Source organism: Rhineura floridana, chromosome 4 (assembly GCF_030035675.1).
Source record: "Rhineura floridana isolate rRhiFlo1 chromosome 4, rRhiFlo1.hap2, whole genome shotgun sequence".
Classification (NCBI taxonomy): domain Eukaryota; kingdom Metazoa; phylum Chordata; class Lepidosauria; order Squamata; family Rhineuridae; genus Rhineura; species Rhineura floridana.
In genome coordinates this window covers 68,290,304-68,362,392 of record NC_084483.1, presented here as the reverse complement: position 1 = coordinate 68,362,392, position 72,089 = coordinate 68,290,304, and the positions used below count along the sequence as shown (strand labels likewise).

The window sequence follows — 72,089 nt, the reverse complement described above, 5'->3', positions numbered from 1 at the left end:
TGGCCGAACCAGTATAGTTATACATTCCATTGATACTGGAGATCATGCCCCAATCAGATCTGTTCCGTACCGTGCGAATGGGAAAGTTTTGAATGAGATCAAAAAGGAGGTGGAAGATATGCTGGAATTAGGAGTGATCAGGGAATCCATCAGTCCCTGGGCCTCAAGTATTGTCCTGGTTCCGAAAAAAGATGGAACGACCAGGTTTTGCATTGATTATTGGCTAATCAATAAAATTACTGTCCCAGATGCGTATCCTATGCCTAGGGTAGACGCAATGTTAGAGTTATTGGGGGCAGCAACCATTATCTCTACACTAGATCTCTGTAAAGGATTTTGGCAAATGGAACTAGATGAGCAATCCAGAGCCAAAACTGCCTTCAGTACACCAGATGGGTTATATGAGTTTGTGACCTTACCCATGGGACTAAGGAACTCACCAAGTTCATTTCAGAGGCTAATCAATACTGTGTTGCGAGGCATGTCAGATTTTGCAGTGGCCTATATCGATGACGTGGCCATTTTTAGCAAGTCGGTGCCTGAGCATGTCCAACACCTGACAACAGTATTGGAGGCCTTAAGAAAAGCAGGCCTCACAATAAAAGCTAAGAAATGCCAGTTTGGACTAAAGGAAGTAATCTATTTAGGACATAAGGTGGGGAGTGGGAAAATCACCCCCTTATGGAGCAAGGTGGAGGCAATACAAGCGTGGCCGATCCCCTTAACCAAAAAACAAGTAAGGGCATTTCTGGGTGTGGCTGGATTTTATAGGAAGTTTGTGAGAAATTTTGGGGAAATAGCAACCCCCTTGCATGAATTAACAAAGAAGAAGTGTTGTGAGCGTGTGGTATGGACGGATGAATGTCAGAAGGCTTTTGATCTACTGAAGCAAGCCTTGTGCCAAGGACCCATATTAATAGCACCAGACTATGAGAAACCATTCATCGTGGCTACAGATGCGTCGGACCTGGCGCTGGGAGTCGTCTTGCTACAGGAGAGAGAAGGCACCAGACATCCAGTGGCATACCTGAGTCGCAAGCTGACGCCAAGGGAGGAAAACTATTCGTCGGTCCAGAAGGAGTGCCTAGCGGTCGTGTGGGGACTGAACAAGTTGCGCCCATACGTGTGGGGACGAAGATTCACAGTGACTACGGATCATCGGGCCTTGTTATGGTTGCAGACTATGAAAAACCATAACACTATGCTGCAGAGGTGGTCCTGGGCCCTACAGGACTATCAAGTGGACTTCCAGTTCATAAAAGGCAAGGACAATGTACTGGCCGATGGACTTTCCAGGCAAGTGGCTGGGACTGCAGTGACGTGACCAGACGGAGGAACAAAGAAAGACATTTTCCCCATAGAGACTTTTATTTGTTAACGCGACGTATAAATCCTGGAACAGGAATAATACTCTGCTGTTGTTTAAGGGGGGGGGGAAATGTGATGTTCCTATATTAATGTATATATGGTAAGTGTTGTTGTTTTAGAAGATATATGGTAAGTGGAGTGAAAGAGGGGGAGTGAATGGGCAGTAGAATGTGAGATGATTGGCTGAGTGTTTAAAATGGCTGAATGTATAAAAGGAAGAGTGAGAGTGGAATCTGGGGGGGGGGGAGAAGAGAAAGAGTGGATTGCTTGGTGGGGTTTGAGAGAGTTGTTTGCCAGGAGAGCGTGGAGAAGGAGGGAGGTGGAGTTCGGATTAGTATTGAGTAAAACCATATGCTTATGTGCCTTAAGAAGAAATCTTGTTAATCTTGTTAGCTTTGTAATCTGTAATAAATACTTAATTTGGTTTACCAAAGGCCTGATCCTTGGCTGGGGTTTCACAGACCAGAAGGGAGGGTAAGGTAATGACCAAGGCTGAAGGGGAACTGTAACAAATGGTGGCAGCGGTGAAGAGAATAACAATACCAGTATTCAGAGTCTCTGGCAATACTAGTATTGGGACATTACTGGTGGTTGCCTAGCAGGGGGATCTGTTGAGATCTGTGCTAGAGTGGATAGGTAAACCATAAGAGAGTGCGGTCCGGACTGGTGGAGTCCCTGGTGGTGCCTAGAGACAGGCAGTAACCACGAGCAGGTAGGAACCTGACAGGGAGAGCCAGGGAAGGACGCGTCACAAGCATGTCTTAACAATCAACATGCAGTCATCATTTTATTAGCTCTACAGACAAATTGATATGGGGCTATCAAAACAAGAGTGTTGCTACCTGACCTCCGTTATTGAACATGCAGTTGCAGATTGCGTTAAAGAGATGGGCACCATGATTAAACTAAACTTTTGTTAAGTTGAATAACTTAAAACAATAGCCAGACCAGTGATGAGGAGAGCTGTCTAACCTGTGCCTAGGGACATAGAAAGCTGCCTTGTACTCAGTCAGGCCATTGGTCCATCTGAAGGAGTCTGCTTTACCAGTGTATTCCCTGCAGGAAATGCACTGCTAAGTGCCACCCAGCAGGATTGAACTCTCTTCAGCTGATGAGTGGAGACTTCAGTCTTGCTTTCTGCAGGGGTCTGAGCACAATTCAGCTCGCTGCTCACTGGAAGGGAAACTTTTGTGCATAGCTAAGCTGAGCAGGATTTAATCACCTGTTCATCAGCTGATGACAAGATAGTTAAATAATGCTGCTTCAGCTGTGCGTGTCAGTTCCTTGTGGGAAACTGATGGGTGTAACAAATGCAGAATTGAATGCCATCCATCAGTTACCTGCCCATCAGAGTGATGTCAGCTGATTGACAGGTGGGTGTGGTTTGGGGGATTTGGCCCACCAACTATAGGTTCTCCACCCATGATCTACACTAGTAGTAATAGTAGACCACCTCACGTCAAACTGCTACGCCATGCCCCTTTTGCGTTTGATGGGTGACGTCAGCGGAAGCCCCCTGGAAGGCCCACCCCGGAAGGCCCACCCATGATTTCCGTTTCCCCTGGTGACCTCACCGGATATCCTGTCCCCCAGAAGCCCCAGCCCTTGTGCCCCACCCCAGAAACGGTAGCCCTGTGACCCCCCCAGGACCACGTAGTCCTCGGTGGACCAATGGGCGTATTTTTACTCAAAACTGGGTCCCGGATTGGTCCCTATAGGGGCATGTGACCCCTCTATGAGCACGTGGTCTCCAGGGGACCAATCTGAAGAGGTTTAAAACCCCAAAGGTGAAAACAGAGTACTGGAATTGCACCCCGAAGGGGTGCATTTCCGCCCCCTCTCCAGACTGCTCCCTATAGGGGCATGTGACCCCTCTACGAGCACGTGGTCTCCAGGGGACCAATCTGAAGAGGTTTAAAACCCCTAGGTGAAATTAGGGTGCTGGAAATGGACCCCAAAGGGGTCCATTTCCACCCCCTCCTCTCCAGAGCAGCCCAATAGGGATAAGTAACCCCTCTACAGCTATGTCACCCAAGGGGGAGGTTTTGAATCCCCAACCAATCAGGAGAGGGGACAGAGAGACCTGGTACAGAGGTGTATTATGCATGCCCAGACACGCTCTGAGGATCGAACATGGAACCTGCCAGCACCCCTTTGAGTCCTACGGAATTAACTATGCCGCCACCCACAGAGAGGCCTAACCCTCGAAAGCGCTTTATTAGCACAAGTTCTAATGAAGATGAATGTTTTTCACCAACTAAACTGCTAAAAGAGGAAGAGAACAGCCAAATGTGGAACAGCATGTTGGAGGCCATTGCAACAGATAATGCTGTAATGCCGGTAAGATTTAAGTGTGAACTCCATGCGTGGAGAACTGCAAAATATAGGAGAGGCAAAAAAACAAATGTGAAAACATGTCCTTACTTTTCTAGGGATCTTCAGTAACTGAAAACTCTGCTGAAGCTAGCTCCCTGCCATGTCCAACACCCTTATGGAAGACAGTATCAATAGAAAACATTCACATGCAGGTTTGTAGTGGGATTATATGCATGTGTATTATAAAAACAATCAGAGGTATGTGTTTGATTTTTCTAATTTTTTATTTTCTTTTTTAGAACTCTGCAGATCTGCCAAGAAATCATTCCAGCCAGCTCATCCTTAGAAGCATCCTTGGCATTCAAACCCATGAAACAGACAATATTTTACCAAGAAAACGGAAGACAGCAATGAAATGCATTGTCAAAGCAACTGTGTATGCCATTTTGAAGCAATGTTTAATGCAAAATATGTATAATTCTTGTGAGGGGTGCCTAATTCAGGCCCCATCTCAGAAAAGACATGACTGTCTGACCTGGACAAATCCTATCCTTTCTAGAATGTTGAAAATTATATGTGGAAAGATCTGTTTTAAAAGTGTGCTCCATGTTGTTATCTTAGCAGCATACAGTCTGAATTGTCTTGTTCTAACACAAGCAACTGTTGATGCAGTATTAACCCTTGTTACCAGAGTAGGCCGTTCCCAGAAGTCTGTCAAATTTGTTGAAAAGATACTGAGAGACACTGACCAGTCATATCTAAGCCACATTTTAAATGTTATTAAGAACAGAAGTTACAAAACTTTTCTTACATCTCTCAATGAATCTTCTGAATAAAACGCTCTTTTGGAAACATAGTGTGTTTTTCTTTCTTTTTTTAAAATAAAGATGTAAATAATCTCCTCCTGTGGAACACATGAATGATTAAATTAGGCAGCCCTCACAGTGGTGAGTTAATCATCCTCACCATTTCTGTTTTAATGCCAAAAGTAAATAAATATAATGGATGCTAACCATGAGCAGCTTCCTAGGATTTAATCCTATATTTAATCCTAGCTTCTCCTAGATCTTAATTCAAACTGGGGAGATTACAGTTTAAACAGAATAAATGTACAGGATCTGTTTTTTATATCCCTCTAGGTAAATCTCTGAAAACTAAAATATAGGGTTACCCGTGAGCTAAAGAAGCTGCCCCTGCATGCAGCATGCTTGTAAGATGTTGGGTTTTTATACTGTATAATCTGAATGAACTGTGTTAAATTCAGGCTTACCAGAGAGCTTCAGTTATAACACCCCCACCCCCACCCCCTAACAACAACAAAAAAGAGCCACTTTGCAACATACCTGTAATATTGTGGAACCAATCACAGATCAAAGATACCCTGTTTTTTTCAGGATGCAGTTATCCCAGGTTATTTTTGTAAAACACATGGTTTTTGCATGGCACTCTAGAAAATAGCCAGCCATACAGTGACCACATGGGCCAGAAAAAATGGCAGCGACCACATGGGCCAGGAGAAAAAAAATGGCCACGACCACATGGTATGGTCATTTGATTCTAGAGGAGATCACCTGGTATTGGAATGGCCAATACAGGATGCTCTCTATAGGTAAAAAAAATAGCAGCTCTCCAGGGTGTAGTGTAAACCAATCACAAAACCCAGGTCTGCATACATTAGGTGTGATGATATAAAAGGGCCTACACAGCTCAGGATCTTTTTTTCTTTTACCTGACACCCGTGAGTACCATCTATTGTTTTTCTAGCATGATTTAATAAGTTTGAGGCCATGTGGCTGTTTCTAGACCTTTTAAAATCATTAATGCGATGCATAGTTTAAACATCTATTGTTTTTCTAGCACTTTTTAATAAGTTTGAGGCCATGTGGCTGTTTCTAGACCGTTTTAAATCATTAATGCAATGCATAGTTTAAACATCTTTTGTTTTTCTAGCACTTTTTAATAAGTTTGAGGCCATGTGGCTGTTTCTAGACCGTTTTAAATCATTAATGCGATGCATAGTTTAAACATCTATTGTTTTTCTAGCACTTTTTAATAAGTTTGAGGCCATGTGGTTGTTTCTAGACCTTTTTAAATCATTAATGCGATGCAGTTTAAACATCTATTGTTTTTCTAGCACTTTTTAATAAATTTGAGGCCATGTGGCTGTTTCTAGACCTTTTTAAATCATTAATGCGACGTATAGTTTAAACATCTATTGTTTTTCTAGCACTTTTTAATGTTTGAGGCCATGTGGCTATTTCTAGACCTTTTTAAATCATTAATGCGATGCATAGTTTAAACATCTATTGTTTTTCTAGCGCTTTTTAATAAGTTTGAGGCCATGTGGCTGTTTCTAGACCTTTTAAAATCATTAATGCGATGCATAGTTTAAACATCTATTGTTTTTCTAGCACATTTTAATAAGTTTGAAGCTGTTTCTAGCCCTTTTTAAATTTCTTTTTTCCCCACTGGGCTATTTCTCTCTGCAAACACACTCTGAGCTTCTAGAAGACACATGTTTGTTTCATTATTGTGATACATAGTTTTATATAATTTATATGATACATATTTAAATCATAGTATAGAATAGTCTCTAGCTATTAATTGGAAGTATATGCAGTTTCCTAGCACGATTTAAAAAGTTTGAGGCTGTTAGCGCTCTGCTGCGATAACAGGGTTTAAAATTACTTTTCTTTTTAAATATAGTATAGAAAAAGCCCCCAGCATCATAAGAGAATGTCTGCAAGTAAGCTCTTTTTTTTTCTCATCAAGTTTGCAACATATAGTTTATTTCTGGTCCCATGTGAAGAATTTCCCCTTTTTTCCCACAGATTCTGTTCTTCAGGGTGGGAAAGCATCAAAGACAATGCAGCAAAATTCATCCAATCTGTTTGAAGGTAATTTATGCTTGTTATTGGGTTTGTACATTTATTTCTCAGATAGAAATTATACAGGATATATTAAACAGGGAATATTAACCAAAACGGCGGATAGTAATTCTTGAATAAGTCCATGATTCTGATTTTCATATTGTGGAAAGGTCTCTCAATATGCTTAACAAAGCCATATTCCTGCAATAAAGATAGAGAGTATTTATTGTTATGGCTGAAGGCAGCTAATTTCTCAAACTTAAGAACAATATATTTTTGTTATACTCACCCATCCTCCATTTTCCAAGATCCATTCTGATTTTGTACTTGTGATGTATGCTGTGATGTAATGTATAAGCTGATCCTCATTGCTTTGTGTCAGAGGAACTCCACACATCTGTAATTTTTTAGCGATAATAACTCCAAACAGAAGAGTTGTTACAAGACGACCCCAATTTGATTTTCCATCAGCAAATACTGATTCTACAACTCTACCAAAAGTATTGCATGCTGCCTCTGTAAATTTAATTTCAAGAGAGTTCAAAAATGGGGCTATTTTTTCTTCAATCTCCTCTTGAATTGGGTGGGCAATATTTTCAAAAACTAGGACCAGTTTGAATTGTTGTATCTTAGGTACTGTTCTCCCACAAACAAAATTTAAGGAGCATTGAACCATGGTGAATGTATGGCTCTCCATTTTTTTCTGAATGTGCTGCTAAACCCTAGTCATGCTCTATACTGGTTCCAAGGGGGCAGGTCTCAACATGTATTCCTTATCTTCAGAAGCTCCAGGTCCAAGCTTTCGCAATGTTTCTAAACTGAAGAGAAAGATAAGCACCACCCCTTCCAGGATCTCAAATAATGGTATGATAAAGGATTATGAAAAGAACCAATTTCTAATTTCAGTAAAATTCTCATACATGTAATGCGGATATGTTTTCTGGCTGTAGGTAACAGGGTTCAGGAAATTGAGGTGGCAGGACTGTCCCTTAAAAAAACAAAGAAAACGCACCACATAGAGGGACCTCAGACCTCAGATGGTATAGGTAAATAAGATATTTCAAGTTGTAGTGGTCAAAAGAGCTAATGTGTTTGTTATTCCTCACAGTGTACAACAAACCACCACCACCAACAGCTGAAGTTACAGACATAGAGATCCAGGCTGTTCCTGATCCAGAACCTATACAGAGAAGGTGTGACAGCCCCCTACATTCATCACAAGGATCCCTAAAATTATGGATTCCCACACAAGGGCCTGAGGAGCAAGATCTACATAATTGCGTTGAGCAGTATAGACTAGTATCAAACACATATGAAGCTATTGAGAACATGGTTAAAAAAGCTAGGAATATGTTTTAAAAAGCTAGCATGCTGATGATGAATGCCAAACAGTATCAAACATCTGCAAATCAGTTTTGTAGAGGGGGCTGTATTGATTCACCAGCCATGACAACACTTCTTAGAGAGATTAAAAAACAACAACAGTATCACTGCAGTGCTAATAGTATTGCTAAGCATGTACAAAGGGGTGGCGGTAAACCCAAAAAAAGGTTCAGGAAAAGCAAACCAACCCAGTCCCAGCTGTACTGGAGAAGGAGGATTTAAAAAATACTGTGCATGGCTAAAAAAACACTCTCAGCCTCTAAAAGCCATAAGCAGTCAGGTAAAAAAGGCTGTAAAAATACTCCTTCTCTAGGCACAGCAGTTCTAAAACATTTCCAAACACCACAGGATGCAGGGTCTTCGGGTTCACACATGTCTACACAAGCTCAGGATGTCTCGCATTCATCTACACCACCCCCAGATAGTGAAGGTGAATGTGCACCCAGTGATCATGAGGGGCTGGTATATGTGGAACGTGTTGCAACATACCAAACACATTTTGAAGGCTTCCAAGCATTGCGCGTTACTGAGGTATTCCGATTTATTAATCTAGACCGTATCAGATCATATGCCCATGCTGTATCAGAATTATACAATGCCATCCAGATGGTTCTACAGGATATTAATAGTAGAATCGCTCCTGAGGATTTTGTTCAAATAAGGTTAGAGGGTGGGGGCTATCAGATCCACTATTTTCAGTCAGAAGGAATAGGGATGACCTGAATGCTGAGGACTTTCTAACGCACATGAGCAACCTCTTGCAGAGCAATGCACAAATACTTGCAGATGTCTCTCTGCGTTTGGTTGTTACAATTGTGAGGCCTCCAAATGGTGGAGGCCATAGGGCAATAGGTTCTATACCCAACAGTGCAATCATCAGTAAAAAAAGACAATATCTGGTAGATTTAAACTCCTTGGGTAACAATCTCTGTTTTGCTGGGGGGCTCTTAGCTGTTATGGCTGAGAAGTCCCGTACAGATAACGAATTGTTGACAGCAGCAGGGGAGTTGCATAAGGAACTAGGCTGGAGTGATCAAAAGAAAGTTGCCCTTAATGATGTTTCCTTTTTTGAAGACCTTTTAAAGGTCAACATCCAAGTAGGCCACTTCAATTTAAAAAAGGGATGGAATCTGTATCACACAATAGGACCAAAATACCCCAAAACCTATACTATGCTTCTCCATGATGAACATTATTATGGAGTACACAATGTAAAAGCTGTTTTTGGATCTAAAAACTACTGTGAGTATTGCAATACGTTATACACACACATGCATAACTGTATGTATCGCTGCAGGCTGTGTCTTAGTACAGAATGTGCTAGTAATGTAGGTACACTGCAGAGATGCAATAATTGTAAGATGGTATGCAGATCTGCATCCTGCTTATTTAGACACAGACAATTGGCCTCTAAGAAAAGTGTAAAATGTGAGCACAGAATCTACTGTGTAAAGTGTTCTTCTCTCCAGAATCCAGGGCATGATGACCAAAAATGTAAAGGAAGACAATGTAGTGTTTGCTGGGGGTTTATCACATTGGACAAGAATCATCAGTGTTACATGGCACCTATTAAGCAACCTAAAGAGTCTGTAAAATACGTGTTTTATGATTTTGAATGTCATCAGTCAACAGGCGTTCACATTCCAAATTATTGTTTTGCACAAGTGTTTGCAGGGGAAACTGTGGAATGTTTTAACGGTAGGTGCAAGGATTGCAAAAAGAAAAGGGGGAACAAACAGAGGAAGAAGCCAAGCCAGAAAAAGAATGAGTGGCCCCCTGCAGGCAAATCTTGGGAGTTTAAGGGTGAGTCATGCCTTGCTGAGTTTATAAACACCTTCACTAAGGATAGCCAGTTCAGCAACTGCACATTTATAGCTCACAACTCTAAAGGTTATGACTGTTATTTTATAATTAGTCAACTGATCAAGGAAAAAATGGATGTAGATATTGTTGCTGAAGGGGGGAAACCGCTCTGTGTGACAGTAAACAGGCTAGGTATCAAATTCATTGATTCCCTTAGTCATTTACCCATGGCCCTCTCTAAATTTCCATCTGCTTTGGGTTTTGAGGGTTGTAAGGGCTATTTTCCCCATTATTTTAATACTCCAGAGAACTGGAATTATGTGGGACCGATGCCCAGAGTCGAGGACTATGGTGTACATCAGATGATGCCCGAGGAAAGGGAGAAATTTTTAATTTGGTATGAGAAGAACAAATCAAACATTTTTGACATGCAGAAAGAGTTGGCGTTTTATTGCAAGCAGGATGTAGCAATTTTGGTACAAGGCTGTACCAAGTACAGACATGAAATCATAGAAATGACCAAGGCTCAGAAAGCAGCAAAGTCTGGCACTGAATGGTGCGCTATAGATCCATTCCAATACCTCACACTCACTAGTGTGAGTTTAGCAATGTTCCGGTTTAAATTTCTGAAGGAGGCCACCATAGCCCTACCCCAACCAGACAACTATCACAGACAGTGTAAGAGATTCTCTACCTCTTCAGTACAATGGTTATCATACTTAGAACATAAAGAAAATATTCAGATTCAACATGCCCTAAAGGGTGGTGAATTCAAAGCTGGTGATTATTTTCTTGATGGCTATGCAGTCATAGACAATAAGAAAACGGCTTTTGAATTTAATGGGTGTTTTTGGCACGGCTGTGTCCTATGTTATCCTCCTGAAAATAGGAATCCTTTGATGGGTAAAACTTACGAGTCTCTTTACAACTCTACAGAGAAAAAAACTGCTGAACTTAGAGGGCTGGGGTATGAGGTCAGGAGCATATGGGAGCATGAATGGAAGCAAATGTTGAAATCAGATGAGGAGCTTAAAAACTTTCTGACTTCAGCAGGGTTTCCTGAGCCTCTAGAACCTAGAGATGCTCTCTATGGTGGACACACTAATGCTATCAGTCTTTATTATAAACCAAATGCTGAAGAACATTTAGAATATTTTGATGTCTGCAGCTTGTATCCATTCATTCTTAAAAATAGAGAATATCCCTTAGCACATCCAGAGGTAATATATGAGAATTTTGAACCCATCTCTAATTATTTTGGGATTGCGAAGGTAAAGGTGTACCCTCCCAGGGGTCTTTTCTTCCCTGTACTACCTGTTAAGATGAATGGAAAACTCATGTTTCCCCTCTGTGCAACCTGTGCAAAAGCACACATGGAATCCTGCAACCATTCTGATGAGGAACGGGCTCTGATAGGAACGTGGTGTACAGTGGAATTGGATGTTGCTATAGAGAAGGGATACAGGGTGGCAGAAATCTATGAAGTGTGGCATTTTGGAAGGACATCCACGCAGCTGTTTTCAGAATATATAGACACGCACCTGCATCAGAAACAGGAGGCATCAGGGTACCCTGAATGGTGTGTCAGTGGAGACGATAAACAGAAATATGTAGAGGACTTTCTCAAAAAAGAGGGGGTGTTCTTGTGCCATGAACTGATCTCTGAAAACAAAGCAAAGCGTAATATTGCCAAACTGTTTTTAAATTCTTTGTGGGGGAAATTTGCTCAGAAACCCAATCTGGCTAACACCCAGGTGTTGAGAGATCCTGATGACTTGTTTAACATTCTGTTTTCTGATGCTTTTGAGGTTTCGATGTGTGAATTTATTGATGATGATGCTGCCTGTGTGACTTGGAAACATTCAAAAGATCGTATGACAGTCTCAGGTGGGAAGAATGTGTTCATAGCATGTTTTACAACTGCCTATGCTCGCCTGGAGCTCTACAGCCTGCTTGACAAGTTGCAGGAGCGTTGTTTGTATCATGACACAGACTCTGTTATATTTGTGAGTCAGAAGGGACAATGGGTTCCACCTCTAGGTGTTTTTTTAGGGGAACTCACAAGTGAAATCCCTGCAGGTCAATATATCACAGAGTATGTCTCAGCAGGTCCTAAAACGTATGGTTACAAATTGTCAGGAGGGACTGCATGCCTGAAGGTCAAAGGAATAACCTTAACAGCTGATAACTGTACAGAAATTAATTTTGACAGTCTGAAAGACTTAGTTTTTGCCCACGTCTCAGACAGTAAAGAGTTGCCGCAGCGTGAGATAGTAGTGCAGCAACAGGGTATTGTTCGAATCAAAAGGTCCTGGACTCTTGAAACTAAAACTCTCAAGAAAACCCAGAAGGTTGTCTATGACAAGAGAGTGATTACCAAAGGGTTTAAAACCATTCCTTACGGGTTTTAAAATGGATACACGGTGGCACCACCCCTTCTCGGCCATTCTAGCAGGTCCTAGTAACTGCGGTAAAAGTTTTTTTATAAAAAACATGATGGACAATGCTCACAGCGTACTTGCAGCTATGCCTGATAATGTTGTATGGTTTTACAATGTCTGGCAACCGTTGTATCAGGAATTACTATGTAAATACCCTTTTATTAATTTTGTGAAGGGCTTGCCTGAGAAATTTGATGATGACAATTTGCTGCCTCCTAATAAAACAAATTATGTTATTATTGATGATCTGATGAATTGTGCGTCACAGGATCAAGAAGTGGAAAAAGCTTTTACACAGTACGTACATTATAGAAATCTGAGTATTTTTTTCATTACGCAGAATATTTTCTGTAAGGGAAAAAGCAACCGCACCATCAGCCTAAACGCTAAATATATGGTGTTGTTTAAGAATCCCAGAGATAAATTACAGATTGCAACTTTAGCATGGCAGATGTACCCTAGAAATGCACAGTTCTTCATGGAAGCTTTTGCAGATGCAACACAAAAACCTTATGGTTACCTGGTTGTTGATTTAAATGCCTCCACACCTGAATCTTACAGATTAAGATCAGGGCTTTTCCCTCCAGACTGGCCTGTTGTATACACTATGAAAAAGGCCACTCGTGGTTACAAAAGGCGGTAGCTTAACCGCTCTGTGTTCTTTGAGTCTGGTTAGCCAGTTGGTCAACATGTCCAGCCGCGTAAAAAGAAACCTCCCTCTCTTAAATCTTCTTATTAAGGCTCCTCCACATCAGAGGAAAGCCATTTTATGTGCAGCATCAGATGATCTCATTGCTGCTATCTCAGAGATAGCCCTCAACACTTTAAAAGGCAATATACCTCTGTCTCCCCGCCAGGTGCGTATATTAAGAAAAAAACGCAGCCTTATCAAAAGCCTCAGCAACAAAAGGGTCTCCATAAAAAGGAAGAAACAGATAGTCAAACAGTCTGGGGTTTTTCTCGCACCGCTACTAAGTTTTGCCATCCCTCTAATAACAGGACTGTTAACTAAACAGTGATGGAGTATGCTGAAAAGATGTACCTGGTTCCCAGCCATCAATTAGAACAATTGAAAGGAACCCCTCCTAAGGAGGAAGACATCAGAAAAGCCACTATCTATTCATTTGATACTGAAATGAAGGAAATTCTTCACAGGGCGGATTTATCTCAGGATGAAAAAGCCAGACGTTATGCTGCCCTGCTTCAGAGATATCTAATTCATGTAAGACATAGGGAGGCAGAGAAAGAAAAACTAAACCTGCTTCTACCACAGCCCCAACAGGCCTCTGCAGAACCCCCTGTAAATTCTGATGCAATCATTCAAGAAATACTGGACAGTCTGCCTGCTAGATGTAAGAATCATGCTAGGTTGTTGTTAAACAAAATGCTGCAGAACAAGAGTGTTTCCACATGGAACGACAATGGCGTCTTTGTGTATAAGGGCAAAGTTATAGATGGATCCAATATTTGGGACCTGATTAAAGGAATCACGCAGTCCCGTGCCCTCTCTGTAAAGCACCGACCCATAGGATGGGATGTTTTTATGACAGCCCTAGCTGAACTAAACATTCCTATATTTGTTGTGGGCAATGTTGCCAACAGGGAATCTTTAGACATATTAAAGAACCCCTCTATCTCTTCTAAAAAACATGTTGCTGCATGGCTTGACCTATAGTATCTCTGCTGAATGTTTTATAAAGAAATAAAACTTTCAAATGTGTGCTTAACCTTATATGCTGACTGTGTCTGATTGTTTTACAGGTATAAAAACCACCACAACAGTATAAATTATTTAAACCCTCGGGGTGCTTTATTGGGAAACACGGCTATGAAAATCATTGCAGGATATACAGCTCTGGAATGATTGAAACACAGATGAGGAAGGTCTGGGCATATTTCTCTTGTTTACAATCTGTTCCACCATCTGATCATTTCTCTCTAAATCATAAGAATACAGTTCTTGAAACTGTTTAAATGTTAAACCCTTACAACGCTGTTGTAGAAAAAATACGCAGTGGTAGCCACAGGCGACAGAATCTGGGGCTTGTAATTGTCGGGGTTGAAAAGCAATCCTAGAGGTATTTTTCCTTAGAAATTTTATAATGGTCTTGGGAATCAGCGGGTGGTTTGGAGGATGTCCATAGGAATCAAAACATTCACCACTGTTATCTTCTGTCAGGTAGATGGCTAACCAGTGTTCTCCAGGCATGTTGTTTGGATGGGTATTGACTACTAGCCCCACAGGTCTTTGTAGTAATCTCTCTTTGGGGAGTCTGTCACATGGAAACACACCGTAGAAAGGTTTTCGCGTGTAGGGGTTTGAAGAGAGGATGCGTGTTAACTGCACACTGTCCATGTTTACATATAGTCATACAATACATTTCTTCTGTGATTTATCTCTATCACGCTGTCAAAAACTCCATACACTATCATGTTGACTGTAGCTGGTAGAGCCCTAGCAAATCGAACTTCTGCTCTCAGATTCCCTGTTTTGATCAAAGAATAGTGATCCCCGCATTCTTGGTCTGGAGACAGGTCGAAAGCAAAAAGAGTGTAGCCTCTTGCAAACTCCTCGCGGTTAATTAAAAGAGCCCTATCTTTCATATGTTTGCCAGCTGTTTGCACCAGGCTCATGTATTCTCAAACACAGTTCCCGGTTTCAAATTCTGGCTGATGAGGCTTTGTGGGAATTTGGAAACCATCAACGTACAGAGATACAAAACTGATGTCATAATTCTTAAAGTTAAAAGGGTTTTTATTGTATATTCCACTGAAGGAATCATTATCCACCAACCCTATAACTACTTGCTTGGGTAGCTGGCCCAAAAACAGATTCTCCTGATTGCTGACACGGCTTCCTCCTGGGATGCTAAACACTTTCATGCTGACACGATCCACTGGGTATTTGGCATTGGATGTCAACAATGCCTCTGCATGTCCTAACCGGACATCTGGTGCCACTCTCACCTTCTTTACAAAAAGTGAAGCTGATAAAATTTGCAATTTGTGGTGGCTGTTTGCATCATTTGTCATCAGGCAGAAAGTGTCTTTGTTGCGTGTCAGTTTAATTTTCACATCCACACCGTTTAAAAGCAATTTTTCTTGAAAAAACAGATCAGCATGGAGATGTCCTAGGAGGTCTATTTTCTGGCTTTCAGCTGTCAGTGCAGCCCTTCTAACAAATCCTAAATTATCCCCATCCAGGGTTGCTGTTTCGTGTTCTCCAGGTGTGTCTTTGTAAAATAGCCCTGCAGAGAATTGTGTGGCTAGCGTATCATCACTGTAGTTCAGCACAGATTCTATGAAGGCTCTATAAGGGTAGCAGTTATTGCTCTGACTGATGAGACGGTCTCCCAGGGTCACATCCAGTTGACTAAAGATGGAGGCCAGCGGATAATTCACTAAACCCACATAAGCATCTCTGGCCAGGTTTATTCCATCATGGTTCACAATTTTGCAGCACACATATAGCATTGTATTGTTTAAATCCATATAATCTTTGCCATTTCCTGCAATGTAGAATTCTAGTGGTGCAGTTTCCATTAGCGCTGCCAATGGAGGGACCTCGATAAATAGGCTTCTCTCAATACTGGTCTGGGTAGGCCCAATCTGGAATAGATCTAATTCAGATTTAGTGCATTCCTCAGAACTGCAATGGATGAAAGCCATGCTGATTTAAAATATATCTCTTTTTCGGGCCGGTACTGTTTGCTTCTTTTTTCTTGAAGTTTTCTGCTTCTGAGGCTTTTTCCTCAACGGCGGTGCTCTTTTAAAAGGTCGAGGAGGGCCTGTTAATTGTACCCGTGATGCTTTTCTTTTCAAGGCCTTTCTCCTTTTAATATACATCAGCCCTGAGCCCTCTTGTTGGGGTTGTGGATTAACTCTATTCAAAACTGCCTGAGTAACCTGTCCTACCACATCTTTAGCGATATTCCTAGCAGCTGTTTTAGCATGTGGCTTAATAATCTCTAGGCCTCTTCTCAAAAGTGGTACGGCTTTTCGAAAAAGGCTCCTGAATATCCCCCCGATTCCTGCCCCATACATAGCAGGCGTACCATGGTACCCCGGAAGAGCATTTCCAGCCTGGGCCCTGTAATAATTCCGGTAAAGGGTTGGGTCACCATAGGTTTTCAGTATCACCATTTTTAAAACGGCAAACCTCTGCGTGGGCGAATGTGTACCTTCACAATCATCTTTCCAAAACGAAATGGTACGTTTTTGTTCTGATCCGTCTTTATTTCAACATTAATGGTGTCAATATGATGCTTACTCACGGGAATATAGTGTGGTTTGTCATAAACAATGTTGACACATTCGTTATTCTGTCCACGCACTGGTATAGAGTGCAATAAGGGTACATAGAAGTCCCCAACTATCTGATGCTCTACGATGTCGGTGTAAATGTATAAAGTGTTGAAGCCTCCTGTAATGTCTGCTGTAAAAGGCAGCTGACGTACATGGATGTTGGGAAACAACCCTAATATGTGGGCTAGTTCTTCGCTGCTTTTAAACGTGCAACCATCATCTGATTTAAGTCTAACCATTCTAGTCACTTGGTCATAATGTAGGACCATATCGGGGTGCTCGCTGCTCTGGTCTAGTATAAGGCTGTTCATGTTTTCCAGCAGTTCAGGGATGCTTGAGTAATAACCACGTCGCAGACGATAGGACCATGTTTTTTCTCCATTACCAATTTCAAATCGGGAATCAGATGTTAGATTGTTCCAGCTGTTTGGGTACTGTATCTCAACCAGACCTACTTCCCACGCCCCTGGTAGATCCAGGGGCCTTGCTAGCCGAATAGTAAAAGCTGAGCTAGTGTTCTGCGGAAAAACAGTTACACAGGCATTGCTAGGCAGAGTAATGTAAAAACCACTATCCCCCATTCTTCTGTGCAGGTTCACAAAGATCAGAAGCAAGTACCCAACTGTTGAACTTACTGGGCCAGCCTAACCATTTCACTAAATGATACTTTTTCCTACCCCTGCCTTTTGTTGATAGAATTGTTTCAATCCTGTACAACTTGTCCTGTTTGTCATTAATCTTCTGCAACTCTTCAGAATAGAAAGAACCAATTACAGGCTCCCCAGCATAATCTTTTAACAGGAAGACAGGTTTCCTTCCTCTTCTGATGACCTGATCCACTGTAAACAGCTCTGTGGTGAAATTTTGTTCATACCCCTTGACAAATACCCCCTTGCTTTTAGAAATCCTCACGTGGTCTCCTTTCCTGAACAGCATTGATACCTCTTTTCTGTAAATACAGTCTCCATAAATGGTTTTCCATACCGCCAGGGCGTTAGAATGGTTAATATCAATAGGCCTTGCTCTGATAGTTCTATGAAAACTATGATTATAACTTTTTAAGAGTTGTGGCAGGATATCGATATAACTATAGGTATTGTTAGCTGTAAAATACCTCCACATTTTTGATTTCAAAGTACGGTTAAATCTTTCAACAATAGCAGCTTTTACTTCATTATTGCTGACGAAGTGGTGAACTCCATGCTGCTTTAACAAGCCGTTTACGACTCTGTTTAGAAACTCTTTGCCTCTCCGTTTGGAGCTTTCGGGGCTTTCTTCCACTCTGACTGAATATAACGTTAAAAGCTTTAGAGACCTCTTTGCCTGTCTTGTCTTTTAAAGGCAATGCCCATGCATACTTAGACAGAATATCTATGACTGTTAAAATGTACCTGTAGTTCTTGTTGTGCTTAGAAAATTGTTGCATATCTACTAAGTCAGCCTGCCATTGAGCATCGATATCAGACACAATAGTCTTGTTTCTTTTAAAATGGATTCTGGCTGGCTTATGCAACGTGTAAGCATCTTGGTCTGAAAGCCATGTCATAACATGTTTCCTTCTTAGTGTTTTACTGTGCTTTTTTGCCTCCTGAAATAGATGGTTCACTCCCCCAAAGCTCCCAGCCTCCTCAGGTGTGTAATATGTGGTTTTTAGAATTTCATCATGCTCTCCCATATTGCTGGTTGATACAGGCATGGACACCGATGGCTAAAGTAAACTATTTTTATTGGTACAAAAAACTCCTGTTTCAAGCTTTCAGGGTTCAGGCTTGGGACAGACACATGAAATGCAGGAAATATTAACAGCCTGCGAACTCTCAATGTGTAGATTTTCCATATCACCATCATGCATCACATCTTCCTATAGAAAAAAAAAAGAGAGGCACTTTAGCATCGGGGTTGCACCAAACTGGGAAAAACAACACACTAATAAAAATACAGCTCAGAAGTACCTACCTGTAGACACCCTTGCTCCATGCCTTCATTTAAATCTTCCAGCCACTCGTTTTCTTCAGCCTCCATTTCCACCATGGGTTTAAAAAGTACACTTCCATCCACAACCTCAGCAGATTTCATAAGTTCTTCTTCCTTCAGGAAATGAGCCTTCAGATCACACCCACAATCACACTCTGTGTCAAACATGGATTCACTAGAATTTGCCTGGAATGAGGTTTCAGGGTCTGGATACTGTCCGGCAGTGAACACCGCTACAGGTAAGTTTGGGGTTGAAACAGACCATTTTTTTCTAAAATGCTTTGATTCTTCCTTTCCACTGCTAATTTTTATACTCACTGGTGGAAACGATAATCTCCTAGGCTTTACCCGCCTTTTTGAGCGCATTTTCAAAGGAGCTAGAGGATAGGAAAAACCTACTAGCCCATATGCTGATTCGCACGCAGGTTCCATGTTCGATCCTCAGAGCGTGTCTGGGCTTGCAAAATGCACTTCTATACCAGGTCTCTCCGTCCCCTCTTCTGATTGGCTAGGGATTCAAAACCTCCCCCCTTGGGTGACGTAGCTGTAGAGGGGTTACTTATCCCTATTGGGCTGTTCTGTAGAGGAGGGGGTGGAAATGGACTCCTTTGGGGTCCATTTCTGGCACCCTAATTTCACCTAGGAGTTTTAAACCTCTTCAGATTGGTCCCCTGGAGACCACATGCTCGTAGAGGGGTCACATGCCCCTATAGGGAGCAGTCTGGAGAGGGGGTGGAATTGCACCCCTTTGGGGTGCAATTACGGTACCCTGTTTTCACCTTTGGGTTTTAAACCTCTTCAGATTGGTCCCCTGGAGACCACGTGCTCATAGAGGGGTCACATGCCCCTGTAGGGACCAATCCGGGACCCCGTTTTGAGTAAAAATACACCCATTGGTCCAGCGAGGACCACGTGCTCCTGGGGGGGTCACAGGGCTACCATTTCCGGGGTGGGGCATGACGGCTGGGGCTTCTGGGGGACAGGATATCCGGTAAGGTCACCAGGGGAAACAGAAATGGCGGGGTGGGCCTTCCGGGGGGACTTCCGCTGACGTCACCCATCAAACTCAAAAGGGGCGTGGCATAGCAGTTTGACATGAGGTGGTCTACTATTACTACTATTGGACTACCTGCAGAGGTTAACAAACCCCTCTCTTTCCATATAGCTCCATGGGCCTGCAACACACCAAAAACGTATTTGTATAGATATTAACCCTTTGTCCTTTTGCAAGCTCCAAGGCTCTAGTGAGGGCAATCAGTTCTGCCTTCTGAGCTGATGTATTGCTCGGCAAGGCTTTAGCCTCCAGCACAGTCCATAAAGTAACCACTGCATAACCAGCCTTTCGCACTCCGTTCTCAATAAAGCTACTTCCATCTGTGTACAGTTCCAGGTCTGCATTTGCTAGAGGTTGATCCTTCAGGTCTGGTCTGCTCGAATAAATGCTTTCAATTGTAGCAATACAATCATGAACAAGTCCTTCCTCCTGTTCTGTAGGCATCAGAGTAGCAGGGTTAAACACATTTGTTGTAGACAACTTCACATCCCCTTGGTTGAGAAGCAGGGCCTGATACTTTGTCAATCGACTGGCTGAAAGCCATGACCCTCCCTCAGCATCCATCACCGTCAAAACTGAATGCGGGGTGTAAACAGTCATAGATTGTCCCAAAGTCAGCTTCTTTGCTTCTTCCACCAGCAAAGCTGTTGCTGCTACTGCTCTTAGACACGGTGGCCATCCCCTGCTGGTCTGATCCAACTGCTTGGAAAAATATGCCACTGGACGTTGCTGTGTACCAAATGGCTGAGTCAGTACTCCACTTGCTACTCCTTGTCTCTCATGTATGAACAGATCAAACTGTTTTTCCAAATCCGGCAGTGGCAACTCCAGGTAAGGCTGGGAATATCCCCTGCCTGAAATCCTGGAGAGCTGCTGCCAGTCAGTGCAGACAATAACAAAATGGACCAATGGTTAGACTCAATGTGAGTCAACTTTCTCTCAAGGCCAGAGTCGGGAGCAAGAGCTTAACTTTCTCTCCCTCCCTCTCTTTCTCTCTGTCTCACTTTCGGGTGCTCCTTTGTCCTCTTACCCCTCCTTGTTCTACCAAAGCTACTGCCAGTAAAGATGCCTTTGTTCTCATTTTCTCTTTTTCCTCCTTTCCCCCCCCCCCGCCTGGTCTCTGTTTGTGTATACTTTGTAAGCAATCTCAATCAACTGACTGATTGACATAGCCCCAGCCCCGTCCACCTTTTGCAACTTCCATCTAATGTCAGATGCAGCCTGCCCAATAAACAAAGTGTTAAACAGTCTTTGATTACCCTTCTCTTCTGGATTTAAATCAGTAAACTGTCTCGCTGTTTTACACAACCTCCCATAAAATGAGGAAGGATCCTCCTCCGGTCCCTGACATAGTTCATACAGCTTAGCCAAGTTTTTCTGCTTCGGAACTGCACTTTGAATTCCTTCTAAAATTAACTCTCGATATTCCTCCAGCCTCTGTCTTTCAACCCTCACATTTGGATCCCACGGTGGCTCTTTCTCCGGACAATATTCCTCCACCTCCTCTTGAGGGTGCCGCCGTTGTGCCTCCTCCCCAGCTTTAGCCACAATCATTCTCTTTTCCTCTGGAGTTACAAAGGAATTCAATAATGCCTGTATATCTGACCAACTGGGTTTATGAGTAAGACATATGGTAGACATAAGTCTGTGCAATTCCTCTGGATTCTCCTGGTAGGGACCCATCGATTGTTTCCAGTTCAACAGATCCGCAGTGGAGAAAGGGATATAAATGAGGGCTGGCCCCCCTCCTCCCAAAGCTTGTCTTAAAGGGGCCTGAAGCACTGAACACTCTGAGTCCTTGGAGCGAGTGCGGCTGGCTACTGGGCTGCTCAGCTCCTGGGCACATTCTGCTAGTTCCCGTATTTTCCGAAGATTCTCTAGGAGCCTAGGGCCATCCTGAGGGGTGGCTGCCAGATCTTTCTCAGGGGTGTTAGCTAACAACTTCCCCCCCCTGAACCCAGTGATGACGCCTGGCTCACACAAGCAGGGGGAGCGGAGGGAGTCAAATCAAAACAAGCAGTGCATTCCTTTTGAGCAACCATGAGCTGTATTTCTTCCTCTTGTACGTCCGGATAAACTTTCTTAACCTCTTTTTTTCCTGCCACAAACATCACACTTCCCACGCCTATACCACAAGATTTTTGCACATCTTTATCTCTAAACAAACTCATAAAACATTCCACATAAGGTATTTCCCCCCATTTTCCTTCACGCCAGCAAAACAACAACAACTGCAGTATACTGTTATATTGTAGGGATCCATTTTCAGGCCATGTTTCTCCATCCTCGAGTGTATATTGAGGCCACCATTGATTGCAAAACATGATCAATTTCTTTTTTGTCAGGGAATCCCCTCAAAACTTAGACCAATTAACAAGGATGCATCCCAAAGGAGAGCAAGAAGGGGTTTTTGACTGGCCTGTACCCATAGTGCCAACCTCTGCTCGGCTCCCAACCTGTGTGGGCTAAGTGGGCCTCACGGGACTCGAACCCAGTCTTGCCACCTACAGCGTCTACGCAGTAGGATTTTTACAGACACTTTTTGCTTTCCCCACTATATTTTCCTTTTCCTTTTCCTAGGGGAGAAACAATGTAAATATTACTTACCAGGCAGTCTTTTCCCCGTCCCGTTCCCCTAAGTTGTTGGCCCTTCAGGCGTTGCGCCGATGTGTCACCCACCAGCTTCATCCACGGCCTGGAAGGAACTTGACCGTCAGTGAAATCACTGTGGCGCCTCGGCCTTGGTTCAATCCATGTCGCTTCTGAAGTCAGAGGGCTGAACCAGGCAAAGCTGTATATTGTTCAGTCACATCCCATTCTGGGGTGCCAGAAACTGTTGTCTCCCAAATGGGTTCGTTGCCCGGTGCGCAGTACAGCCAAAAGACCACACCCAGGTTGAAGGGTCCAACAAGCTTTATTTCATTCCGGCCAGAAGAGGTGCAAGGCGATAATTCGCAAAACAAGCACACCCCTTATGGGGGGGGTGCTACACTTTTATACAATGCAAGCAAAACTTCATGACACATTCTAATTGGCCCCCTAATGTCATCCTGCCACCTTTCCATTGGTTCATCTTCTAACTTATGCACGCCCATCATTTCTTATGCACCCAGCACATTAATTTCTCCACCCATATCTGCATTCCAAACTAGCCATCACACAACAGCTTCCCAGCACGTATTCTTGCTGATAAGCTTCAGCAGGGCATGTAACTTCTCTAGGCCTTGTAACATTTAGTTTCTCTTCTGTGCGTTTTTCTTAAAAACACTGGCTCTTGAGTCATCAAAAGTACTATGGCTTGTGCACCCACTGTCAGTTATCCAGTTGCTTGATTTTGTCTTATAGTTATTTGCCATCAGACCCTTATACATTAAAAGAAAATTGCTACCTTTGGGTCTTGCTTTCTGAGGTCTTTTGTCATGATCAGGTAAAACATGCTATCTTTGTTCTCTCTGTTTGAAACTTGGAAAGATACCCTTGGTTGAGAAGGGGCATTGCTTAACCAGGCGGTCCCTCCCACCAAAGGTAAAACAGCTTTGTGATTGGCTTTTGGGTGGGGCTTTCCCCCTATCCCTCCCACTGGCCAGGTAATTTGAGCCATTTGCTGTAGGTGACTGAGAAGGGCATTTATGCTCAATACATTCCTCTCTAAGTCTAGCAATTGCCTGTTCAAATTAAATTTCATGTTTGTGGTCTAAAAGAGAAATAAATGGTTCAAATTTCTGTCCCAATGTGCCCATAAGGAAACCCAACTTCTGTTGGTCATTAAATTCAAGTCCAGGTAACTTCAATTTTTCATATATAGTAATCAAAGAAGTTATATGCTTTTCACAATCTTTCTTTGATTGCGCTCTGAGTTTCACCGTCTCTCTGATCCATACTGTTTGAGATTTGAAACTTGTAAAGCCAAATGAGGCTTGAAAGCCATCCAGCATTTCTTTAGCTGTACTACATTCCCTTATATGAATCAGCAGCTCATCTTCCAGAGAATAAAAAATAATAGCTTTTGTAATGGCATTTTTCTTTTCCCAGTCTCTTATCTCTTGGCCATCTCCCTCTGGCTCTGGGTTTTCAATACAGGAATAAGCTTCATCTGCTTCTAGTGCAATTTTTATTCTATCTTTCCATTGTTGAAAAATAAGAGCACTTGGCTTTGGCATTTTTCTGGTAAAAGCTCTATTGTCTTGCAAATACATTCTTTATTGCTAGTCTGAGAAGAGCTTGGTTGCAAAAACAACTCAGAAAAACAGCAGCAAAAAAGTTTCTTTAAGCTAGTGTGTGATACGGGGGGCGAACAAACATACTAAAAAGACACAAAATAAAATCCGGAAAAATCGGGTTTAATTTTCCGCTTACTGGGACCCATGACCTATTTGGTTTAAAATGACATAGAAACAGTTCAGTAGTTCTGTTTCTTAGCAGAGTATATATTTTGCAAAGTGGAATGAGAATTAACCAGCCCACCTTCCTCTCATACAGACTAGCTAAATAAAAGCAACAGAGACAGTCTTCTTTGATAAAAAGTATTAAGAATGTTTACTCACAACCTTGCATATGTTCAGGAAACATAGGCTGTAGCTTGGAGAGGCAAAGATAGAAGCAGGTAGCAGATTTAGTCCATGATTGGGATCATCTGGGAGAGAAGCCTGAGGCTTCTCTCCCCTGTTGCTTGATGGAGAATTATGCTAATAAAAGCACAACGTCTCTTATCAAAGAAGAGGAAGAGAAGGGGAAATAACAACTATCAATAGGAAGTTACATCACAGTAAACAAGCATAGAGGTGTCCCCAAATTCTGGCTAAAAGGGACATCTGCCTATTAAAAGCATGCATGCTTGCTTATCCCAACAATTTATTATTGATACTGCTATTGGAATATTTCTATATGCTTCTGCTTTGCTATGCATTTACTATCTGCTATGTATTTACTGTTTTTCTATCATTGTATTCACATTGATAATTGTATCTTTAAAATATATAAGTATATTGAAAATGTCAGAAATGCAGTGTTTGAGATAAAACCAAGAATGTTTATAACTTTCTCCATCTTGTTTGCAAAACAAAGCACAAAGCATAGACAGAATGGTCTATGTTATGATAACATGTAGAGGATACGTGAGTGTGAATGAATTTCTCTTCCTGGGACTTATGGCTGAAACTGGAGGCTTGGAGGTGCTGAAGGTTATTAAGGTGACAACAACTGGAGGGTGTTTGGAATTCATCAACCATAAACAAATGTTATAATTCCAATGCACATCTGAGTACCCTAAAAGAGATGCCGTGATCAGTGCCATCGATAGGCACCAAGCTGGCAGGAGAAAGAGATGCAATCCTGAGAATACAGATGTGCCAAAAGACTGACATCGTTACAAATGCCAGTTGACTGACTGATAGATGAGATACTAGGGCTCAGTGAAGATATCAAAAGAACATTAAAACATTATCTGACTATAAAGACACCCCAGCTTCACCAGAAGATTTGAGAAGTTTTCTACCACAGCCTACCACCTGAAACTCTGTGAGTGCACCTTCTTCTCCAAGTCTCCACTTCCTTGCTATAGCGCTGGTTGGCCACCAGCTACTTGCATGTGTGTGAGTATGAAAGATCAGAACTATTGGGTATATCTAATTTTGCATTTTATCATTCCTGCTTACAAAAGCACCTCTGGTTGTGTCAGTTGGATATCTTTTAATAAATCTTTTAAAGCCTGTTATCTTGGTGTGGTCCCAACACTCCTTCTGCTTTTTCCTGTTCTCTCCTGGCTTGTTCACCCAAGAGTGGCTTTGGGTTCATTAAGACCTAATTACCTGACACTACATGTCATGTGGCCTCCACCTCCCCTTCTAGCCATCCCTGTGCTCATCACCAGAGACCCTTCTTCATGTGCCTTGTTCATGGGAGGCTCGGAGGGTGGCAACATGAGAACTGGACTTTTCAATGGTGGTCCACCGGCTGTGGAATGCTCTCTCCCAAGGGAGGCACGCTTGGCACCTTCTTAGTCCATCTTTACACGCCAAAGACCTTCCTTTTCAATTAGGACTTTGGCCCTTGAGGTATGCTTTCTTAGTTTCTTTCATTTGGGTTTTACATTTTTATATTGCAGGTTTTTAAAGTTGTGTTATATTATATGTTATTAAATCTGTTTTATATTATATGCTTTTAAATCTGTTTTAAGTTGCCTACAGACCACTGGATATGAGGAGACCAAAAAATTAAATAAATAAATAAACAGCTCTCCCTATCCTCCAATTAGGCCCTGTTTTTTAATGAGATAGATGAGAAATGCTTCTCCTTGGTGGGTTTAGTTATATCACCAAAGATGCTGCTACTTGCAACTCGCTTTTTAAATTCTCATCTGATAATATGGCACAAAAGTAGTCCTTTATAAGAGAAAGTGTAAAGATGAAGAACTCACAGCAGTATGCGGTTCCATATAATGATTTAATTTTATGTGCATGCCTCCCTAAGGTGGGAAAATTTCCAGCACTTACACAGAACCTGTAGAATTCCAGAAAAGTCTGGCTGTGATATTTGGCTGCTGTTTTGCAGCTCTGCCAAGGGATTTGTGGACCTTCAAGCACAGTGGGTAATGTATACCAAAACAATGGGATATGAACAAGTCGGTATTACCAACAGAGGTGTAGTCATCTGGGGTTGCAGGGGGTCATCAACCCCTTGCTTTTTTGGAAACTAGATTCCAGCTGGGTCCCTGTGTCGCCAGCATCCTATGAGCCAATCAGAATGATAGGGAAATGTGTTAGTCACTGAGAAGACTTTTCTAACATGATTCCTTGTTCTTTCATGCTGGTTGGAGGTCCAGAACATATTGTGCTGGGGGGGGCATTAATCGGCCACTGTACCTAGAAACATCAAAGAACACCAAATTGTTAAAAGCACTGAAAATGCTGGAGTATACAAAATATGTCAATAGGTACATAACCTTGACATGACATCCTGTCCTGGGGGCTGCAAACATTTTTTTACTATGGCATTTCAAAAGGAAATCTTGCCTCTTTCAAGCACTGTTTTAGTGGTCATGTAGCCAGTTACTTGTGTGCATAAATAATGACAGAGCTGCATTTATGATATTTTCACCCCAAGTTCCAGTAAAAGCATGCCATGACTTCTGGACTTATATGGAACAAGCAACAAGCATATGAGTAGACTGAAATTTACAGATGCACAAACTTACACATTTTAGATGTTGCTTTGGTTAGATAGGGGAAAGAGCATCTTTGCATAAGCCTCTTTGTTTATAACCTTGATGATACGTTCCAAAAATAAGTTTTTGCTAATTGACACTGTCACCTGAGATTGTGTTCAGTACTCGCAGCAAAAAAGTGACTATCTGTGAAACATTCAGTGGATGACAGTGAAACACAACATGTACGGTACGTAACATAACATTACTTTTTAAAAAAAAACCACAAAGAACATATATTCAACTTTATTCAGAACACTCTGTCAGATTTGACATGCCAATATTATTTTCTTTAAATAGCAAGTTGATAAGCACATTAAAGAAAACCTTTAGAGGATTTTTTAAAAATTATCTTATTAGACTAGAAGGTAAATGGCAATACTGAATTAAGTATTTTAGATTCCTAAGAATATCATAAGAACATAAAAAAAGCTTGCTGGATCAGACCAGTGGCCAATCTAGTCCAGCATCTTGTTCTCATAGTAGCCAACCAGATGCCTTTGGGAAGCCTGAAAGCAGGACCTGAGCACAAGCACACTCTCCCCTCCTGCAGTTTTCAGCAACCGGTATTCAGAAGCATACTACTGCTGCCCACGGAGAGAGAGTATACCCATTAAAGCTAGTAGCCATTGATAGCATTATCATCCATGAATTTGTCTAACACTTTTTGGCTTGAAATGCTAACTGAATCGAATTTCTCGCCCATCCCTAATAGTAACATAACCCTTGAAGAGTTAAATATTAGAACTTTGTATTAAAGGCTAGTGTTAGACTCCACCCCTTGGACTTTCCTTTGATCTGGTTTTCTGTTTCAGTTTCATTCTCTACCCAGCCAGCAATAAACAAGCATGTTTGTTTGCCTGCAGTAAGAAGTAAGAGTTCGCTTATTCTTATAATGAGCAGAGCAGGAGTGGGTGCTTATTGATAAAGGTGATATAGAAATAACTTCAAGCAACCTGGAAAACTGTCTATCCTAAGTTACCCTTTACTCTTCTAATAACTCACTATACTCACAATCATAGTAGCTATTTTTCTTCTTTTTCTTGAATACTTGATGGCAAAGGATGAAAACAGCCCTAGAGCAATAGGAAAACTGCTATACACACTACAGGTAGCTGGTGTCTAGTTCTCAACCAGGCTTCTAAAGAGGTAAAGGACTTCCCAGCAGAAACACAAGTGAGGGCAGCACAAGGGCAGCATCCAGGGTCGGGGTCAGTCCGAAATCAGAGTCCCAAAGGGGTCAGGCACAAAGCTGGGTCAGAGAACCAAGCAGTCAGGAGCCAAGCAGTCCATCAATAACACAGGTCAGGTGCAAGGCAAGAGGCAGGTCCAGAGTAGTCCAACGTTGGGTGTAGCATCAACAGTTAATCCACAGACAAGTCAGGTATAGAGCTGGTATATAAATTTGTATATTTGTTTTTAATATTTTTAATTGTTGTAAACTGCCCAGAGAGCTTCGGCTATGGGGCGGTATACAAATGTAATTAATAATAAAAATTATTAATAATAATAATAATATAGACATTGTTCCAGCAGCTCTTCCAGTGTAGCACTGGGGTTTTATGCTGAAGCTGCTGAACCAACCCCAAACCTCAGCTGACTCCATTAATCCCCTGCAGCCAGACCTCTACTTCCGAGGAGACCGGGGCTGTAGTTGGGAACTCCTCTGGATGGGCTGGGTCTGCCTCTGGTGTTTGAGGTGATGTTTCTCCTTGGGTTTGGGGGCAGTTCAGCTTCTGAACTTGCCCCAGGTGCCGACAACCCATTCTGGGCCTCGTCATAGGACCCTAGCTCCTCACCCCCAGATGGAACCTGAAGCTGGGCTGGGTCCAAGACCAGAGCCTCCTGGTCTTCCTCTGATGAGGACTTCTTGGCTGGCATCTGACATCTGAATCTGACATCTGGCTGGTTGGCCACCTAGGCTGTAACTCAGGTCTAATTTCTGATTTACCCAATGTGTGCAGCTCAGCATGAAGCCTTTTCAAGGTTTCTGGACAGAAAAATCAATGCAGCAACCAGTAAAAAAACTGAATGCTTTCCACAATTAGTTTCCAATCACTTAGTGCTTTATATAGCAACCAATTAAAATGTTTTTTCCCTTGATTATCCAACAGGCAGGAAAATCTAAAGGTCAGGAACAAGATTAGAAGGAGGGGCTCTCAAGGAGGAGTTAACACCATTTGATATTCCCTTGTTCACTGTATTCTTAACATCCTTTTCTCTTATGAATAAAAAAATATGCCTGCCATTTAATTCCTGATGGCTCATGCTAACTTGATCTTTCCTTAGCCCATTATGTAAGGGCTCATCTACATGGGAGCATTTTTTCATAGCAAATACACTGCTTTTACCTTTGCTATTGATTTGCACTGTCCACAGTTCTTGATGAATGGTAGCTGCCAATTGGTTTTCCCATTCACGCAAGTAGGCAATCCTCTGAGAAGAATTAGTTTTGCAGTTTCCTTGTGGCCTTGATGAGCATGCTCAGTTTGTTCTACTAGCTGCAGTAGGTTCCTTTACAAAAAACCCAGAAGTGTGAACGTCTCTGTTTTCCCTCTCTATTTTTGATAGGATACAGCTGAAATACAAACCTTTGTTTGAGCAGTGTTATGCTTTTGTGCACAAGTTAGGAGAAAAAGAAAATAAAGGCACCATTTGCAGCAACATAACAAAGGCCAACAGAATGGACGAGAGCAGCTGGAAGTTGCTTGTCTGACCGCAGGAAACAAAATGTAAGAAGGGAGGAGGAGATAGTGGGCGTGGAGAGGGGAACGATTGACACACCCACCTAAAAGCATCGGAGCAAAGTGTCTGCAACCACTAGAGAAAGGGAGTGGAGACTTTTTTCCTCCACTTTTTGTAATATCAGAGGATTGGGTTAATACAGATTTGAAGGGGCAAATTGTAATAGCTTCTGTTTGATGGTTCATGTGAACCATGCAAATTTAAAGATGTGAGTAGCACCAAACACATAGTAAACTACTGTGTAGATAAGCCCTAATTAACACACTCTGCGTGGAGGAGTGAGATGGAAGGACACTGTCTTTCCCTTTCCCTGGCCCTCACATCCTCTCTACCAGTGAGTGGTGTGGGGGGAATCAGCTTGCACTATGTGCCTCCCTCTCAGTGCCCCACCTAAAAATGTGGCTGTCCCACCTAACAAGGCTGGCTGGCTGGCTACAGAGCTGGGTGGGGGGTGGGAGGTTTGTAGATGATGTTGCTTTCCTTGGAAAAGTGTGAGACATCTTAATAATGGAATTATTAACTAATGGGAAGAAAATTGGAACAAATGAGTCATTTACATTTTATGTAATTTGTCTTTCTTACTGGGGGGGGGGACTGACAAGATTACCAAATGAATGTGAGTCCTTTATATATCCAGAAAGCTACACTTTTTTTTTCTTCAACAGCTGAACAGATGTGTGTATGTATAGCAACTCCAGATCATTTTTGCTCATTTTTCTTTTTCCTGCCTTACCCTCACTTTGAAGCACTTTGTGTCTTATCCCTTAATTTTGATAGTATTCTGAATGGGGGGGGGATAGTGGGACTTGCAACAAAATATTGTCATGTGAGTGCTTCTGTTCTCAGTTCCAGCAGCCAGCCATGGACTTATCTATGATACTCCATTCATTCCACCCTCCAGATTCCCATCTCTCCCCAAAGCACTCAGTCAATATTCCATGTCCACTGATCATGCTCAGTTCTCATTGAGATGTTTTATGGCTTTTTCTCCTTAGAAGATTTTTGTACTTCTGAAAACTTTGGTACTCCCTCAATCCTGCTGATACCTTCTTGTGCATAGGTAGTGCCATTTTTACTACATAAAGGACTAATACTCAGAGAATTGAGTTTGCCGTTAGTATATATGACGTGTTCTAGCATCAAAAGCATTGGCCCCGATTTAGGCAGTAGTAGCCCCAGGTGGAGATGCACATTAGAGTCTGCAGGAAATACAACATTCAAGAATCATGGGGATCGAATGAGCATCATAATGTGCATCTTCATCTGCTGTGTGCATGGCTCTTCCTTGATAGCTTGGGGCCAAGCAGGAAATAAGAAAAAACAGCCCTACTGGATCAGACCTCCAGTCCAGCATCCTGTTCTCACAGTGGCCAACCAGATGCCTATGGGAAGCCTGCAAGCAGGATATGAATGCAGTGGCACTCTCCTGCTCACAATCACCAGCAACTGGCATTCAGAGGCATACTGCCTCCCATACTAACTGGAGGTAATATATAGCCATCTGTACCAGTAACCACTGGCAGCCTTATCAAATAATCCTATAGGAGTGATATCTTTGTTTTTATCCTATGTATCTGCTAAAAAGGCACATGTAATTCAAAACTTTTGAATTAAAGGGTGCTTTGATTTTGAACAAATATTATAAAAATTATGATTATGCTTGCTACAAGCTGGATGCCTTTGTTAAATTTTACCTTGTCAGAAAGCTGTACCAGTCAATCAAGAACACCATCCGTCACCTCAATTGAGACAACAGGTAAATGCAAGATAGAACTTAGATGGCGCAGAAAGAGAGAGAGAGAGAGAGAGAGAGAGAGAGAGAGAGAGATGCATATGCAGATCATAGCTTCATGCTTGTATTGTTAATCTTGAATAGCTACTAGTACAATCATCTTGCTGTGTGAGATGTAGTTGACCAAGTATCACTGACACTTACTGAATGGAAATCTCTCCCACTGCATCATTTAGCAAACCTTTTAGAAGTTTTATTGCATTTTATAAATATCTTTAATTTCTTTGTGGGTTGTACATATCTGTTACATGGGAGCCACTCAACTAGTAAGGTGGTTGTTTTTAAATGTGATGAACAGCAGCAAGTTGTCCCCTCTCCTGTAGGTTGTTTTGAAAAGGAAGGTGCACAGAGCCACACAACTAATGTAAGAAGAGCCTTGCTAGATTTGAACAAGGGGCCATCTAATCCAGTATCCTGCTTCTCCTGGAAGCCAGTCAGATGCCTTCTAGAGTAAGGAGTGAAGATAACAACCTTCTGTTGTTAGCCCCAGCACCTGGTATTCAGAGACATGCTGCCTCTGAATGAGCTGATATAGACCTATCTTTCTAAAGCAAGGCAACGTGCTCTCCCACCTCACCAGCCTTTCCCACACCCAGTCAATTATGAGAAGATTTTTTTTATTACATTTAATTCACTTGTCCTCCAAGCAGCTCAAGATGGCATGCATAGTTCCCATCCATTTTCTCCTCACAATAGCCCTGAGGTAGGATAGGCTGATATATGGCACAACTGGACAAGGTCATCCATGTTATCCTTATAACAAAGATAAAAAAGTTTAGGCTAAGAAAGAGAGTGTGACTATCCCATGTTCACCCAGCAAGCTTCATGTTTGTTCAGGGATGTCAGCCTAGGTCTCCCCTACCTTCATCTGACACTCTAATCACTCCACCACACTGGTTTTCAATGGGTTCTCTGGCTAGAGGTCTTTGGATCAATGGTTTTCAAAGTGCCTAGCCTCACAGAGCCCTTTCCACATAGATAAACCCATGTGTGTTTGCTATAGAGTGCATTCATGTTGCACATGGGATATTGGCAATTGTGTAGAAAGGGTCTTGGAGTTCAAACTCTGGGAAGCACTGCCTTATTCTGTTTATTCAGATCACCCACTACTGATACGGAAGGTATGAGAGCAACCAGCTTTGATCTGGGACATTTGCACATTCCGACTGTTAGAATCAAGCTATTGGAGAAGCAGAGTGCTGTCCAGGGAGATTCCACATGGAACAAGAAGGCTTCCTCTGTCAGTGGCATAGGGGCCACTGAATTCCTGCATTGGTATGTTGTCAACCACTTACATTTCCTTCATTAGATCCCTGTTTTAGAGATCAGTATGCTCTCATGTATCCTTGATCCATGGGTGACTTGGAGCAGCTCCTTTGCATGGGATATAGTGGGACAAAACATTCTCTGCAAAATGTCCTTGAATATAACAATGTAGCCTCTAACCTTGGTGGAAAATAATTAGAAACCAAAGGTAACATACAGGAAATGGTTTGTATTCTCAGAAAATTGAAAGAGCTGTGTTTTCATGCTGGTCTCAAGGCCGCTGCTGTTGAGCTGCTTGACAGAACTGTTGCTACTTTGTTTGGTGAGCTGCTTCCTTATTTGTTTATTCAATCAAGTTGATCAATCTGTCTTTTTTACAAGCTGCCCTTCAGTGCAAGAATCCCAGGGAACAAACCATTTAAAATCGGAGCTACAATAAAAGCACAGGAGCAGCAAACATCACATCTGGTGGAACTATAAAAACAATTTAAAAATCAGTTATAGAACATAGTGGATGACCTGGCTGGATTTTCTTTAAAAATAAAATCCATTACCTGGCACAGAAAAGACAAGTTTTTTGTCAAACAAACCTCTCTAGAAAGGACATCCCAAATTTGAGGTGCCATAACTTCTCCCTAGCCACCACTCACCACCCACCTAAGCTTAGATAGTAGGGGAAGCTGGAGGGTGGGTCACTGGTGATTAATGAAGAGTTTGGGCTACAACATGTGGAAAAAGGTGGTCCTTCTAATAGCCAGGTCCCAAGCTATTTATATGGATAATGACCAGAACTTTGAATTTTGTGCAGAGATGGACTGGAATTAGTGTAACTGTTTAGGGGAGATATGTTCAATGTGACTGGTCCTAGCTGGTAACCTAGCCCCTGTATTCGGTACTAATGGAACTTTACAAGAAACCTTCAAAGGCCTCTCCACATATAATGCATTACAGTAGTCCAACCTAAAAGTTACCAGTGTGTTGATAACAATGGCCAGACTATCACTGTTAAGAAGGAATCTTGAGGCAGCATCCTAAGCTGGTGAAAGGCACTGTTCGCTATGGAAATGATTTGGATCTCGCCAGCAATAATGCTGGACTCAACAGCAGCCCCAAGCTACAAAACCTGAGCAGCCTTCAAGGGGAGTGCAACCTCATCCAGAACAGAATGAACACCACCTCCCTGGGCAGATGAAGCACTTATCCAAAGGGCCTCTATCTTATCTGCATGCAACTTCAATTTATTGGCCCTCTTCCCATCCATTACTGCTTCCAGACACTGATTCAGCAATTTCCATCATTTCATCTGAGTCTGATGAAAAAGAGAAACAGAACTTGGTGTCCTTAACATACTGATGGCATTTCAAATTTCCAAATGGCCCCTCTCACTGTGTGTTTTCATGTGGATGTTAAATAGCATGAGAGACAACACAGAACTCTGCAGGATCCCATTACACTAATGTCATGGAGCTGAGGCAGCGGCCTCCTCACAACACCTTCTGGAACAGGGCATCCAAACAGAAGTAAAACTCTGAAATACAGTGCCTCCAGTCTCCAAGACAGACAGCCTATCCAGAATAATACCATGGTTGATGGTATCAAAAAACACTGAAACGTCCAGAAGAATTTGCAAGGTCACAAAATCTGCTTTTCCTTCTCTCTGTCATAACCACATAACAAACCGATGTACACCACACTAAACTAGCAGGACTATTTAGGGTGTGGGGTCTGATGTTTGCATTTATTTTGGGTTTATGTACAAAATTAGGCTGTAAGTAAGGCTCCATTATGATTCTTCCCTCTGATGATGACTACAGATTGAATATAATACCATGGCTGTAGAGATTTTGCTAGGTCATTTTAATATTGGAGGATAAATCAGGGATAATCACTTAGGGTATTTTTCAGCACAATATATTTTTGGAAGGTACTCAAATCCAGCTTACCTTAACCACAGGCAATTAAAGCTTCATCCAACCATTTCTACTCAGCTCCCCTTTAATCACTGCCTCCATCCTCTCCAACCTCCTCGCTCATATACCTCTGCTTTCAGCCAAATGCCAGCAGGCTCTCTTGCATGTCTTCTTCTGTTTTCACTTGGGAAATCCAGAGCCATTAGCCTTGATATCACAGAATGTTAATTTTCCCAGCGACAGATTAGTTCAGGGCTGAATATTCAAGCTTGCATGTTAAAGACACCTAGCGTGCTGACTATTTTCTTTGTATTCAACAAGAAGGGGAAAGAGAAGAATCTATTTAGGCACAGTTGAGTTTCCATTACTGTAAGTGGAATCCAACAAAAGATTACCATGTTTACGTGCTTACACTGATTTCATTGGGTCGTAACTAACCTATTCTCATTTAAATGTCTTTGAAAGGGGAAACCATAGTTTGTTCACAAACCAGGACATCAAACCATCTTGGTTTGATATCCTACTTTATAAATTAACTGGGGATTGTACAAACCAAAATTTCCCAAATTCAGGTGAGACAGGAAGCTGCAGTTTGCTACAAACTATTCCTGAACACTTTAAATTTCCTCCCATATGTGAAGAAGGGAGAGAAAGCATGCACATTCTCATAATGCTAAATGATGATTTATAATTATGTCAGAATGTGGCCAATGCCTAATGAAAATATAAAGATGCCTTATACCAAGTCACATCACTGGTGCATCCAGCCCAGTGTTGTCAATTCTGATTGGCAGGGATTCTCCACGGTCCGAGGCGGAGGCCTTTCCTCACCACCTGCTACCAGGGATTCACCAGAGGCGCTGATGATTGAACCAAAGACCTTGTGCCTGAAAAGCATGTCTGCTACCACAAAGCTGTTTCTCCCTCTGAGGAGAAATGTACCCCTGTGCTGTGTACAGACCAGGCAGAGAGGCACTTTGGAATACCTTCTCCTCTCCAAGGCCTCTGTAATATTCACTAATAGACAAAAAACCTTGCAGTTTAAGAATGTACCTATAGTCCACAGCTATTTCTATCAAACTTTAAAAAGCAGGGAAATTGGGCAGCTATAGTGAATGCACCAGGAGACCTGACCTCGTCTCTGAGATATTGTACTGCCCTACAAATTGGTCAAAATGCAAACACCATTTGGGTTGGTCTTTCACAGTCCAATCCACTTGTTGTGTAGCTTGGAAGAATTTGGTAACACTAACTGAACTCATTGAATAGAATGGTGTGCAATGCCCAAAAACCGCCGTATAAGCGGAACAAGCACTGTATGAATGGGGCTTTAGTCTAATTGCGTCTAAGTGAGACTGCCACATTAGCGAAGCGCAATAAAGGGGCCCCCTACTGTACTACTGCCTTTAAAAATGGAATACTGACATGTACTTAAAAGGAATTTTGAATGGGTGGACTTTGTTTAAAGAGGATTTGGAAACATGTAAGCTTTCAGATAACAAAATCTTCTATGCCCTTTCGTAGTGGGCTTGCCATTCTCCTGTTACTTTTTTAAAAAACGAATCATACAGTTCCTGAATGTAGGTAGCTCATTGACAGCATAATGGTATACATCTTTACACAAAGGTAAGTTTCAGTGTGTTCAGTTGGGATAACATTCACTCTGCATAGGACTGAATCCTCCATCTGCATTGCAAAAGATATTCCTAAACAATTTCCATGGAAATATTGGCCATAGCCAAATCTGCTTACCTACAGGCAGGAACTTGCATGCTTCCTTTTTTTTTTTTTTTTTTTTCAATAATTTTTATTCAAATTTTCATAAAACATACAAGACGAAATCATAAAACATTCAAAGACAAAAAACAAAATCAAAAATAGTTAAACAAAAAATAAAAATAAAAATAAAAATAAAAATAAAAAATAAAGAGTAAAATATTGACTTCCCATTTGTCAAAGATCAGATCAGTTATAAATCTATAATATATAACAATCCTGTCTCTTAAGTCATATTATAAAATCACTTTCCTCCAATAGTTATCTTACTTAATCATCAAATCTCATAAACATTACTTTATTCTTTCCACAAAAAGTCAAAGAGAGGTTTCAATTCTTTAAGAAATATATCTATCAATTTTTTTTTTCCAGATAAGCATATCGATTAATCCATCTCATTACTAATTATGATAATCTTATTGTCATAACCATAGTCAAAATAAACATTTCAATTAATCCATCACATCAGAATCTGTTAGGTTCAGTAATTTCAGTAGCCATTGTTCTATTATCCCTATTAGTTCCATTTTCCATCTTCCATCTTCAGTAGTCTTGTTAAGTCCAGTAATTTCAGTATCCAATCTTCCATTATCAGTATTCCATAATAATCTTGCTGTCAAAGCCATAGTCATATAGTAAGAGTCTGATGGGAATTACCTCTATCCCAAATATTTTCTTGCCATCCATTCTGAATAGGTTGCTGAAATACTGCTGTAAAATCATATCTCTGTTCTTTTTTTCAAAATACACTGGGTCATCTCTTGAAAGTTTTTCCATTGTCACATGGCTGCAGTTAATTCCATAGATTTTCTCTATATTGGGCTCCATCACATCATTCCAGTCCAGAAGATTATCCATGCCATTGATAACTTTATCTCTAGAATCTTCATTAATTTCTTCAGAGATAACATTGAGTTCCAAACAATAGATTTTATTTCTAAAGTCCATAGACTCCAAATCTTTTTCCTGTTCCACGTTTGTTCCAATCTCCGGGGTCTCCTCTCTCACAGGGACCCCTGTTCCAGTCTCCAGGGTCTCCTCTCTCACAGGGACCCCTGTTCCAGTCTCCAGGGTCTCCTCTCTCACAAGGACCCCTATGTCTTTAATCTCCTGTGTCTCCAAACAATAGATTTTATTTCTAAAGTCCATAGACTCCAAATCTTTTTCCTGTTCCACGTTTGTTCCAATCTCCGGGGTCTCCTCTCTCACAGGGACCCCTTCCAGGGTCACCTCTCTCACAGGGACCCCTATATCTTTAATCTCCTGCGTCATTTTACTCAATTCAATTTTCAACTCCTTACAACCCTGTCGCAGGTTTTGTTTCGTTATCTCAATCTCATCCATTATTTTCTGAAACATAGTTATTTCCAGATTCTCAGCCACTTTCTTAATTGCCATTTTAAAAGAAAAATATAGGAAAACCACTTCTTATTTCAGCAACAATTGGGTTAATACTCCAAACTTGGTGACATCACAGTATAAACAGAGCAGACAGCCTTATCTCTCCATAGTTAAGTAAACAAAATGCAGTTCCCAGGATCGAAACAATTAATGGCAGTCGTCAGAAAACAGATTCGTCAAAATAAAATAGACCAAAAAGAGAGTAGTCTCAGACAATATAATATTCTTCAAAATAAAAATCTGGAATAGAAATCCCTCTTCTGTGTATATCTTTAGAATGCAAATCCAGGACAGCTTTTTGCAACAAAAACAGAGATAAGCTATTAATTAGTGCGTAGCAGAGAGAAGTTATGGCTCCCCAGTGAGATGTCAAAAACCGATCAATCTGGCAAATCTCTTTTAAACAGCAACAATTTAAGTCAAGTAAAAGAAAAATATAGAAAGAAGGGTGCTTGCCTGTTAGTGCGTTCTCTCTTAGAAGATAAGATGAACGTTCGCTTTATCAGATAGAGCTTGCCGTTGAAAATCCGTCCCACCTTCGTCGGCTGGACCTCGTCCCATAAATTAATGAGATCTGGTCGTCCCAACAAAAATAGGCTTTGAGGTTAATCTCTTCGTTTCTCCCTACCCGGGAGAAGTTTAATCAGTCAAAAAAAAAAGAAAAAACTGACTGATATATCTGAATAAGCTTCTTTTGAGGCAGGAGCCCGTCTCAAAAGCAGGCACAGGCTAAGTCACCCTTCCCGGAAGTCGGAACTTGCATGCTTCCAAAACAAAGTGTTCTCCCTCTATTCTAATTAATGTATAGCAATAGTTGCTAATTATGTAGTATCATAATGTGGTGCAGTAGCCAATCACATGAAGTGGAAAAACACATCGTGTGACAATGTCACAACACGAGGTATACAACACGATCTCAACACAGGGATACTGTTTGTGTCTCGTGTATCTTCAATGATGTGCTATTCCACTGTGTAGAATTTTATTAGACAGCTTTAGAATTTTTCATAGCTGTCTAAAGTGCTGCTGAGATCGGCTTATGTTCCCATTTTCCATTATTCAAACTAGGTCCAGGAAAATGAATTACATTATACCGCACTTTAATAAACTTCTGTGTTTCTCATCGTTTACTGAACACTTTTGTAACTCAGTCTATGAGTTAGGTATAGCCTATGTTAGATATAGCATTCTGCATTTACTCTTTAAAGGAAAAAGCCTCTGAAAAAGATATGTCATTGCTGGGGCCTTCAGGATTTCTAATTAAACCTTTTAATCTTTTAATGGTTTCCATTTATATCTCCCTCAAGCTACTTGCTATGGTTTATGAGCTCAAATTATCACCCCTGCAGAGAGAGGTAGCACATTTAGCTAGCTGCCTTCTCTTGCTCAAAAGTCATAACCTTTTGTCAATAAACAGAAAAATATTACCAGCAAAGTGTACCTTTTCTATGTTATTAGGAAAGGATAAAGTTTTAAAATGGAGAGTGTTCAGCATTAGCAGTTTCTATGACCAGAGTCATAAGCTGTACCTCAAATATCAGAGTGGCATCTGAAAACATCATTAATATTTGCCCTAAGAAATTTTAATTATAGATATACATATACTTAAAATATAAAAATGCCAAAAAAACATTGCTAGGGCTGCTTTTCACATTATAGTTGTTATAATGCTGCATACGTTAACTTTCTGAGAGTGTCACATCTATGAAAAAGTTTGAGTGATTAAGACTAGTTTTGCTTGCTTAATGATGGATGGATTTTTAAATTTATGCAGGTTACAACAGTATGCCTAGTTCCCAGACATCAATGCTGCAAAAGAAGTACACGAATCCCCTTGTGTGTGAGAGCCAGACAGGAAACATTTCTTAGAGAATGCCTTTTCCCATATCAACCTGCCCATCTGAGACTCTCCTGGTGGTCCCTGTGTTAAATGAGTGCATAGTGTAGGGGTCTGTGGAAGAGCCTTTTTGGTGGTGGCTTCACATGTGTGGAATGACCTCCCTACTGGGTTGTGTCTTGCCCCCACTTTATATTTATTTAGATGTTAGGTTAAAAACACCTTTTTTGTCAGTCTTCTAGAGGTTGATGGGTAAAGTCATATTTAAGTGACTCCCGCTCTCCTACTTCCAGTCAGGAGCATGGGAAGGTGACTATCATGTTGCACCTGTATTGAACTGATATATTGTGTAAATAAGGTAATGGATAACATTTATTATTATTATTATTATTATTTATACCCCACCTTTCGGCCAAAGGCCCTCAAGGCAGCTTACAAAGAAAAATAAACACAGGTATAAAAATACAATATAAAAATACAATAAAAATACAATAAAAGCAATACAATGTACAAGAATTAAATTAAATAACAAATAACATTATAATAACAAATAAAATTAAATAACAAATAACATTATCATTATCGGCAAGAAAGAGGAGGTGATGTTAGCGGGGGTGGCAGCTCCAGAGAGGCAGAAGGGCGACAGACATTTGTTACAGTGCTGTTTGCTCTTTCAACATTGTCTTCCTCTCCATGTCCTCGGGCTCGCTCAGCTGCTGCTCCCCAGGCTTCTGCTGCTGCTGGTGGTGACAGTTTATGTCGGTGATGGTTTATAACATGATGAGTTTGTATTATACTTAATATGGTAAGCAGAGTTAGTTAAGGGAGGGACAGTGAGTGAGATGGACTGTTAGGGAATGCTGCATGTGGTTGGTTGAGAAAATGTGGGATGGCTGTTTATGTTTGAGTACTTGGGGCACTGTCCCTGTTTTTATATAGAGAGGAAGACATGACAGTTGAGGAATAGATAGGGCTGTGTTTATGAAGAGATAGGGGTTTGAACTGAGAGGGGTAGGATTTGAGTGAAATAGGGAGAATAGGGCTCAGTGATAGTTAGGGTCTTGGTTCGTGGAGTAGTGTTGGGTTAATGACTTCTTATTGTTTAATACAGTGTAACATTGAAGTGGACACACATCCTCACATCTTGAAGTGTATGTGGACCTAAGGTAAGGGTCCTAGTGACAGCAATTTACAGTATGTGTTAGAAGGTGATGCCTTTTAGGGTAAAAGCCTAGAAAGAAAGGGTATTGCCCTTATGCCCCCTTCCTATCCCCCTCCCACCTGTATGTTTAATTAAGGCATTTTTAAAACTCTAATTAAACATTAGCCTTGCTCCTGAATTTTGGGAGTGGCTCTGAGTCAGAGCGGGTTGTTTTTGGGTTAGCCCAGGGTGGGTCAGCCTGATATACCCTCCCAGATTGGAGCCAGGGGGCAGATCAGGGGTCCATGCATAACCCTAGTGCTATTCCCTTTAAAGCCTGAAGTGGCATGGGCCCAGGATATTTAAAGGGACACTTACTTCCACATGATTCTGCTCACCTATTCAAATATGCCCAGGAGGTCCTGCTCTGCATTCCTCCATCTCCTAAACTTTTGTATGTTTGGTGGTTATGGAACAGGCCTTCTTAGCTGTATCACGCAGACTTTAGAATTCCCTCCTGTGGAAAGCCCACCAAACCTTTCTCTTCTGGTTTTTCAGGCCTCCAATTGGAATTATGTCAGAGCTCTGAACTAATTGGCTTCTATCTGGCTTTCTTTTATTGTTTTTCTGCATTTTATTGTTTTCTTATATTTTAACGTTTTTCTGTACACTGCTTTGCAGGCTTTTGCAACAAAGTGGACTATACATTTCAAAAATTAATTAAATAAATCATATCCCTAGTCTCTTTCTCTACACTTGCCATCTTTTGCCTTCAATCACTAATATGCAGAGCTTGGAAAAGTTACTTTTTTGAACTACAACTCCCATCAGCCCAATCCAGTGGCCATGCTTGCTGGGGCTGATGGGAGTTGTAGTTCAAAAAAGTAACTTTTCCAAGCTCTGCTAATATGTAGATTTCCTATGAGCAGTTGAGAAGAATCTGTGATTTCCTCTAGTAAAAGACTTTGCCATGTGAGGTGTACCTGTGGAACAATTAATTGCAATCAACTTTAATAGAACAGTACTCGAAAAACAGTTCATTAATTTGATTGACTCTGAGCACAGTAAGTGATTAAACATGTTTCAGTTTTCTTTGACAATTTAGGATTTGCTGAAGCTCAGTTGATATTTCCTCCGTTTGGTAGATTTCAGTTGTGGCTTCCTATGTATGGAACACTCCCCAGTGAGGTCCACCTTGTCCCTTCACTAACATCTTTTTGGTACCAGATAAAAACTTGTGAGGTTTTTCCAGGCTTTTGATGGGCTAGGGTAATTATGTTTTTGCTGTAGGTGTGCTGCCAACGTTTCTTGCAGCTGTGTGTGTGTGTAGGGGGCTGCATATTTTTATGATTACATATGTTTTTGTATTAACGTGTTAATATTATAATTTATTTATGTTTATGTCTTTAAATATATTATAAGTTGCTTGGAGACCCCCATGGAACCTTCTAGGGGCTGCATACCAGTAGTGGATGAAGCCAGATACAAAAGTGAGCAGACCAATGGATGTGACTCTTATCTATGGGGGCTGCCATACCTGCTCGCTTAGTTTGCCAACCCCCACCTACCAGCACCAAAGCTCCCCCCTTGTTGCCAAAGCTCCCCCCTTTGCCCCCCTGGGGTGGCAGAACTCCCACCTCCCCCCACAGATTACCAGAGCTCCCCCTGCCCTCCCCATGGGTCACCAAAGCTTCCCATTTTGTAAGTGTGATGCTTACAAATATATATAGGAAGATATTCCAGCCATGCAAGTCAGACATTTCTACGCACACATCTCTCCACATTCCAGTCAGAGACAAGCTGTCAAGTACGGTGTGGCCTATAGTAATGGGTGTGGCCTCTAGAGCCAAACAGAAAGGCCTAGAGGCTGAAACTCCCCACCCTTGTTTTAGGCCATGGGCCATCCCTGCTACCATGCTTACTACCTTGCCTTTGGCAGCAGTTATTGGGAGGGATTATGCTTATTTCCATGAGATTTCATCTGGCCAGATTTACAGATGTGAGAACCCTGGAGATCCAGTTGGTTCTGAAGATCAGCAGGGAAAAAATATTCCAGATGCCTTTTACCCCAGACACATTAAAGCACTGGAAACATCCGATTCTGGATTGTTTTTTTTTACTGAATTTGATGGTTACTTGTTCTGATCCTGCAGGGCTGTTCTTATGCTGTATCATAAGGGTCTTACCTCAGTGACAATGCACCTGCTTTGAATGGTAAACATCCCAGGGTCAGTCTCTGTATCTGTGGGTAGGGATGGGAATGTCCCCTGCCTGAAACACTGAAGAGCTGCTGCCAGGCAGCACAAACAATACTGAGCTACATGGTCCAATAGTCTAAGTATAAGACAGTTTTCAATATCCCCTATATTTTAATCTTATAAGCATATGGTATAACATATTGAATCATAATGCTAGCAAACCATGTTTTTTTCTTTTTTTTAAAACCTGGTTATCTTTTAATAGCCCAAAACTTGAGTAACTATAAAAAAATGTGCTGGCAATTTTTTTAGCAGATTATACAATGGCATGCCCGATATTGCTTCCTCCAGTATAGCTACTATAGAGAGCTATCTGCTTCCAAATACGGTTCTGTACCTTGCTGTGTTGTTTGCATTCTTAGCTCCTAGGTAAGTAATACAGTCAGCCTGTTCTCTTAAGTAAACTTCAAACAGACATGGTGGATTGGCTGCTTCTCATGCTGTCCCAGAAAGTCATGACATGAAAAGATTGCATTTATTATGGTGCTTGTTATCACACTGAAGCAGCTGTTGACCTCACAAAACGAAAGCAAGGGCAATTCAAACTTTCTAGTTGCTCATCAGGGGATACTGAATACTAGCATATACATCTATTCTCAGTTCATAGTAGAAGTTTATATATATATATATATAGGTATGAATTCAGCCACAGAATCACTGTATGTGTCTCTGTGTGTAGCCCTACCACTATCAAGACTGAGAAACTGCAGGGGGCACAATTATTCCACAAGACACAGAGCATGGAATTCAAAGAGCTCCTTCACGCACACTGAAGAACTTGGGTATACTTACTAGAATTGTTTACTTCTCCTCTCCAATGCCAAATCACAAACTCGCCTCTCAAAAGATGTTTGCCCAGAGACACAGGACACTGCTCCCTGAGAAACACAAGATCCTTGGACACATCTAATCCTCTTTTTCTTTGGTTGTTGTAACATCACCCCATTACTTGCCCATGGGTTGTGTGTGTGTGTTCTTTTAAATAAATTCAGTTAAGCAATATAGTTGACACCAGCTGTGCTAATTAAGTTGCTTTATTTAGCTAACAGATGTACTTTGGTACTACACAGATTTGACTCTACAAAGCATATAATACTTCACCAGTCAGCTACAGGGAGACTCCCTTCTCTAGATCTTAACAGTAGCTGTTGCTGGGTCACACGCTCATCCTGCTCTGTTCCTTAATGGTAGTATGTGAAATTATGGTGGTATGTAGAATCTCCCTTAACAATGGACTGTCAGCTCCCTTTATGCCCAGTGGGCTGTTTCACATCCCATGGGTTGGCCCCTTGTGCAGCCAATCAAGATTAAGGCATGTGCATTTGTCCTGATAGCCAGCTGTTGTATGAGTCTACCCATTCCCATGCATCCCTATTTGGGCTTGTTGTGGGCACTCCTTTGTATTACCCTTCCTGTCCTCTCTGTGGCCTGGAGCCTCCAGCCCCTCCCAGTCTGTTCTAATTAGACTCCCTTTTGCCATCTACTCTTATTACATCCTAATGCATCATTCATTCTCTTACAGCATGAACTCTAAAGCTTCTAGTTATTACCATGGCATATTCTCAAGCAGTTTCAGACCCTTATTTAGGCTTCAAATAGGGCATTAAAGGGGCAATTGCCAGATTCCACATAACTCCAGACAGTACAATTTCATTTGACAATACAGCTGTGTACACACCATACCGTTAAAACATATTGAAAGCACATTCTCCCACTCCACTCCAAAAACAGAATCCTGGGAACTGTACTTGACCCCTCACAGAACAACAATTCCCAGCACCTTATCAAAGTACAATTCCTGGATTCTTTGGCAGAAGGATATGCTTTGAATGTGCTTCAAAGGTATAGTGTGTACACAACTATTGCTTCCACTGCCACCTTTTGACCATTTGCATCTACAATGCAATTTGTGTTCAGATACAGCGAAGTATGAGGGAAATGTTGTACGTGTATACAAATACTGAATGTGCATACATAGCAAAAGTTCAAATGATCACCACTTGACACTACATACATTTACTAGTCTTGTTGTGATTTTTAATGTTTATATTTGTTAATTTTTTAAGTTTCAAAACCTCACAATCATACAGAACAATGAAACAACAAAATGAACACAGAACCCATCTCCCCAGGTAAGATATATGTCTTTTGCATCATTATGGGCACGATCTTCTGGACAAAATAGTCAAATGAATCATTGTTCCCATTCTTTATGCTATTATGTCTTGTAGATTGAACCTGAACACAGTTGGTTATATTTTCATTAAAAAATGTCATTAATATATTAAGAATTGCTAATAGGGAGGAAAAGAGATAGAAATATAACACCTTCCATTGATAAAGTCACGCATATGTGACCTTTCTTCAGTCTGTTATATAATTTGGGACCCTTTGGCATTTGGATCTTTTCAGAACCTAGATGTGTCTCCAGACGTATTGCATCAGACTTTATGACTGCTGTTAACAGCTGGTCGTCAATTTTATATGGATCTACTGAAGCAAGCAAAAGATGTTGGATATTTTTTTTAAAAAAGGGTTTACTCTCAAACACAGAGAGAACACAAAGAGGAGTCAGATGGTGGAGATTCATGAAGAGAAAAGATGCCAGAGCATGCTATATCTGGTAATATAATTTTTTTGTGAATATAATTTGTGAATATAATTTGTTTTAAACTGTTTTTAATATTATTTGTATATTGTTGTGATCCACCCTGGGATCTTCTGGTGAAGGATAAGTGCTAAATATAACAACAACAATAACAACAACAACAACAATATAACCATGGGCCTTTACAGGGATTTTTTCTGTTTGTGTGTGTCTGTGTAAAGTCAAACACTGAAGCAGGCTAGTTTCTTACAAAAAATACTGTTTGTATGTTTTGCTCATATTTCAGGTTCTACAAATGCCAGAAACGTTGTTTGGCATTCAGTGCTAGTCCTACTCAGAGCAGACCCATTGAAGTTAATGGCCATGGCTAAGGCTGAAATCCAATACACACTTACCTGGGAGAAAGTTCCTTGAATCCAGTGGAGCTTACTTCTGAGTAGACATTTATTGGATTGCACCTAATTTAGGTGCATTAATTTTGGGGGGTTTACTATGAATAAGGATTAGCTGAATACAACCTTTACTTTTTTAAATGAAAGATGGGAATTCATCAGGGGGGTTGTCCCCCTATGGACACCCATGAAAGTAACTGTAATTTGATGTTAGATCCATGAACGAAGAAGGAATAAATAGAGGCCACAGAAATTTCAGGAGAGAAGAAAATAGAGGCACTCAGGATCAGAAGAAGAGATGCTATAGGTCCTGAAAATGGGTCTGTTTCAGAACTGAGGACTTTCCTACTCACACTCTTAGCCATTAGGTTTCACCAGGTCCACCTTGGATCTGCTTTGCTCCCTTCCTCTCCTTTACATGGGGTTCTGGCTAATTCAAAGTCAGGCTTACAACAGCAAGCATTCTCTTGACCAATTAGCATTCTCAAGGCAGTGCCAGAGCTACATAAAACCATCTCTACAATTTTCCTTTAAGTGCCTCAATTGCTTGGTGCCAGTTGCTTTGATTTGTATGTAATTACATTTCACCCTTTGCTTATTTTTAAATGACATGGGGTTCATCTAATACATTTGGAAAGTGAACAGTTCAGGTAATTAGAAATACTATTTACATATGGTTTCTTTCATGCCACGCTCCATGGAAGGGATGTGGGGAATTCAGATCATGATGTTTCTACTGCATAAGCTTCATTCTCAGCTTCAGTCTCTAAGATCTATTTCACACATTTCTAGCCAAGGTTTCCTACCGAGTGTTTACTCAACATAGGGAGCTGTGTGATATGAACGTTTGCAAAAATTTGTCACAACCTCACACATTATATTCTTAGGTGTGCACTGAAAAAGTTGAACCGTGTAGCCCCAATGCCTTGCAAAGAACACTGCTTATTTTAACAGTGGCGTCACTAGGGTTGGTGTCACCCGGTGCGGTAACTCATGGTGTCACCCCCATGGACCTCCTCTCATACCAGACCATACAGAATCCTTAGTAATTTTTTTGTACTAATGTTACTCGTAAATCGTAATTCCCGTATATCACTGAATGTAATGTCAATAGTAGTGACATAAACAACTAGCAAAATGAAAATTACACCTTTAAATTACAATATCATATGCACAGCCTAAATGTATTTACATTTATACATAGTTTCATGTGGTTAAAGTGAAAATTCAGTAAGAAAACAATAGAATTCGAAGTAAAAACGTTTAAGAACTACATCACCGTGCTTGGATCTTTTAAAATCTGTATTACAGCAGAATCTGCATGTTTGTGCAGAATGCAGCAGCTAGACTCCTGATGGGGGGGGGGCAGACAACCAACAACCGACAACATGCAACATCCCTGCAAAAGCATCTGCACTTGCTCCCTCTTTGCTACCAGGCCCCATTCAAGGTTCTTGTGCTGATATACAAAGCCCTGAATAACCTGGGATCCAGGATACCTTAAGGACCCTCTGAGCTCTGAGACCATCCGGAGGAGCGTTATCAGTTGTCCCCTGTGTTTCAACCAGAAGTCAGGTATTTAGTGTCACTCATGCGACAGGCACCCTACTTTTGACTTCCAATAGTCTCTTGAAGACCTTTTAATGCCAACAGACCCAAGCAGTTGTCTGAAACTGATCAGCCAGTCACTGTATTGTTTTTTTTACAAATGTTGTTGTATGTTTTACATAGTTGTACACTGCCCTGTGGTTTTACTATACAGCGGTACACAAATACTTTTAGATAAATATTTATTACATTTATATCCCACCTTTCCTTTAAGGAGCTCAAGGTGGTATACAAACGTTCTCCCCCTCCCCATTTTAGCCTCACAACACCTCTGTGAGGTAAGTTAGGCTGAGAGACAGCAATTGACCCAGTGAGCTTCATGGTCCAGTGGGGGATTTGGACCCTGGTCTCCCAGGTCCCAGTCCAACACTCTAACCATGATCTTTATAAACAAATATTTGTTTATTTACAAATAAAGGCCCCAAACGGCTTAGAATCCACTTTTAAACAATGGGTAAGTGGTATATAAATATAATCATTATTATTCTTTTTATTTATTTGGTATGACTTGATGCATTCATCATAAAATTCATGGAATTTATATTCCGTCCCTAAGGGAGACCAGGGTGGCAAACATAAAACACAAGAATTCAGCAAGAAAAAAAAATACCAGAAGCAGTTAAAAACAGTCCAAAACAACAAGCACATTGTAAAGCACGGTTAAAAATATTGTAAAACACAGTTAAAAACTTTCATAAGTTGGCCAATTATCTGAACTTGGGAACCAACAACCCACAGCACTTCCGTCTTATTAGAATTCTGCCTCAGTTTATTGGCCCTCAGGAGAGCCAGTGTGGTGTAGTGGTCAGAGTGTTGGACTATGACCTGGGAAACCAGGGTTCGAATCCCCACATAGCCATGAAGCTCACTGGGTGACCTTGGGCCAGTCACTGCCTCTCACCCTCAGGGGAAGGCAATTCACCTCTGAATACCGCTTACCATGAATACCCTATTCATAGGGTCGTCATAAGTTGGGATCAACTTGAAGGCAGTCCATTATTGGCCCTCATCCAGCCCTCCACTGAGTCCAGGTACCAGTCCAGGGCTAACATACCCTCTCCTGATTCAGATGTTATAGAGAAATAGAGCTGGGTATCATCAGCGTACTGCTGACACCTCACCTCAAAGTTCTGGACTGGACCTTGTTACTGAAATGGACTGCCTTCAAGTCAATTCTGACTTGTGGCAAACCTATGAATAGGGTTTTCATGGTAAGCGGTATTCAGAGGGGGTTTGCCATTGCCTTCCTCTGAGGCTGAGAGGCACTGACTGGCCCAAGATCACCCAGTGAGCTTCATGGCTGTGTGGGGATTCGAACCCTCATCTCCCAGGTTGTAGCCCAACACTCTAACCCAGCCTTTCCCAACCAGTGTGCCTCCAGATATTGTTGGACCACAATTCCCATCTTTCCTGACCATTGGCAAAGCTGGCTGGGGCTGATGGGAGTTGTGGTCCAACAACATCTGGAGGCACACTGGTTGGGAAAGGCTGCTCTAACCAGTACACCACATTGGCTCTCAGGACCCTGTTATTACTGTTATTAATTCATGTTTTTATATGTTTTTATAATGCTGTCTTACTGGTTTTTATGTTGTATTTTTTGTATACCACTTAGAGATTAGAAAATATTAAGAAGTGTAAAAATACTTATAAATAAATAAAATATACAATATATTTACATCCTTTAAAAAAATCTAAGTTTCTGAGAAATAATGAAACACATTTTATAGGGGGCAGGAATTATTTTCTCTCTTTCTTTCTATAATTATTTTTGAAGAAACAAAAATAGAACCTGCTAGCCAAAAGCATCAGGTTACACACCAGCTATTATGCAGGAATCCTCCAACGCGATCGTTATCTCCAGACCTTTCTCTGGTCACAACAGCAAGAGATGCCTGTTAATTTGTTGCTGGTTTTGTGACAGGCATCCGCCCTGATTTCCTTATGCAAAACAGAACTACTGCGCAGAGAAATCTTTACCACGTGAAGAACCGAGGTAGACAGCAAAGTTTAGTAGCCTGGGATTTCCTTGCTCTGAGTGTTAATAGGAAGAAGAGCTGTAGCAATTTGCCTTTCCAAATGTCTATCTCGTAGCTGAGAGAGGGTGCCCAAGGTATCCCTTATGAATGTTGGGTTGAAATGCCGGGGGCGCTTAAGGGTAATTTAGGCAATGAGAGAAAATACACCTGTTCCCCCCCTTTTTTTTAGGCTCACAGGAAAAACTAGAACTCTCCCTGCCAGTTATTCCGTCCCTTACCAATCTTGGCTAAGGAGGCCAGCAGGATCCAGAGGGTGATCTCAAAGGGGATCTGCACGTGGGGGTAATCCAAGGTGAAGACGTGCAGCCTGGTCTCCTCGAAAGGGGTCCCACTTGGTGCCGCCTGCAGGATTTCCGCTCTGGGAGTAGGACTGATACCCATCATTGCAGCCGACTCGGGCAACCCAGTTTCCAAGAGGGTGGAAATGACGCCAAGCTGCAGGAGCCAAGCCAGCAGCAGCAGCGAGGGAGCGAGTCCAAGGACCAACCGGGGACACCCACCTGCCTGATAATGGCTGCAATGCCGCTCGAGGCCCCGGCCTGTGGGTCCAGCCGGTGCATCGTCATCGTGTGTCACCCCCCCTCATGGTGTCACCTGCGTGCGGCCCGCACCACCCGCACCCCCTTAGTGATGCCCCTGTATTTTAACCCATAGGTTAAACATATTGTTATTTATTTCTGTTGTCTGAGTGGACAGTGAAATGTGATTGCCTCTTTCTCTGCCTCATCTGCACAAATGAAGCTTGTACAGAAAACTACATATCTTCTAAAATTACAAGAAAAACGGTGTCACGTTAATTTGTTCACTTGGGATGGTTCTTTTGCTTTGATTACACAGATCACTGGGCAATCATTCCATCTTTCAGCGACTCCTCGGTAACAGAATTCAGCAAGTCAAGGTCAAGGGAAATATTATTCAAACCTTCCACGAGGTGGTCTGGCATCCTATTAGGCAGGGAAGTGGTTCATTAAAATGTCAGAAGCAGCTGGTGAGAAGAAATAGGAGCAGGACCATGCCACTGGGAGGGAGTGATTTAACCCTCCCCCCTGCACCATTTTCCCAATTAAAATAATCCCCTCTCTTCCCAAAGTTGCTATTTGCCTCATGACTGGCAGCAATGGGCCACATAGTGATTCTGGAAGGATGCTGAACTAGGACAGGATCACACATAGCTGTCTGAGATGAACTGGAAACCAGGAGCCATGGAACAAAGTCAGTAGCCAGGACTGAAGAGGAAGTCAGGACCAAAGGACAAAGGAAGCAGAACAGAGAAACCATCCAGAAGTTGGAAGGAATGGATAAACCAGGAGACATAGAATCATAGAATAGTAGAGTTGGAAGTGGCCTACAAGGCCATTGAGTCCAACCCCCTGCTCAATGCAGGAATCCAAATCAAAGCATTCCCGACAGATGGCTGTCCAGCTGCCTCTTGAATGCCTCCAGTGTCAGAGAGCCCACTACCTCTCTAGGTAATTGGTTCCATTGTCATATGGCTCTAACAGGAAGTTTTTCCTGATGTCCAGTCGAAATCTGGCTTCCTGCAACTTGAGCCCATTATTCCGTGTCCTGCACTCTGGGACGATCGAGAAGAGATCCCAGCCCTCCTCTATGTGACAACCTTTCATGTACTTGAAGAGTGCTATCATATCTCCCCTCAGTCTTCTCTTCTCCACGCTAAACATGCCCAGTTCTTTCAGTCTCTCCCTGAGCTTGGAAGTAACTAGTTACAAGTAACGAATTACTTGTAATTCATTACTTTTTTGAGTAACAAGTGGGTAATTCCTTTACATTTTGATTGTAATAGAACTAGGAGTAATTACTACTTTTGCGGAGTAATTGTAACGTTTTCAGCATTACTTTTGGGCATTACTTTTGAGAGGGATTTGTGGATGAGAATCATGTGCCTCAAACTGGGCTTCTATGCAGCATCACTCTTCCCTCATGCTCTGTGGATGGGTAGGAGGTGACGAGGGAGGAGGCGGAGAGTGAAATGGGGTGGAGTGGAGAAAACAATTGTTTAAAAAATGGATAGTGGTGGTGAAGAATGGAGTGGAGGGAAAAAGGAGCCAGAGGTCAAAAACATGGATAAAGGAGGAGAAGGAGGCAGCAGCGCAATGGAGATAAAAAACTGTGGAGGTGAAAGATGACAAAGCGCTTGTGTGTGTGTGTGTGTGTGTGTGTGTTCTGTGTTTGCACTTAGCACACAAAGTGGCCTCCACCACCCTCTCTGGCTACTATGCTGCATTTGCAGTATTTTAACTTTTTTGCATCTCAGGGGAAAATGTTTGCTTGAGTGAGTGTCCCTTAGTTGGTGGCAGGGCAGGGTCTGGGATGTGGTTAAGTGAGAGAGATTATGCTGGCTGGCTGAGTGGGGGGGATTTCACTTGGTTTAACGTGCAAAGATCTGAGTAGTGGCCTCAGCCTCCCTCCCCACCACCCTTACGAGCGGAGAGACCACCATTGCTATCTTATGAATAAAAATAATTATTCTACTACCTCTGTATATGTTTGTTTATTTTTAATGTTGTTTTAGGCTACCTAGATGTGCAGCAGCAAAGGCCAGCACCTTCTAGGTGTTTTTTTTAAGTAACTGAAATGTAATTGTAGTGATTACTTTGGAGGAAAAGTAAAGTAATCAGTTACTTTCAGAGCAATTGTAATTGTAACGGTAATTGCTACTTTTTGGTCCATGTAACTGTAACTGTAATTTATTACTTTTTAAAAGTAATCTTCCAAGCTCTGGTCTCTCCTCATAGGGCTTTGTTTCCAGTCCCCTGATCATCTTTGTTGTTCTCCTCTGAACTCGTTCCAGTTTGTCTGCATCCTTCTTGAAGTGCAGAGACCAGAACTGGACGCAGTACTCAAGATGAGGCCTAACCAGTGCTGAATACAGGGGAACTAGTACTTCACGTGATTTGGAAACTATACTTCTGTTAATGCAGCCTAATATAGCATTTGCCTTTTTTGTAGCCACATCACACTGTTGGCTCATATTCAGCTTGTGATCAACAACAATGTCATACTGCTGAGCCAAGTATTCCCCATCTTATAACTGTGCATTTGGTTTCTTTTTCCTAAGTGTAGAACTTTGCATTTATCCCTGTTGAATTTCATTCTGTTGTTTTAGCCCAATGCTCCAGCCTATCAAGGTCCCTTTGAATTTTCTTTCTGTCTTCCATGGTATTAGCTATGCCCCCAAATTTTGTATCATCTGCAAATTTGATAAGCATGCTTTGTACCTCATCATCCAAGTTGTTAATAAAAATGTTAAAGAGCACTGGGCCCAGGACAGAGCCCTGTGGTACCCCACTCGTTACTTCTGCCCAGTTTGAGAAGGAACCATTGATAAGCACTCTTTGAGTACGATTCTGGAGCCAACTGTGGATCCATCTAATAGTTGTTCCATCCAGCCCACATACAGCTAGCTTGCTAATCAGAATATCATGGAGCACTTTGTCAAAAGCTTTGCTAAAGTCGAGAAATATTATGTCCACAGCATTCCCACAGTCTACAAGGGAGGTTACCCGGTCAAAAAATGAGATGAGATTAGTTTGGCAGGATTTGTTCTTCATAAATCCATGTTGGCTACTAGTAATCACTGCATTGCTTTCAAGGTGCTTACAGATTGACTGCTTTATAATCTGCTCTAGAATTTTTCCAGGGATTGATGTTAGGCTGACTGGTCTGTAGTTTCCCGTTTCCTCCTTCTTGCCCTTTTTGAAGATAGGGACAACATTAGCTCTCCTCCAGTCATCCGGCACTTCAACGGTCCTCCATGATTTCGCAAAGATAATAGACCGGTTCTGAGAGTTCTTCAGCCAGTTCCTTCAATACTCTAGGATGCAGTTTATTGGGTCCTGCTGATTTGAACTCATTCAAAGTGATTAGGTATTCCTTGACCATTTGTCTATCCATCTCAAGGTCTAATCCTGACCCCTCTACTTCATGTTTCCCGGGAGGGTCATAGGCCCTTTTTTGGGAGAAGACTGATTCAAAGTAGGAATTGACCACTTCTGCCTTTTCTTTGTCATCATTTTGCCATCCTCATTGAATAGCTGTACCACCATTTCTTTTCTCTGTCTTTTACTATGGACATACCTGAAGAAAGCTTTTTTGTTGCTTTTAGCATTCCTCACAAGCCTCAGCTCATTCTCAGCTTTAGCCTTCCTGACGCCATCTGTGCAATTCCATGATACCTGCCTGTACTCTTCCTTTGTGACCTAGCCTTCTTTCCACTTCCTGTATGTGTCCTTTTTTGTTTTCAGGTCATTTACATGATGGATAAGCCAGGCAAAAGCAAGGGCCAAAGGACAACCAAATAATACACAAACATAGCAGAAGTCAGGAAGTCCTTGGTGCTCCAGAAGGATCCATTGTCCAGCTGAAATGGGCATCATCAGTTGAGGGCCTGGGGATACTTAGCTCCTAGGCAGATGCTGTAACCTGCAGTTCAGTGACTCATCTAAGAGGGCAGCTGCACACAGGCCAGAAGGTACCATGTTTGAACCCCAGCAGATCTTGACATGACAGCACAGTGACCTCTTCATCATTATAATCTTTGTCACTGATGTCACAGAATGACTGCACAGCTGAGTGCTGAATGGCAACTGCAGAACTGTTAGAATTTGAATTCTAACTTTGATGAGCACCTTTTGCTAAATTAAGCTGGATAAACATTGCCTAAATGCCATGGGCTTTCGACTGACATATAATGGGTGTGAATTAGATGAACAGTTCCCTAAGCCTTTTAGTGAAAACAGCCAGCCAGTTTTATCTCATTGAAAAGAGAAACCCCTTTTTGAAATGGCAGCTGCTGATTAGGTCATTTAACATGGACTGATGCAGAGGGACACAAAGGAGCAATATTTTGCATTAACTAGGAATAATTTACAGCAGGTTAATAGTCATGTCAAGAGTTACTGGTTATCATACAACACTCTTAAAATGACAGTGATGTCCCCTATGTACTGTGGATGAATGATGAATTGCTTTCTAGATTAGATGCAAGTCAATAGCTAAGATACTTACAGGTTGCTGCCAATAGCTAGAGTCTATGTTGTCTGCCAATCTAGTTTACAAAGTAATTCCAAGACAAAAGATTCAAACCCTAGAGCCAAACTCTAGAAGTAATTGCACTGATGGACATGCACCATTTATCACAGCCTATGGCATATGCCAAAGGTGGGAAACCTGTGACTCTTCAAATATTGTTGTTCTGACACTCATCAGCCCCAGCCAGCGTGGCCAATGGTTAGGGATGATAGGAGTTGTAGTCCACAACATCTGAAGGGACACAGGTCCGCACCCTGGTGTATGTATTCTGTGGCACTATGTGTTAAGCTGTATTTGCTCAAAATGAACACTTTTGTCCTATTCTAGAAGAGTGTGCTTCTGATTCAGTGTTAGCTCAACTGAATGTTGCAGAAAAAAACAAAGAGTTGGGGGGTACCTTAAAGACTAAGGATTGGTCTAAGTTTAATTGCACTTTGAGTAAATCCATGGAAATTGGTGGTATTTAAGTTACTCATGACTACAGTAGGGCCCCACTCATACGGCGGGTTACGTTCCAGACCCCCGCTGCAAAACGAAAACTGCTGTAAAGCAGAACTCATTCAATAGAATGGTGCGTGATGCCCAAAAACCGCCATAAAAGTGGAACAAGTGCCATATGAGTGGGGCTTTAGTCTAATTGAGACCACTGTATTAGCGAATCACTGTAAAGCGAAGCACCGTAAAGCGGGCCCCTACTGTATCTTAATTTCATTGATTTCACTGAGTTTACTCTAAGTGTGTCTATTGTCTGGTGGATACAGTCTACGCACACTTCTTGGGAGTTCGTTTCATGGAACTCTGGGCAGCTTAGTTCTAAGTAAACATGGACAGGATTGGGCTGCAGTGCATAGGTTAGTTTTGAAATGTGTTTTCCTATTAATTTTTTTACTCTTGAACAATGTGTGGAGTTGCTAATGTGTTAATATGCAAGAATATGTTAATTTGCAGTTGATCCACAATCCACACTTAGAGATTGGGCTCTAGGTTCATAAGATGTCAGTTTCCCCTTGAAAACCATTTTCTTATCATTTGTTTATTTAGAACATTTATAGACCAGTTGATAATTCCTCCAATCCCCAGCCATGTATAATATAAAAGTACAGGGCATAGTGCAGAAATTAAAATGATAGGGTCAGGGAATTGAAAGATGAAGGTTAAAAAGACTAAGAGAAAATGCAAGTTCCCGAGTTACATAGAGACTGCAGTGCCTCTGCTCATCCTCAGGGATCAACAGTTTTTCATTGGCCTTGCCAGATAAGCTAAAATTGTGATTGTGGGGCATGGGGTTGTATCCAGTGTTACGTCATAGTCAGAGTAGTAGACCCCCTGAAATTAATGGAGATGAATATCTTAGGTCCATTAATTTCGTGGGTCTATTCTGAGCAGAATTTAGTTGGATTCCACCCATGAACTGGCTGTGGCTGCAACAGCACTCTGCTAACCTTCCCTGCAGGAAAGGCTGGTAGGGCATTTGCCCCAAAGTGAGGCACACTGACCAGTGAGGCACACTGGTCAACAACACAACAACAAACCAACCCCACCCCAGCCTTCCACCCATACTTGGATTTATTTTATTTTATTATTATTAAATGTATATCCCACCCTTCCTCCCAAAGGGAGCCCAGGGCAGCAAACAACAAGTGATAAAACACTAAAAATATCTTAAAAACAAAACATCTTTTAAAATAAATTAAAAGCAATTCCATTATAGATACAGGGCTTATTCACGTGGGAGCATAACTGTGCTAAAGACACTGTTTTGACCTCCATTTTCTGTTTGCACTGTCCATAGTAAGGGCTCAATATCAGCTGCAAACACGATGTTTTCTAGTCACACTTGAGGGGAAGCCCTCTAACATTTCCACTCCTTCTGGTTACCTGGCAAGTGAGCATGCTCAGTTTGTTCTACCAGTTAAGTTTATTTTTTTTAAAAAAGGAAGTGTGATTATTTGTATTTTCATTGGTACAACACAGATAAAATACAAATTTTTGTTTGACCAGCGTTATGCTTTTGTGCACAAGTTAGGGGAGAAAGAAAGTAAGGCACTATTTTCAGCAATATTAAAAAGGCTTGCAGAATGGGAGATAGTTGTGAAAGTTTCTCTTCACCGCACAGGAAATGAAATGAAAGAAGGGAGGAGGACGGAGTGGGCATTGAGAGGGGAACTATTGACATACCCACCTAAAAGCATTGGAGCAAAGTGTCTGCAAGCCCTAGAGATACAAAGATATTCTTTCCTTCACTTTTCAGATTATCAGATGATTGGGTTAGTACCGATTTACAGGGGGGAAACTGTGTGATAGCTTCTGTTTGCCAGTAATGTCATGTGAACCATGTGAATGAAAAGAGGATGCGAGTAGCACCAGACACACAGTAAAACTCTGTGTAGATGAGCCCCCAGAATGGGAAAAGGTCTCTACTTAAAAGGCTTGTTGAAAGAGGAAGATCTTCAGTAGGTACCAAAAAGACAACAAGGATGGCAACTGTCTAATATTTGTGGGGGGGAATTCGAAAGGGTACATGCTGCAACACTCAGGGAGGGGTGGGAATTACTCAAAGGTTGGTAGGAAGGCTGACTGCTTCTCACTGTCAGAACTGCCCACTGAACACATTAAGGTGGCCCTAGGAACTTTTGTTGCCTGAAGGGCCACAGCACATGTCTGGTGGACTGTGTTCAGCTTATTAAGTCACAAGTTAAGTGACCTGCCCAAACCATCAGGCAGTAGTGGTTGGCCGGGTGGAGCTGGGAAGCATTGCTCACTTGGCTTCCCAACACAGAGGTCACTGCTGGTAATTGAGAGGGAGGTGAAGAGTTCAGCATGGCGCAGGCACAGCAGCAGGAGTATTGGATTGGCTCCCCAACTATGTTCACACCACTCCAACTTCCCGCCGCCTCACCCTACCCCCTCTTGGTTACCAGCAGTGAGTTCTGTTCTGGGAAGCCAGTTAACAAATGCCACCACACCCTACTTCGACTGCTACTGCTATAGTTTTTTTTGCAGCCCTCTCATCTTCATAAATCTGAATCCCGTGAATTGTTCAAACCATGGCAAGATTTGTTCTTATTGTGCATTTTTAACTCATTTGCAAAACTGAAATCCATATGGATCTTCTTCACTATGAGATGACTCTAAAATTTATCTCAGGGAGGGGGAAAACACCACAGTTTCTATATATCCATATTTTGTTCCATTTAATACAACAAGGAACATGGTTATGTGACAGATTAAAAAAAAACTCACTCTGCTTCCATTCCAGGTAAGTATATGGACCCACGGCTTGTTCAAGACAAGTTTTGTGATACACACAGCTCTGTTCTCCAATGCCTCATTGCAACCCTCACCATCATCTGCCTCTCAAGGCAGGCATTTCACTCTGCCTAATGATACGGCTGGTCCTATATGAAAATCATAATCAATCCTCAAGAAATATTACAACAGTTGACTGGCATCTAACTGTAGCCAATTGTTTTTCTTACAAGTTACTGTTTTTGCCTTCAAACATGTTTTCAGCTCCAGCTCATAGATAAGGCAGCAGGGGTATCTAAAAATACTGTGGTTCATAGTTAAGTTTTATAGCTATGGTAGTTTTCCTAGAATAAATCAACCTTCAGCTGTTGCATCGTATGCAAATATTTATGCCCTTAAACAAAGTGATGTTTGCATATAATCAATTTACAAAATTGTGAATTCACAAAACTATATTTTAGGGCAGCCTTTCCCAACCAGTGTGCCTCCAGATGTTGTTGGACCACAACTCCCATCAGCCTCAGCCAGCTTTGCCAATGGTCAGGAAAGATGGGAATTGTGGTCCAACAACATCTGGAGGCACACTGGTTGGGAAAGGTTGTTCTAGGGATTCATGTAAGCACCACTGACCTCAACTCTTATTGTAGATGAAAGCTCTTTTTTCCTCAGCATGAAGCAATGTCAGCTGCTCATTAAACAATTTTGTATGTATGGGTGATAGGCAGTGCTAGACTTACTCAGAATGAATGTATTGACGTTAATAGACATGGCTAATTAATTAATTTCAATAGTCCTACTCTGAGTAGGACTTTGTTTAATAAAACCCTATTTATCTATTGGATAAGATCCTCCATGGCGCAGAGTGGTAAGCGGCGGTAACGCTGCCAAAGCTCTGCTCACAGCCAGAGTTTGATTCCAACGGATGGAGGAAGTCGAATCTCCAGTAAAAGGGGTCGAGGTCCACTCAGCCTTCCATCCATCCGTGGTCGGTAAAATGAGTACCCGGCCTATGCTGGGGGGTAAAGAAAGGCCGGGGAAGGAACTGGCAATCCCACCCCATATATATGGTCTGCCTAGTAAATGTTGCAAGACATCATCCTAAGAGTCGGAAACGACTCGCACTATAAGTGTGGGGACACCTTTACTTTTTATCTATTGGATAATATTTGTTTGCCTTTTTACAGGTAACTAAAGTATATACTTTGTACTTTTTATACATTTGAAATGTGGTGTAGGGGAAGAGCTTTGTGCATACCACAGACTGCAAAAAAGACAAATACTGATGAAACTGAGGTTATCATACTTTGGACACATAATGAGAAGACATGATTCACTAGAAAAGACAATAATGCTGGGAAAAACAGAAGGGAGTAGAAAAAGAGGAAGACCAAACAAGAAATGGATTGATTCCATAAAGGAAGCCACAGACCTGAACTTACAAGATCTGAACAGGGTGGTTCATGACAGATGCTATTGGAGGTCGCTGATTCATAGGGTCGCCATAAGTTGTAATCGACTTACAACAACAACAAATACCACCTTTCCTCCAAGTTGCTCAAGGTGGTGCACGTGGTTCCCCCTTTTTCCATTTTATCCTTATACCACAGAGTTTCCAGCTCCCAGGGAAGCCTATGTGCATAGAGCTCTATATCCATAGGCTTCTCCTCCTTAATGAGAGGGAACTTCTTTTTGCCAGGTCTGGGGCTGGTGCAAACTTGTGCTATCACTGGGGTGTGGCCATGGATTGAAGGGGTATAAAGTGCTGCCCATGTCTTGCCCATGACATTGCCATTCTGCTGGTATAGCTGAGGTACTTTTTGGTTGTGAATCTTACATTCTGTCAGTATAGTAGAGCTTCTGCCACATCATATGTCTTCAGCTGGCAGATCTTCAGTATAGGATTCCACATTTAAGAATAAACTGTGTTTGGGAGAGAAAGATCTCAGATGGCAGCAAGGCATGGTGGGGTAAAGTAACAATGTTTGATCTTCCTTTCAAAATAAAAAGCAACCATTATTAACATGTAATACATGTAACACTACAAAACGTTAACACTACTGTACAAAAAAACTCACCCATGATTTATCTTGTTTTTTTCTTCTGCAAACAACAAATATTAAAATATAGAAGCATAAAATGTTTAACTTGTGAGTATATTGCAAAGGGATGATGAATTGCAAAGCTTTGCATAAGTGACTGAACTTGCCATTTTCTCTGCCAGCTTTCCATAAATCCAGGCCTCCTATTGGCACAAAACCAATACCCCAAACACACCATAAGTAATCTGCCATTTCAACAGTGGTAGCGGGGCATTAAGTAGCAGGGGATTCCATCCAGTGTTCTTTAATGACAGTCAGTAGTGTACTTGCTCACATCATCTACAAGATTAAAGAGCCCATTTTCAAGTTTAGTTGTGTCAGATGATGGGAAAATGATATGCAAATAATCTGTGTTGTTGTACGGACACCTTAACCAATTACAACTACCATTTGAAGACACTCACAAGGAATTTGCCTTTCCTGACATAACCTGCAATAACGTCATTAAGAACAAGAGAGAAATTTAAGTGGTTCGCATTGCTGAGGGATAGCTACTAACAGCCACAGGGTCAAATCCCTCATCAACAGCCTTCCAGGGGCCACATGCTACTGGTATGTTGGACCAGGAGCAAAAGTCAACTGACCAATGGAGGTGGGTATTCCCTTGCACAGTAGGCTACATTCTAGCCATGCAGAAGCCAGAGGTTTCTATACCCACACAAACACCGCAGGAAAGAGGCATTATCACAGCCAGTGAAAGCTGATGGCTCCGATGTCAGTGGGGCAGTGAATCTGCTCTGGGTTTTAGTCTGAACTTTCAAGGAGCTGTCCAAGGTGTTTTATCACAGCTCAAGAACACAATTCAGCCAAACAAAAGTACACAAGGGGGGCACAGAGCAGGGCTGGTGAGGAGCGTGGTTTGAGGAGGGGGCACATGGTCACGGAAGAGTCCAGAGGGGTTGATACAGAGACCCGGAGGGCTACATTTGGTTCCCAGTCCTGAAGTTCCCTATCCCTGCTTACAAGATCTATTTATTCCTAAAAGGAAGAAAGTGCTCAGAATCCTTCATCATAGCTGCAAGCATAAAGCAGTGACAGCTGGCACTTTATTGTTTGAATCAGTTATTGGGAAAGCAGCAAAAACTAATAGAACCATTTTGCTCTGCTGAGAAAAAGCAAGAGAGTGAACATCCAGACATTTGTCATAGGCAAAAGGGGGGGGTTGACATTTCAAATACTAAATATTATGAAGCAGGATAGCTTCAGGCTTTAGCACTGCCTTCCCCACTCATGGAAGAGTGCTTAGGAACACAGGAAGCTGCCTTAGACTGGGGCAGGCCATTGGTCTATCTAGGTCAGCATTGTCTAGCCTGTCTAGACAGCATCTCTTCAGGGTTTCAGACAGGACAGAAGGCTTTCCCAGCCCTACCCAGAGATGCCAGGGATTGAGTCTGGGACCTGCTGCATGCAAAGCGTGTGCTCTACCACTGACCAACATGACTCACCACCACCAGACACATGAGACAGGTGGTTGTAGCCAAACAGGTGAGCCGGGGATGATTATGTGAATTCACATTATACACACACATATGCCCTGGAGCCCTCCACATTTCAAGGCAAAAAAGGTTCTGTGGAACACTGAATAAAATTATTTATTTATTATTTATTTATTTGTTACATTTAGACCCCGCCTTTCTTTCACCACGGAACCCAAGGGGGCATACATGTGGTTCCCAGACGGACTCCCATCCAGGCACTGACCCTGCATAAAATGGGTAACTTTCAGACCGTAATACAAATCCTGAACAGGGAGAGTGTACATGTGTGGGGGGTTTGTGTGTGTGCAGGGGATCAATATAGTGCTTCTGGTGCTTCTGCTAAGATTTTGAAAAAGCCACAGGATTAATCTCATTTATTCAGCTTTTCAAATTTCCTAATTCCATTCAGAGCATAGCAAAAGCCTATCTGTTTAAAAAGATATGCATAGCCATAGTGGAATAATCTCAGTACTGATAACAGATCTGCTGGAAATCAGCAATGCTTGGAGCTTTAGTCAAGGAGGGATTTATATGACTGAATAAAACCATAGAACTTATCGTCCCCTTGTCATAGGGAGCAGTCCCTCCAAATCAGGGTGAGCAAGCTGTAATACTTGAGGCAAGATATTAAGATTAATTTACCTGTGTGGTTGTGCTATCATAAGCATCCCAGAATTATTGTGTAGCCTTTAAAACAAAGACCTGCCCCTCTACTGCAATCACATGGGACTAGACTGTGCCTTTGTTCACTTGGGTGTCATGAGCTGGCCTGGCAAAAGAAACAGTGGAAAACAGACCATATACAAATAATCAGTGCGATTTAGAGCCAGCAGTGCTGGAGTTCTGTGCATTTCAGCTCAAGCTATGAGTGGATTTTAAATCTCATGCTGATAACATGCTACCATCTGTGGCTGACTCTGAACCTAATTTGTAGTAACTGAACCAGAGAAGGATTAAGAAGTTTGGTGTGGTATATTTCATCATGAGCCTGGTAAATGTATATATTTTCCTCCCCTTCCCCTTCCCCCACCAAATGCATGGGATTGCATCAAGAATTAATGTAATGTCCTGGGGTCATAGGAAACTGTCTCATACCAAGTCAGTTCCCTGGTCCATCTAGCCAAGTACTGTCTACTCTGACAGCAGATCTCCAAGGTCTTCGTTAGTCCTGACATTCGGCATGCAAAGCCTGTGCTCTTCCACTGAGTTACAGCCCTTTCCTTTCTTCAGAGTATGAAGAACGAGCGGTGCAATTAAAACCATGAGCTTGTAGCTTAATCAAAAGGGCACTTTTGGGGCTAGTTAATCATGCATTTGCAGAAAATCTAGGCATTCACGTGTCATTTACCAGTTTCCTAAATCCTTTTCAAATGATCAGTTCAGACCTTTGGCAAAAGCAATATTCTCATCCCATGGCAGCCTACTGGGCAGGAAGCAAGCAGGCGGGAGAAAGAGGGTATCAGAAAGACAGAAAGAAAAGAAGTGGCTCCATCCATTTTGATTCTGGCATTGAACAGTTGTAACGGATGGCCATGAGAGCAACCGAGTCAAAAGCAGCAGCAGCAAGGACAGGAGGGACAGAGGATGAACTGGCACAGAGAGTGGACAAGGTTATCAGGGATCTGTTCTAATCTAAGCCCCCAAATCTGAAAATAAATTCAGAAATCCACTTACTATGCCAACTCCTCCTGTTTCCCCCCCTACTCTAAGTGTGTTGACTCTCATGCTGGTATAAGGTAGGCTGGAGAACTTGTGGCCCTCCAGATGTTGATGGACTACAGGTCCCATCATCCCTGATAATTTCCCATGCTGGCTGGGGCTGATAAGAACTGGTTTCCAAAACATCTGAAGGGCCCCAAGTTCTCCACCACCAGTATAAGGTGAGGAAGTTTTTTCCAATAACACACACAGGTAATACGCCACTGAATAGCACTGATTGTTATTACCTGATAAAAGAAAGTTGTAATTAGTTTTAAATGATGAATTAATCAATAAATTCAATCTGTATATGAATAAATAAAATTGTTCTGAAGCAAAAAAACCCCCCACCACTTTGCTTTTTTGATGCTGCCTGTACATTTTAGCAAGCACCATCCTAGAAGAGGTATTCCTCCCTTTGGGAAGTCCCATTCAGGTATTTTTTGAATTTCATGATCAACAGGGTTTTAACTTATTTTTTAAAATAGGTAAATGTTGCAGGCAGCCCCAATTATCAGAAATTATTACCCCCTTATCTCTAGATTCTTTTTTGCCTTTTCCTTCTGGTTGTCTTCAATTCCCACTTTCATTTTTTTCAAACTCAGAATTCCAGCAGTAAGGATACTGATGTTGATTTAGCACCTAATTCGTTGTTGATGCTATACAGACCACATGTCACATGCCAAATGGCCTTGCAATCTAAATGATATTGAAAGAAGAAAAGAGGAGGGAGAGGTGTGTGTCAAGGATGGGAAGAACAGGCTGTTACAGGCTGCACAGAACAGGTTTCTGCATGTGTTAAAAATCAATTCATGATATCCAGGAGAATAGAGAAGAAAATAATTGAACATGGGCTTGCTGTTGTAAACAGCAACTCCTGTCAAATTCTCTCCCTCCATAATGTGCCCATGTCCTGTGCTATGATTGGCTGATTGCATCACTGATGATGTCATTAGCTGCTACTATAAGGGATGAAGACATATGCAATCTGAGAACACCAGAGAGGACATAGTAAGATGGTAACATGTAAGATGGTTACAGAGAGAGACAGGTTCTCCAGTTTTCAGCTGCAGCCTTATCCTTCTTTAATACATTGTTTCACCCTTCACAAGAGCGAAAATAAAATCTTGGCAAACAGTACCAAGTTTTCTAATTTCATCTTTATAAACAAGTTGCCATAGTAACACAGAACTGCAAAACAAAATACAATTTACCTTTACATGAAATGTTCTCCTCTGTACACAAGACCACATTTTTCTGCTCCATATTAATTTACTGCAGAAGTTTCCACCTGTAACTGTTGCAGACTCACAATCACTAATGCAGATTAGAATCCACATATATGTCTGCACTGAAAAGTGTTTTTTTGGGGGGGGAGGGGAGGGGAGCAATATTTTTGCCATTTTTAAGCACTATGATGTTAGGCACAAATTGGTTGGCTAATGTGTCTTACATACCAGCCTATCCACATCCTCTCAGAAGTAAGTCCCATCCCAGGAAAATGTGTAGAAGATTAGAGTCTTAAGGAGTATCTATGTTTACTGAGCTCAAATGCAGCAACAGAAAAACAGAACCCAGTTTATTTTTAAAAGGTATCCAAGCCTTTAAGAAATAATGACCAAGATTCTTAAACATCATAAAATAGAATTAAATTTAAAGAATGTATTTTATCGTCTGGTTTTAAATATTTGTGTTTCTTATTTGAATCCCATGTTTCTATTAAAAATAACAACTGAAGGACCTTACAACAGAACACATTTCTATTCCATACAATAGAACAGTGGTTCCCAACCAGGGGGCTGTGAAATAATCCAGAGGGGGCCATGAACAGTAAAGAAATGAATTATTTATTATTATTTTTTAAAGTCTTCATTCCCTGAATGCTGTCTGTTCCTCACTGATGCTGCAGACGACACCTCCCCCTTGCTCCAAATGAGAAAGGCGGACTTCTGCTGAAGCGCCTAAGCATCTTTCAGGCACACCGAGGGCAGGGATCTGCCCCAACCTGGGGGCCGGGACCCCCAGGGGGGCTGCGAAGTAATCCAGAGGGGGCCGTGAACAGTAAAGAAATGAATTATTTATTAATTTTTTTAAAAAGTCTTCACTCCTTCTACACTGTCTGCTTTCCACTGCCGCTGCAGATGACACCTCCCCCTTGCTGCAAACGAGAGGGAAGGCCTTTTGCTGAAACACCAGAGCATCTTTCAGGAGCACTACGGGCAGGCATCTGCCTATAAAATACATGGCAGATGCCAAAGGAGGCTGAGGGTTGAGCTACGAGGAAGAAGAGGGGATTACTATCACTGATTCCTGTCTCCTTGCACTGCCGCTACTGGCAACGCCCTTACTTAGAATGAGAGGAGAGGGCTTTTTGTGAAGCAAAAAGAAGCAAGCCTGCAAAGAAAGGCTGCTTTCCCCCTTCCTTCCTGGCAGCCAGCCTGCCTCCCTAGGGGGAGGGGGTCACAAAAAAATTCTAGCTTATAAAGGGGGTCCCGTGCTCATAAATGTTGGGAACCACTGGCCTATAAAACATCTGGCAGATGCCAAAGGAGCTACCAGGAAAAAGAAGGAATTACTATCACCAACTCCTGTCTCCTTGCAGTGCTGCTGCTGCTGACTCCCTTACTCAGAACAAGAGAAAAGGGCTTTTCATGAAGCAAAAAGAAGCAAGGCTGCAAGGAAAGGCTGCTTTCCCCCTTCCTTCCTGGCAGCCAGCCTGCCTGCCTTTCTTGGCTCCTGCTTTGCTGTCACCTCCTTTTAAAAATTATTCTTATTTGCGAGGCCACCCAGATCTCGCCTTCAGCCCAGACAGAGGCAAGAAGCAGTGAGGAAGCACAGGACTTACTTGCCCCCCATCTCTGAGGCTGTGTGTGCCAGCGTCCCCCCTTTCTTCCCTCTACATTCCACACCCCCAACCTCTCCAAGATGCTGTGGCAGTTGAGAGCTTCCCCCCCCCATGCCCAAATGCATGCAAGCCTGCAGATGCTTGCAGGAGGGGCAGGTGTGTGTGTGTGCTGATCTGTCTTCTGCTCCACTCTCATCCTCCAAGTGCACGCTAACCAAGTCATCAGTTCTGATGATAATCAATCTATCCACCCTTTCGTTTTCACAATCTAGCATCCCCATCACTACCACATTGCTGCTTCTTGATTTATTATTATTATTATTATTATTATTATTATTATTATTAAAAGCTCAGCAGGTTGGCTGAGGCTGGGGTCCACATACTGCAGCTGAAATGTATTTATTTAATTAATTAATATTGCATTTACAAAAAAGACAAATAATTGTGTGTCAGAACAAATTAAACCAGAACTATCACTAGAAGCTAAAATGATGAAACTGAGGTTATCATACTTTGGACACATAATGAGAAGATGAGAGCCAGTATGGTGTAGTGGTTAAGGTGCTGAACTATGACCCGGGAGACCAGGGTTCGAATCCCCACACAGCCATGAAGCTCACTGGGTGACCTTGGGCCAGTCACTGCTTCTCAGCCTCAGAGGAAGGCAATGGTAAACCCCCTCTGAATAGCACTTACCATGAAAACCCTATTCATAGGGTCACCATAAGTCAGAATCGACTTGAAGGCAGTACATTTACATTTAATGAGAAGACATGATTCACCAGAAAAGACAATAATGCTGGGAAAAACAGAAAGGAGTCGAAAAAGAGGAAGACAAAACAAGAGATAGATTGATTCCATAAAGGAAGCTACAGACCTGAACTTACAAGATCTCAACAGCGTGGTTCAACAGCTGCTACTGGAGGTCGCCAATTCATAGGGTCGCCATAAGTCGTAATCGACTTGACGGCATACAACAACAAATCCCACCTTTCCTCCAAGTTGCTCAAGGTGGTGCACATGGTTCCCCCTTTTTCCATTTTATCCTTACACCAACCCTGTGAGATAGGTCAGGCTGAGAGGTTATGTCTGGCCCAAGGTCGCCCAGTGGGGTTCATGGCTGGGTGGGGATTTGAACGTTGATCTTAATCCAACACTTTAACCCATTGGTGTTGGGAGACAGGACTGTACACCTTCAGACTGTCTGGGGGTGAGGGGGATCCCAATTTGATTGGACCTTTATATTAACAAAAGAAAGCAACGCCTCCCTGTCTGCAGGGAGCTTTTTATGGAAAGCGATATTTGGAGATGTGATTTTGCCACACATAATTTCTTCAATTAATTTCTTCAGTTAACTCTGTTAATTGAAGTTACAAGTTACAATTAGCGTGGGGGGGGTCACAAATGTTTTTGAGCTTATACCACTGCTTTAAAATGTAGTTCTCCATTATCCACTTATTATTTTTGTAGAATATGTGTACTTTGAATACTGCAAAAAAAAAATGCAGATTGGTCTAGTGCATTGAATTTTTGTAATAATTGGCTTGTTGAATTTTAAGTGATTGCCTATGCACTTGTAAGTGCTGGCAATGTTAGGCAAATGTACAAAACTGCTTATTCTTTCAATTTGTCACATTTTACAATATGATTGCAAAAATGCAATACAAGACAAGGTGCCAAATCATTTTGCCCAAAGCTGTATAATTAATTGTTTCTACTTATGGAGAAGTGAATAATTTAGCTTTCGGGGATATAGGAAATGATTCTGCTCTCATTTCACTGGAAATTGTATACTACAGCAGAAACACATAACTAGCATAGCAATGAGAACCAAAGCCTAGCTAAGAAGTCAACATGAGCTAACAAATATTAGCACTATATCTAGGCCAAGTTTGCTAATGTGGCACTAGCCCCGTAGCCAGCCTTCCTTGTTCCTTAGTGCAGCCACATTTCTAAGTAGGGCATGGTGGAGGGAGAGGTGCATAGCCAATCCTCCCACCCACCCCACTGGTAGAGAGGATGTGAGGGCCAGGCCAGGGGAAAGGAAGGTCAGTGACCCCCCCTCTCACTCCTTCATCCAGAGTTTGTGTTAATTTACATGAATAAAGTTTAATCTGTTGAATTGCCTCACCCTTTTTTGAGAGATCCCCAGGAATACCAGACTCAAAAGCTTGGTTTTGTCTATTGCTATAGGCCCTTTCCACCTGTGTTCTGGTTTATCATAAAACAAACTACTTTGGTTAATGACAGTGAGCTCCTGAGCTTGGCTTTGACACTGCATGAGGTATCTCAGTTTTAGATTCCACTGTCCATACTACACATTTAGGGAACAGCAGAGAGAAAATAAATATTTGAGGGTGTGTTTGTTCATTCCTCCTTGAGAGTCCCCCCCTTCTAGTCTCCATGTTGAGCTGCATATACTGGGAAAATCAGAAATTAGGCCTGAGTTACAGCCTAGGTGGCCAGCCAGCTAGCTAGCTAACTGTAGTGCAAGCATCAATACTTGTATTCCTCTAGAACTTTCATCCTTTGCTATCAAAAACTCAAGAAAAAGAAGAAAGAAATAGTCACAGTGATTGTGAGTATTGAGTAATTTAAAAGAATAAAGGGTAACTTAGGGTAGCCATTTTTTCAGATCACTTTAAGATACCTCTTTATTTCACCCTTTAGGAATAAGCACCTAATCCTGCTGTACTCCCTGTATAAACTACAGAATAAACAAACTATTACTTCTTTCTTCAGGCAAACAAACATGCTTCTTTATTGCTGGCTGGGTAGAGAACACAACTAAAACTGAAAAGCAGAGCAAAGAAAAGTCCAAGGGATGGAGTCTAACTATTACCCATAATAAAAAGTTATAATATTTAACTCTTTAAGAGGCTGGGTTTTTTCCAGGATCACTTAAGTAATTATAGGGTGATTGTCATCATGAAAAATGCACACTTAGTAATTTATTTATTTATTTTATTTTATTTTTAAAACTTATATACCGCCCGACTAGCAATAGCTCTCTGGGCGGTGAACATAGATACAATAAAATACAATATAATACAAAACATCAGTCTAAAATCAAATTTCACAATCTAAAAACAGCAAAGGCTAAAATCAAATTACAAACATTACAATCATTAACAAAAAATTAAAATGCCTCGGAGTAGAGAAAGGTTTTAACCTGGCACCGAAAGGATGATAGTGTCGGCGCCAGGTGAACCTCCTCGGGGAGACTATTCCGTAGTTCGGGGGCCACCACTGAGAAGGCCCTTGTTCTTGTCACTGCCCTCCGGGCCTCCCTATGAGTCGGGACCCGGAGGAGGGCCTTCGTAGCAGACCGTAGTGTACGAGCCGGTTCATAGCGGGAGAGGCGTTCCGACAGATATTGAGGTCCCGCGCCGTATAAGGCTTTATAGGTTAATACCAACACTTTGAATTTGGCCCGGAAGCGTATTGGAAGCCAGTGCAAGCGGGCCAAAACAGGTGTTATATGGTCAGACCGCTTCGTTCTTGTTAGCAGTCTGGCCGCCGCATTTTGCACCAGCTGTAGCTTCCGAACCGTCTTCAGAGGTAGCCCTACGTAGAGCGCATTACAGTAATCCAAACGTGAGGTTACCAGAGCATGTACTACTGATGTAAGATCCTCCTTACTCAGGTAGGGACGTAGCTGGGCTACCAATCGAAGTTGGTAGAACGCATTCCGTGCCACAGAGGCTACATGAGCCTCAAGTGACAGGGAAGAGTCTAGAACGACTCCCAGACTACGAACCTGTTCCTTTAGGGGGAGTGTAACCCCATCCAGGACAGGATATGTATCCACCATCTGATTGGAAAAACCATCCACCAACAGCATCTCAGTCTTATCAGGATTGAGCCTCAGTTTGTTAGTTCTCATCCAGTCCATTGTCGCGTCCAGGCAACGGTTCAGCACATTGACCGCCTCACCTGAGGAAGATGAAAAGGAGAAGTAGAGCTGCGTGTCATCAGCGTACTGGTGACAACGCACTCCAAAACTCCTGATGACCGCACCCAACGGCTTCATATAGATGTTAAAAAGCATGGCAGACAAAACCGAACCCTGCGGGACCCCACATTGGAGTACCCACGGTGTCGAGCAATGTTCCCCAAGCACTATCTTCTGGAGACAGCCCGCCAAGTAGGAGCGGAACCACTGCCACGCAGTGCCTCCAACTCCTAACTCCGCAAGCCTCTCCAGAAGGATACCATGGTCGATGGTATCAAAAGCCACTGAGAGATCAAGGAGAATCAACAGAGTTACTGATTGAGCAGACTTTTGGGGGCTCTTCCAGAGGAGGCTTTTGTTGTGCACTCGTCCTGCCTTATTAACTGAATTTTTCAGAGGGTCCTATTCTTAAATTGCTCCTGTTCTTAGAACAAGCTATCATTCTTTAAATTGAAGTGGTTGTTGACTGTCATGTCACAAATTAAAAAGAAGACAATTTCCCAAAAAAATCCAGAGGAGGTGCCCCCACTTGCCCCCCCAGCTACAGGGATGTGTAGTGCTCTCCAAATGTTTAGGACAACTCCCATTGGTCTCAGCCAGCATGTCCAATGGGCAGTGATGACGGGAATTGTAGTCCACAACATTAGGAGATGCAACAATGGATATCCCTGATCTACACAAACAGAGTGTAGTTTGGGCATTTACTGAAATCCTATGAGAAGGAAACCGCTAAAAACAATAATTGTATTGACAACTAGGGGCTGCTGACCATGCTTGCTTCATTTGCTAATCCTGCCTACTTTCACCAAAGCTCCTCTTACCCCCTGGTTTGCCAAAGCTCCCCCCTCCGCCCCATGGGTAGCCAAAGTTGCACCATTCCCCCAGATCATCAAAGCCCCCCCTGGCCCCATAGGTCACAGTGGCTCCCTCTTCCCCCCTAGGTCATCAAAGTTCCCCATTACTCCCCACAGGTCACCAAAGCCCTCCCTTCCCAGCACAGGGTCACCAAAGCCCCCTTCCCCCATGGGCCACCAAAACCCTCACCCTTCCTCCCATGGGTCACTAGAGTTCTCCCTTTGCCCCCTGGATCACCAGAGCTCCCCCCGCCCTCCCCCTTTCCCCCATGGGTCATCAACGCTCCTCCTTTTCCCCCTCAGGTTTGCCAGAGCTCCCCGTGACCCCATGGGTCACCAGAGCTTTCCCGCCCTCCCAGCTCACCAGGGCTGCTGTCCAGCCTCCCACCCAGCCACCAAGCTGCTGTTGCAGCTGTCACCACCAGTACCAGCCTCCCTCCCATAGCCCACATGCTCACTGGAAAGCCAGTGCAGCTGGGCTGCTGCCACCACCAGCCTCCCATCTGGCCTTCTGCCCAGGCTACAGCTGCAGCCATCAGCCTGTCCCGCCTAGCTTCTCCTGGGGCCTCTCCGGCCTGGCTTCTCCCAGCGCCACCACACAGCCCACCTGCTCTCCAGGTAAGTCGTGTTTGCCTTCATGCCACACCCCTGTCATGCTTTTTGATGTCATGACGGTGTAACAGTTTACCTCTTTATTGTATAGGAAGATTAGCAATTTTGAAGAGAATCTTCTGTTTCATAACACCTGCTGCTTAAATCCTGGAAAAGTTCTAGTCATATGGAAGTTGGCATGCTTATTTTCACAGCTTTGCTACTCCTTAGTAATACATAACCACACTAGCCCTGTCTCTTGCCTTGAAGCACAGGGCCAAAATGGAATGGGTGGGTGTGAATATAGCAGTGGGGTGGTAATGCCTCATAGCTAGAGCTTTCTAGAAGATTGTACGTGCTGTTTGTGTATTACTATAATTATCATTATTATTAAACATGTATAAAGTACCCAAAAATGTGTACATGCTGTGCATCTATTGCACTGATTATACATTAGTCACCAGGCCCAATTCAAGGTTATAGTACAAATGTACAAAACTCTATATGGCTTGAGACTTAGAAATTCCTCTCCCCATCATGGCCAACCCTATCATTAGGCAAAATGAGACAGCTGCCTCAGGCAGCCCCCTGGCCATACCCCTGTGTTAAGAGGACAGAGCTACATTATTATCATTCTTTCCATTTATAGACCGCTTACTATCTAAAAGATCTCAAAGCGGTTTACAATAGAATATACAAGGTACAATTAAAAAAACATATCAAATTAATTTACAAAGCAAAATACATAAACAATATCCATATCCACATCCATAAACACAG

At 42.1% G+C, this 72,089-nt stretch overlaps 1 long non-coding RNA gene across 1 annotated transcript; it reads left to right on the top strand.

The window, feature by feature from the left end:
• The first annotated feature begins 43,929 nt into the window (after positions 1-43,929).
• Positions 43,930-50,194, top strand: LOC133384350 (uncharacterized). Its single transcript, XR_009762525.1, has 4 exons — positions 43,930-44,049; positions 44,908-44,973; positions 45,395-45,464; positions 49,658-50,194. It is a non-coding gene; the product is annotated as an uncharacterized LOC133384350 (long non-coding RNA).
• The last annotated feature ends 21,895 nt before the right edge of the window (positions 50,195-72,089 follow it).